The 60948-nt window shown below is 37.1% G+C and overlaps 1 protein-coding gene and 1 pseudogene across 2 annotated transcripts; both read right to left on the bottom strand.

The window, feature by feature from the left end:
- Positions 1–304: 304 nt before the first annotated feature.
- ACADL (acyl-CoA dehydrogenase long chain) lies at positions 305–36540 on the bottom strand. 2 transcript variants are annotated; one of them, XM_033111503.1, is made up of 11 exons: positions 36356–36540; positions 29178–29333; positions 26951–27088; positions 25483–25647; positions 21222–21288; positions 20134–20298; positions 19346–19447; positions 17764–17877; positions 10659–10786; positions 8480–8566; positions 305–915 (listed from the first exon to the last, which is right to left on the bottom strand). In XM_033111503.1, the coding sequence occupies exons 1-11, from the start codon at positions 36430–36432 to the stop codon at positions 732–734; spliced, it is 1383 nt and encodes a 460-aa protein (XP_032967394.1). In that variant the 5' UTR covers positions 36433–36540; the 3' UTR covers positions 305–731. The 2 variants fall into 2 exon arrangements, with proteins under 2 accessions (XP_032967394.1, XP_032967395.1); XM_033111504.1 differs by lacking the exon at positions 305–915 and adding an exon at positions 4267–5492.
- A 1189-nt stretch (positions 36541–37729) lies between these two features.
- Positions 37730–38573, bottom strand: LOC117025956 (60S ribosomal protein L6-like; annotated as a pseudogene).
- Positions 38574–60948: the final 22375 nt, after the last annotated feature.

Raw genomic sequence — 60948 nt, 5'->3', positions numbered from 1 at the left:
GTGCAAAGGCAATTCAATGAAGAAAAGGAGACTCTTTTCAACAAGTAGTGTTGGAAGAATTAGACTAACTGTATGTCAAAAAGTGAACCTCAACATAAATCTCACATCTTATAAAAATTACTAAATGGAACACAGATCTAAATGAACAATGTACAACATAAAGTTCTTAAAAGAAAACATAGGAGGAAAACTTTATGACTTGAATTTGGGCTAAGAGTTCTTAGATATGATACCAAATGCATGATTCAGAAAAGAAAAAAAATTGGAATTCATCAAAATTAAAAACCTTTGCTCTTATAGAACACACTGTTAAGAGAATAAAAGGACTAGAGCTACATGTAGAGAAAATATTTACAAATCCACGTGTCTGACAAAGAACTTGCATCTGGGGGAACAGCCAGAGCCTGATGACCTTACACCCTGCCACCTAGGCCACACAGGCAAGGCTCGAAGGACAGCTGAATCTCAACAGAATGCCTGCAGCCCTCCTGGAACATGGGAGATTTGTGAGGTGCTGTTACGAGGCCATTTTTCACTTGCTTCCCTATACCAAGGAGGCCGTCTGGAGACATCTTCTTGTTGTTTAAAATGTTCTGAAGGGGCTGAGGCTTTCTGCCTCACCACCCTGAAGGCACACTTGCAGCTATAAAACTGCTCAGAAGCATCATGGAACGGGCTCCTCAGAAACAGAGTCTCTCATCGCTCCTGCTGCAGTCTTCTGGCCTCTTGTTTCACTGCCATCCTGTGCAATGGCCACAAAGAGCTGATACCTTTGGCGACTTGTCTTTTTCACTCTCTATGTAGGCTGTAAAGTGAGTCTCAAAAAGGCTCCTTGTTCCTTTACTGGCTGAATCTGTCAGCCTGGCTTTGCCTGGCTTGACAATGTTGAAATATATAAAGAATTCTTGAAGTTCACTATAAAAAACAAAAAAACAAGCAAACCAACTAAAATAGACCATTGGCCAAAGAAGATATCTGGAAGACAAACATCACATTTAAAGCTCGTTATCATTATCATTAAACATTAGGGAAATGCAAATGAAAACCACAATGAGCTACCACAACATACCTATTAGAACAAAATAAAATTAAAAAATGCATGTGCTGGAGAAGATGCAGAGCAATTCAAACTCTTACATTGTTGGTAGGAAGACAAAATGATAGACAACTGAGAAGCTGTTTGTCAATTTCTTTTCTTTTTTTCTTTCTTTTTTTTTTTTAATTGGGGAATATTGGGGAACAGTGTGTTTTTCTAGGACGTTAAGTCTTCATTTTTCAATCTAGTTGTGGGGGGCACAGCTCACTGGCTCATGTGGGACTCGAACTGCTGACCTTGGTGTTATGAGCACCATAGTCCAACCACTGAGACAACTGGTCGTCCACCGGCGGCTCAGCTCCAAGTTCAAGCCGTTGCTTCTCACTGGCCCGTGTGGGAATTGAGTTGGTGACCTTCTTGTTAGGAGCTCACGCTCTAACCGAGTCATCTGGCCACCCCTTGGCAATTTCTTATAATGTTTAACATACATTTACCTTTCTGACTCAGTAATTTCTCTCCTAGGAATTTAATCTTAGCACCAAAGATGTCCTTAAGCAAGCTAATGAATAAACAAACTGTGGGACATCCATACAGTGGAATACTATTTAGCACTAAAAAAGAAACACACTATTAATTCATGCAACATGAATAAATCTTAAGCACATTTTGCTAAAAGAATGAAGCCATTCTTAAAAGGTTATATACTATATGATTCCATTTTTATGACAGTCTCAAAATGACAAAGCTATAATAACAGAGAACAGATCAGTGGTTGCCAGGGGTTAGAGGTCCAGGGAGAACGTGACTACAAAGGGCATGGGGATGTTTTTGGCTGTGATGAAACTGCTCTGTATCCTGATTATGTTGGTTCTTGCATAAATCTGTACATATGCTAAAATTCAGAGAACTAGAAAAGGGCTTTTTTACCGTATATATGTAAACCAAAAAAATGTATGTGTGGGGCAAATTTGCTATATGTTAATTTTAAAAAAATTTAGAAAGAGAAGGAAAAAAGAAAGAAGGGAGGACTGTTATAAGAGACTTAGGAGACAATATAAAAATATGCAATTTGTTGGCCTTGTTTGGATCCCGATTTGAACAAACTAGCCACAAAAGGCACTGATACAACCAAGAAAAATTTAATGTTAATTTGGAACTATATGTTAAATTTAAGTTTTTAAAGTATGATAATGGCCTTGTAGTTATGTGAAAAAACAAACAAAAAAACACAAAAAACAAAAAATCTTCATCAGTTGGAAATATATGTATACATAAGAGATAGGATTAAATCTGGGATTTGCTTTAAAATAATTGAGAAAAAAAGTGGGGGAGATACATTGGCAAATGTTGAAGCTCGAGTTTCATTATACAGTCTTCCCATTTTTGAGTATGTTTGAAGTTTTCTGTAACATTTTTTCTTAAAAATGGAAAGTTAGAATTCAAAAATAGAGTAGAACTTCTTTTCAACATGTATTATAAAGCAGTAGACATGATAGGCCTACAGTTGGTTTCCATCTCAATGTCAAATCTTTCCAATGACTCCAAATAAATAAATGCTGTGTATGCCAAAAATAATACTGACCTATGAAAAAATTTAGTATCCTAGAAATCTTATACCTGTGCAGTAAACTACTAAAATTACTAGATTAGTGAAGATTTGCAGTTAGATTTTACAGTAGCAATTCAAAACAGTTTCTCTTACATCTTGTCATTTCAATGACACTATCAAAGAAATTAGGGCAAAAATAATTTTAAAGCAATAACTATGATTCTAAAAATCTCAGCCGCAAACCAAAATTACTCAAGCTTTTTGATTCTCATTAATTATTTACACACTGTGGCTTTCTTGCTGTGTTGGTCCAATCTGTTCTTTTGAGCACTATTACTATTTATCATTTCTTGAGCACTCTGCACTGTGTGAGATACAGACGATAAACTCCCTCCCTTGGAAAGAGCAACCAAAGCCACACAAGCAAAACACAATGATTAGCTATTTCAGAAATGAAAACCAAATGAAAGGGTAAGAAGCACATTCTGAACTCCCTATTTTGCTTTCAGTTTTAAGCTCATGATACAACTCGTGTTTCTTTTGAGGGTGCAAAACAACAATAGTTGGCAAGATAAGCAACAAATTTAGCAGAGATAGAAAATGTCCCAGCGATCATTCCAAGATAGTGTCTTACCTTAGAAATCCTTTCACTTTCTTATATATCAAAATTACTAGAACCTATTCCTAGCTCTAGTGAACTGTAATAGCTTTGTGCGTGTGTGTGTATGATTCAGGTCTGCCCAGCAGACTTCTCTGTTCCCTTTCTTTTGATAATACCACTCTGCTCCAGGAACTGCTTCTCTCAGTCTCTGTGCTCCTGATGGGACTGTCAATCACAGTGCTCCTTTCCTCGACCTTATAATGACATTGTGCTCCAGGATGTGATCCTGGAGCAGCCCAAGGTCATTTTTATAGGCCCTGGAATGAAATTTCTCTGCAGTGTCCATTAGGCCAATTTACAAAGAAAGGTGAAAATAAGTGTGTACAGTGTTAAGTGCTGGCAGGCTTAAACCCTAAAATCAGGCCCCTGAGACTCTAGTTCCCACAGTTGTTTAGATTGCATGAGCTACGGCCACAATCCTTTTAAGCTAGCACATTCACTTTTGGCTTATGATGGTGTGAATTGCGTTTCTTTTGTCATTTGCAACTGAAAGAATCCTGAGACGTTAAATAAATCACCATGGGTCCTAAATGGTAGCGTTATCATTCAAACCCAAGTTTGTCAACCAGTACATAACAGGTTTTCCCTACTATATTAATTTACTTTATATCCTACAGATGTTGTATTCCTAAAATCTAGTTTCCTTTAAGATTGGGAAAGGAAGAGAAAGAGGCTGAGGGGTGAGGGTGGAAGGGTTGATCCGTCTAATCGTATAGTTTCCTGATAGTATGAGGGAGATGAAAGGTGCTCATACTGTATACTATCTAATAAAAATTTACTTTAACCCATTTTGTATGGGTATTTAATGCAAATGAGCAAAAAAACTCAAGCTGGCAATCAAATAAATTACCCAAGAGCAAGTCAGAGGTGTATAATTCTAGGAATGGTATGAAAGTATTTTCTCTTCGCTCTGCTCTGTCCAATCATACTGGTTGAATTAAAAAATAATGTTTAATACCAACAACACCAAATAAAATACTTATGCTTTCTAAACTGAAAAAGAATACATATTTCTTTCCTTATAAAAACTACTTTATTCACTGTCTCACCAGTATATGCACAGAAAAACAAGTACCGAAAGGATGCCAACTGTTTACAAATTAAATTAATGCTTTGTGTTTTTGATAATAATTACTTTTTGTTTCAAATCAAACATCGTTTCCTCACTTTCGTATTTTAAATGCTTACTTTATTCCTTTTATGGCCTTTATCATGATTTGAACTTGTTTATTTATTTACTTCTTTATTTATTATAACTTATTTGTTTATTCATCCATTAGCAGGAATCTTGCCTAGTTTCATTTGCCATCTTATTTTTAACAGCCTTGAGTATAGAAGACATAAAGTATTTGTTAAATTAATTAAAAAAATACACTGTTCTAAAATAAAAGTCACTATTTTGATACTTATACAATATACCAATATCTTAAAACTAAAGGATAATGAATTATTCTTTATCCTTCTGTAAAAGTGGGATAGGAATCTGTTGAAAGCCCAAGTGTCAGTGGATGAGAGAACCAATGGCTTCTCTAGTGGGGTTAGGCAAGTGCTTAGCTAAGTGTTTGGAAGGATTCTTGCTTCAACTACAGTAGCCCTTCATTCATCAGCATTTTAAGGGACTCTACATAAACTTTTGTTTGAAGACACGGTTCCATGACTTAAGAACAGAGACTTAGGGTAGAGCGGTAGAATTCCACTGTTCTGGGGAATTGCAAACAAAACATAGCTGAAATTATTTTGTATTCTAAATTATGTTTCTTTTCCTTTCAATGTCAATGTGCTGTATTATTATTGTTTTTATAGTATAAGAACAAAATTATTTCTGCCTCAATTTTAAACATTTAATAAATTATGTTTTTTTCAGAATTTTAGGGATAAGTGAAACACTAAGGCTTCTAGAATAAGAAAATCTTTGCCTTTTAACTATATATAAAATTAAAATTTAAACCTTATGTAGGAGAATTTTAGAATCTTTGGATTCAAAGTTTTCTCCTCCCACTGTGTTAATCTCATATTTGCATTTGATTTCTTTCTCTATAGGAAAGCAGACAAAAACATGTTTAGTGTTTCCTCCCTCTCCAGGTTGCATTTTATTTTGAGTAGATTTAAAACCAGATTAGTTGTAATAGGATTCCAGGATGTGGGCAGATGTCTATTTGTCACTGACGATCTCTTTTGCAATCAGCTCCTTCATTATTTCATTGGTACCACCATAGATTGGCTGAAGTCGGGCATCCACATAAGCTCTGGGTAAATCAGAAGATGATTGAATGAATAAATAAAAGATATTAGAAATTATAAATTTTTTCTCACCATGTAACTATTAATTACTTTAAAGTATTCATTTAATGAAATCCAAACAATAAAAGTTTTTCATAAATTTTTTTTCAGTATGGCATTCATCCTCGATTGTATTAATTACAGAATTCTATTAAGATAGTGATCATCTATCAATATAGCTTTGTTTTAGTTTGCTTGAAGAGATTACAAATTCAAAATACCATTTATAGCTTTCTTTTGTTTGATTTAATTTTGTAAAAGTCAGCACATATGGTATCTTTCTTAAAAGGCCAATTTAGATTTAGAAATGGATGGAATGTTTTAATTTCTTGCTATCTTTAATGTTTTCCAAGGAAGTTGAAGTCCACTAGTTTTGTAGAAAACAAAAGAGAAAAGAGTGTACATATTTTCTAACACCCCTTTAGATTTCCACCACCACTGCTGCCCTCAGGGGTATAAAATGATGCTTTAGAAAATATTACTTCCCACAAAGTTAACAAGTAACTTATTTCTTGGAAATGGTTAATAGTCACCCCAGTAATGTATGAGGTTAAAATCCTGAGTGGCTGAATTCACTGGCACAAAAAAATGAAAAAAATGTTTTCAAAAATGTACTTTTGGTAGCAATGACAATAACCATGATGCTGTATAGTTGTTTTTACCTTTTCTCGTCTCATTTTATCCTCTCAGTCTGGGATCAGGGAGAATAAATATTGTATTGTTTTGCAGGTAAAGGAACTGAGGTGCAGAGAAGTTAATATATTTACTCATTAATAGTTTCTATTTAATGCTCAAATAACAAATGATCAGCAGACTGGGATGAGAAAGTAGGTAGCCTGCCATTTTGGCAAGTATCTTTTTTATTACATCACAATATTTTCATTGACCCAGGAATGTAGAGCTAGTTATTGAGCTTTGGACTTTCTAGTAGACAAACTCAAAGGCATTTCTTTTTCAAGCATAAAATGCTTTTCTTTTTTTAATTGAATTTTTGAGACAAATTAAATGCACCGGCTCTCTAGAAACGTGACCTATTCTGGATTTATGTTTCTCCACATTTCATCATGGTACCTTGCAAAGAGTAAGTAGTCAATAAATATTTACAGATTTGATTTACTGTATTACAAAATAATTTTATTGTCTCAATACCTACTGTCTAGAGAAACTTGAAAATCTAAAGACATTTGTGTTTATAAATATGTATTTTTTTCTGTTGAACAGATTCCATTGTTGTCCACAAAATTCAGCCCCTGCATTTAGAGGATCTACCTGGGATTTCAGACTACTACAGCAATCTCAATGCTTTTAGACATTTTTGGCCTGGGTTGGGCACTTTTTTCATTACAGAAGTTCCAATGGAATAAGTAACAACAGCGATCAGTAGACCTTTTATAGGTTACTAATTAAATTCAGTCATCAACTAAAATTAACAGAGAAAGGCAGCAGAATGAATGTTTAACCACACAAATGATGAAGCTCTGTGTCTCAGGCTGCTCTTCCTAGCATGGCAGCGAAATCTTGAAATGGCAAAGCTTAAGCCTCACTTCTCACAGGTCCCAAGCCTAGTGATTAAGACTGAAATAAACTCATTCTTAAGAGCAGTTATTTAAAAAGAAAAAAAAAAAACAAATATAATGAAACAAAACAAAAAGCACCTCTTTTTCTATGAAACCAAGACTCAGCAACACACACAAACACACACACAAAGACTATATGTAGCTTAATCTGAGGATATAAGAAACACACTTAGATTTTTTTCTCTTAAATCACAGTCTGTACACATCCACATACTGCCTAATGTGTCTAATCAGTTTTTTCTGATACTAGCTACTATTCTCTCTTGTTGTAAGAAGTTCCTTCTCTATGTCTTTGGGGAGAGAAATAGCAGTCTAGTTTAAAAGTTCATACGATCTTTGAAGTAACAAACTGGCCAAGAAAGGGATTATTATTCCTGAAAGGAAATATAAGTCTCTCAAACTGAAAGCAGGGATTTCAAATACTAAGCCATCAAGCTCCCATTTTTGCTTGCTAATGACCTGAAGGAATAGCTTCTGAGAAAACAGAGGCCAAGACTTACTATACTTGAGTCCTGGGCTATGTAGATGGTTGACTGCTCTTCACCTAATACGTCTTCCTTAGAACCCGGAACTAAACCAGACAAACACTGAGCCACCACATGTCTACTTTCCCAGCAGCAGTTGTAACAGCACAGTTAAGTAAAAAAATATAAACATCCATTATTATATTACTTTCCTAACATTGTGAATTATTGTGAATAGAGGGGTTAATATTGTGAATAAAACATGACAATGCTCAGGAAAAATTTCAGTGATAATTTAATTTGTGCTACCATAACTCGATGTTTACTTTTGATTTCCTGACTATATAGAGATAAAAAACAAATCTGCTTTTGATGAAAGTCCTGTTTGAAGTAGTTCTAAAAGGATATACCAAAATCCAAGCCCAAGGATTGATTAAAAAAAAATCATTTAACTACTTCATGCCTACAGTCACAAAAAGGGAAAAAGCCCTACTTATGGCTGAGTTTTTATAAAAGGTTGTAAATTGTATACACCCTGAGATTAAAACATTATGAGCTGCCCAATAGCTACAGAAAATAAGTCAATTATATCTATAACCTGAATAACTATGGTTAATCAAAAATAAAACATTATTCAACTATTAAAAATGTGATATTAGTCCTCTGTATAAGTCAAGTAAAGCCAAGCATCAAGCTTTAGCATATTGACCTCTTCACTCTCTTTAAAAATGAAATCCTAGTGGTGAGCAGATATCATAAAGCTGATTCCATCTGCTTGAATACATTGAGTAGTCAGTTGAAAAATACAAAGATTTTGCACCTCCTTTCCCTCTGTACTTAACGTACTATGTACAGTGATTTTCCTTTCTCTTCACATCATCCAGAAGAGTGTAACAGAACAGCGATACTCACTTTGCAATTGGGTACTCCCACATGTATCCCCAGCCTCCATGGAGCTGTACACAGTCATAAGCTACCTTGTTTTGTACCTCAGATGCCCTACATGACCGAAATAAAAAGCAGAAAAGGAACATTTGAAATGGATTTGCACGAGATGCTTCACAATTAGGAAACAAATTATTTACGAAATGCATACATTTATCAAACAATTTAAACTAGGTATATTAGCCAACCAGAGATATCACTGTAATTGTGTGTAAATTACATATGAAATAAATCTCAGGAGAATTTTCACAATAATGAATACTTTATCAATTACATTTCTGGCTGGGTTTTTGTTAAGAATAGAAACAAAATATGAAAGCATAGACTATTTGGTTTGGGCCATTTAAGGCCTGAAAAAAAATGCAGTAAAAAATTTGAATTTGATCTAATTTATTTAGATTCTCTATAATGATCTAAGTTAATGGCATAATTATATAGCCATCTAGTTCCTTTTGCTTTTGTAGTATGTCTCTTTTTTTTTTTTCTTCCCCCAAATATGTCACTTCCTACCTGAGGGCTACAATTTTCAATTCCAGTAACTGTGGAAAAAAATTATTTTTAGGGTTTTCAGAAATAAACGAAAGTAAAAGTGAAAATCTAAGAGGGCACTATACTATTAAAGTACATGCCATCATATAGGAAACTTATTCATGATTATTTGGGAATTATTGTTCCTGAAGTATATGTATATTAATATGAACTTCTTGAGAAATATTCTTTTCTGATCTTATTACAATAAGTTTAACTATTATTAAAACCTGTCAGATAACTGGTAGGGATTTCATTCACCTTAACATAAAAATATAAGTTAGGTCAAAATTCTTTTCAACTTATTTTTCAATAGCGGGAAACATAAAGCAAAGGTAAGCATTTTCTTATTTAAAATAATGTTTAAAATAATGTTTAACTCAAGCCATAGGACAGGTGAAGATGATTCCTAAGAAACACATTCAATATAATGATTAACAGACAAGACTCAGGGGCAACAGTATTTGGAATTCTATAAATTTTTGTGTTTGGCAAGTATTTTAATGAAATATTTGCTGGGCTATAACTAGTTCTTTCCTCTGCTTCAAAATGGAATACCAGTATGTCTACGTAAACCTGGTATTTTCAAAGAACAATGAGGTCAATAGCTATCCAAATATATGTTTTTTTCAAAAATATCTAAAGTTTCTTTTACACTTTTTCCAACTGGTCAAAGAACTTGCTATAAATGTAAATGTAAAATGCCTTCCCCAAAAGGGCAGGTTCCTAGTAATTTCACATCAATTTCAACTTGACAATTTTATTATTTTGGAATCATTACATAAAACTATTATGCATATTTCCCCATTCTACTTCTGATTGAACTGAACACAAGTTAATGAATAATGACAGGAATTTTTTCTAGGTTATTTTTGGGCTAATGAGATGTGAGAATGTTTATTTTTTAAAACAGAAGAAACCAAACTCACATCTAGAATCTGATTTAAACTATGTTCTTGCATCTTAAAATACACAAAACTCTGTATAGGGGTCTTTTTTCAATCAATTAATTTTTAATATCATTGCTAATCATCTTTAATATAAATGGAAGTCTTTTTAAACTTAAGAGGACATTTTTTCTTTTCACTTAATACAGCATGTGCAACTTTTGATTGGATAGTCAATTCTTCAGAAATTTTTCTTTGACCTGAAAAACACCTTAAATAGAAAAATCCTGTCCAATCTACTCATTTCACTGATATCAAAATGTTGTTCCAGAGAAAATGAAATTTAATTATAGATATTTAATGAAAGAATTGGGACTACTCCAGGACTCTTAAGTTTTGTTGTAATTTTTTGGTCTCACTATTGTGCCACACTTCAGATAATTTGAAATTAAACTTACCTGAATAAACTAATCAGACATCCTACTTCAGTGTCTTAGTATTTTATTTTCAATGGCACGCTAAATGTTAAATACCAACTTGAGTAATTTTCAGCACATTATAAATAGACTTAATGGGACCTTTCAGCGTTTTTTTTAAAAGGTTGGCTCTTACTGCTAGTTTTCATTTACACAGCCTTCTTCCTTTAAGACCCTCAAGGTTGAGTTTAAAGTTGGAAGAATTCCATAACAGTCTGTGAAAACACCACATTTTAATTACTGTAGCACACATACCAATATTTCGCCATGGCAGCAGTGGCAGCATCCAGACGTTTTTCTTCATGCAGCTGGAGACAGCTGTCCACAAAAGCTCTGGTTACACATATTTGTGTTTTTAATTCTGCTAGCTTATGCTGCACTGTCTTGAATTTAAAGGAAATGAAAGATAAAAATGAGCATGGCAGAAGAGCATATTTTGAGTCACCTAGCAATCAAAAATTATATAATGAAACAATTTTAGAACAAAACAAAAGTAGAATTACCTGTTTTTTCCCCTCCAAAAAAGAGGCATATGTTAACTAAAGAGCTTAAATTTAAAACCCACTATATTTCATTGCTAAGGCAATTTGTACTAAAAGAAAAGATGCAAAAATAAATACATAAATAATAATTGTATGTTTTAGATTAAAAATTGTAGACCAGGGAAGATTCTTGAAAAACAGCATGGCTTTGATGGGTGAGCACCATCTTGTGGTGTAGTCCTTTAGATACAACTATTGAAAATACCTATTTTCCTTCGGAATCTAAATCCATGAAGAATTTTTCTCTATTAATAAAATTAAGTAATCATATTTCTCTATTCTCCTTCTTTGTCTTGGAATAAAGTAACAATCTGGAGGGACAACATCAAAAATATTATTTTATATTGCAAAGTATTTAATCTAGATCTGTAGAATGCAATAGAAGAATAACCGAATCATAGCACTCAGGAGATCAAAGTTCAGTACCTCAACCTCTTCCTCATTTCCCCACCTGCCCTCTTATCTCTCCCAAAGCTTATCTAGCAGAGGCTCTAACTTTAACTGAATTGTCAGTATTAACATATCCATATATCTCTTCCTGCTGCTCATAAACCACCAATAGTATTCTTGGAAATCCTTCTATCTAGACCATCGTCAATTGTTCTTGACTACTCTCACTTCAATCAAATTTTCTTGTATTCCTGACTCTTGGCTCTTACATCTTGAACTTTAAGTTCACACCTGGTCTCTTTAGCACCAACTCTTGAATGTCTTTCAGGAAAGTGGCTTGGATTTGAAATACTGGCTTTCCACTTTGGGTAACCTCCAAAAAGTACACCCCATTCTGTTGACCTTGTAAGTTCAAGGCCCAGCTATAGTCCAGCTGGCTCTATCTTCCTTGTAGAAATTCAGGTAGAAAAAGAGTTGCGATCATCTGCTGTGGAAGTTTTGAGTGAGATCTTCACTGTGGCTAATAAAAGGCATGTAAGTTAGTGACAAACGTGTCTCAGTGAAACTCAAACTAGAATGAAATGTACCCCATCTATGTACTGGCAAGTCCAAAGCCTTGATTGAGTTCTCAAAGGAAGGCTTTGGGGACCCGATTGTCAGAGGATGCTGGCCCTGCCTTTGCTATTGGTTACAGCAATTCTCAAACCTTCCAGCATCATTGAGGTGGGGAAAGTTTGAGTACTTTCCATTTCTGGAAAAGAGTAGAAAAGGAGTATAACAAGACTGAGGACCAGGCAAGACCAGGGTGTGGCAGGTGGAGTAGGAGATCTGAAGGACAGATTCCTCATAGGTGTGCAGACAGAACTACCGTGCTGATGGAAAACCCAACTGGCTACCTTTCCCTTGGCTTTATCCCATCTTGTTCTAGAAAAAGACAGTGTAACTGGCATCTAATGATTCCAAAACCAAGCAGTGGGAAGGCTGATGCCATCTTTTCCCTACCTCTCTATCACGACCTCTAATTCAGAACATGGGTTACATCGAAACCTTCTTCCCTTCTCATTCTTTCCCTGACTTTTTCTATAGCCCTTTCTTTTCATTTATATTTAATTGGGCCAAATCTCTACCCTTTAATCAGCACAAAGTTCCCCACTCCCACCCAACATATCCAAGTTTACTCACAGAAAATCTAAAGATAGAATAAGACGTGAAAAAGTGGGGAAATACTTTTCTATACATTGAAAACAGATATGTTCCGTGAAAATCCCTGAAACTCACTTCTAAAGTTCTAAGCCTACTCCTGGTTTAGTTCAATGACACTTTATTCGGAAAATAAGGGAAAATCTGACAAGTCTCAAGACACTTTTCCCCCGCCCCCACCCCCATGGATGGCACATTTGAGAATTTATGTACTCTTTCTAATATGAGAGAATCAAGATCTCTAAGCCCAATTTTCTCATATGAGAGCTGTTCCTATGAGAACGCTGGGATCTTCTAGAAACTGAAGTTAAATTTCAGATCAGGATGGGCTCATTTAGAATTCTTGTGTCAGTACATGCAGTGAGGTCCACAGGTTTGAATGTATTAATGCCTCCAAGAGTAATTTACATAATTTACTTCTGGGGATAAAGAGATGAAAAATGTACATATTCTTGGCATTGAGTTCGGTGTTACAAAGCCGGTTTGGTCTTTGCTCTTCACTGCAGACATTGTGTCATACTTTTTGAAATTATTATTATTATTTTTTTCATGTCCCAATGTATGATTCATTGAAATTATTTTCTAATAAATAGCAGCTACTAATTGTATTACACATTATTAGTGATAAAAGTGAACTGGCATCTTAAGATGATTAACCATAGAGCTGGGAGGACTATGAGTAGAGCTGGGCTCCTTGTTAACTCTCTAGTCCTGACTTCTTATTAAACTTTGTGGTAACTTCTGGGGGAGGGGATACTAATGAATAGGGAAGCCCTCTTGGGTGGCCAGTTGGGACACCGGCTGGCAAGTGTGCCTTCTCACACTCCTTGGGGGCTTTGTGTCTTTTTCTTTTCCTGAATAAACCGCTCTTTTGGTGGCCTACCTGGAGAATTATTTGGCCGGTCGACATTAGCAAGGTGCTTTTTGTGAATGATCAACATGCTCGTAGCAATATTTCTTAATACTCATTAATAGTCACTAATAGATAATACTGCAGCTAGCATTTAAAAAAAAAATTCCTGAAGGTACTAAATGGACCAGATAGAGTCTCTTTCAGAGTTCTAAATGACAGAACTCTTAGAGTCATAAAATTATGGAACTGGAAGACAACTTGGAGAGGTTAAGTAGACCAGTATTGCATTTAAACAACACCATTAGTTGTACTCTAATATATTATGACTCAAATATAAGATAGTGTAATATCTTAGATTTGCTACCTAATTTTATAGTTAATTAATCCCCCACACAAGGTCTTAACTGGATATTCCCTTTCTGGAGGAATATAAGGAAGAAGTGTTATTTTTTTTCCTCTCCTATGCATTTTTCTAATATTTTGTGCCCTTCAAATCAAGAGCACATACCACACAGGAAATAACTAAAGCTTGCATTAGAAAGGAATACTGACTTTTCACTTTATTGCCCATGAGAGAAGGAAGTGGGGAAAGAAAAGAGGTCTATCTATCTTAAATTTCCAGGTAGTAATACTAATGCGTGAGTTAAAGTGTAGTTTCCAGAGTTAGAATATCTGTGTAATCTTGGGTAAGTTACTTAAACTCTCTATGCCTCAATCTCCTTATCTGTAAAATAAGGGTAAGTGTGATAATTATACAGTTACGCACTATGAAAAAAACCCAAGACAATCCATTTATCAGTGTCTGGCACACAGGCACAATGCAATGAAAAAAGTGGGAAAATACTGATAAATAATGATAATTAAAATGATAAAAATAATAATAAATGATAGTCATTATCATTAATATCTGAATTTTACTGTTTCATTGTCTATTCCATGGAAAATCGTTAAGACTTGAAATCAAATATGGAGAGCATGAATAAAAAGAAATGAAAATCTTATAACTATTTGCTACTTAAGTATGGTAAGTCTCAATCTTTAAAATGAATTTTTCTGAAATGTATCCAAATGGTCAGAAAGGTTCAAAATGTTCAAAATTCAAGGATAACAAAGAGAAAGATAACTAATAGTTAGATGGTCACAAAATTACATTTGACCAATAATAATATGACACTTAAAGGTCTTCTATTCCAATTTAATAACTAGAACCATAGTGTGTGCAGCTCTAGAGTAGATGTAGGCATGTATTGGTCATTCGTCTTCTCTGAATACATTCCTACATTGAATGAGAAAATATTCATCTGGGTAAATTTATTTATCTAGTAAAATATTTATCCAAGTAAAACAGAAGATTAGAAGAAATATCTCAGAAATCACAAAACATACACATTTACTTAGAAAACAATACTACTCGTATCACTGATATACCAGTGGAAGCAGAATGCTACTGCCACCTAGTGCAATTTTAGTAAACTACCTTTAAAAGAAGGCAAAATGGCACTTGCTTTGAAAAGGATTAAAACTATTATCGTTTGCTATCAAAATATATTTATTCATAATTAAATCAGTATTTAAAGAGAGCCCTGTTCTTCTATGGGAAACATTATACTAATTTTCTATTTCCTTCACGGTTAAATGTTAAACCACATTTAACATTGTGAGCTATACTGACAATCTGGGTAACATTATAGTCATCTTTGTTGCAATTTAATACGAATTCCACAAACACCGGAATTCTAGATCTCCAGGGAAATGAAAAATATGTCTGTTTGTTTCATTTTTTATAGTACCCAGAATAGGTCTCAAGGCCTGAGTGTTTTCATAAACATTTTTGATGTGAAAGTTATGGTGGCTGAATTTCAGAAGCAAGTGGTACTAATTCCAGTTTGGGTACAGCTGGGAAAATCACAGGATGATACCAAGTGGTATCACTCCCTTTATATTGCTAAAAGCCTATAGTGTGTATGTCCAGAGTCATACCTAGCAGATTACATTTGAGCACACAAACTTTAGAAGGCAATCAATACATATTGGGTCAGTGAAACAAAAAGGAATAAATCAAGTAGGTCAGTATTTCTCAATGGGAGACTATTGGCATTTTGAGTGAGTCTATTAGTTGCTATACAAAGCTATCTGTAAATTACAGAGCGGTTAACAACAGAGCACTAAACTCTGGTCTCCAGAGCTTACACCTTAAGTCTCTGTATTCTACCCTCCCTGACATTTCTAAATGCCTGGGGGAAGAGGGCAGTCATTGAGAATCACTGATATATGTAAATCAGTGATACATGAATGGAAGGGAAAATAAAGTATAATATCTTTACTCTTAAGGAAATCACAATTTAGTCAAGTCAAATCATACTATTTTTAAAAATGCTTTCTTGACTAAATATGTGCCTGATTTCTATAGATTCAGAACAACTGTATTTAGATCTGTTAGGTCAGTAAGAAAGGATATAAAGAAGTTTTTATTTTCAGAATGGAAAAAGTCAACTTGATGACTATATAGGCAACAAGTAGGTCCAAAATGACATGGAGTTGGTCCAGACCAGGAGCAAAAAGAAGTTGATAAAAAGGCTCCCTTTATTGGAACAAAATGAAGGAAGACATTCCCTAAGGGGGAAAATAATAATAAAAGCTAACTTAATAAGTGTTTACTTTGCAAGTGCGGGGACAGAGCCAGGAGTGCAGTTTCCATGCTCTCGCCCTCACATGGAAAGGTCCTGGCTCAGGTAGTAAATGGCCATCAGCTGTGATTGGATGCCCATCAGCTGTGGCTGGGTGGCCATCAGCTGTTACCGGTCAGTCATTAGCCACTAATATAACTGCTGTGGCTACGCTATTGGGGTTGGTTGGTTGGCAGAGAAGCAGACTGCGGATTGCGCATCGTGTGGAGCATACTTCCTGTATCTCCAACCCAGCCGCCAGCGAGACTATAGTGGTATGAACCCCACATCCATGGCTCCGTTGTTGTTCCTTTTTAGCCTAACTGTATCCTGTGTTCTTATGCGGGGAGCGGGACCAGAGACCCGGTGTGACAACTGTGTTGTTTATAAACTGTTCCTTCATTAAGAAAAACTAGAGGGTCTAAAATTTGATTGGCATATTTAGTGATTAAGGCCATCATATACTGAGTTCTTTTGCAAATACCTTAAACTTCCTGGCAAATCCCAACCTTAATTAAACACCATCATCCACATTCTCTGTGCTTGAACTTAGGCAACTAAATCTTTCTATTATAGAAAGTCTGATACACAAAAAAGCAGAATGTACCACTATCAATTCATGATCACTAACTTCATCTGGGTCTTCAATACTGCTAGAGTGTTACCATGTTTCTCTAGTTAGTTCAGTCTGTCATTCTCAAGAAGGTATTTCAAACCTTCCTTACTCTCCTCCGGATATCTGCATGCTCCATTCATTCACATCTCTTTCTTCCCTATTGTTATGTAAAGAAATGCAAGTCTTCAGAAAAGATCTTTAGCAATTTCTACTAACACAGCTGAACCCATGCCCATTCTCTTTCCTCTTTTCTTCCTATTACAATGGAGGAAGCGTCTCTCCGGTTGGAATGGGAGGGCCTATCTTTCCATGTGCTTTGGCACCCATACCCTCACACTTTCTCACAGATCATGTGCAGTTAATTATCCTCTCCATATATCTACAATATTTCCCTCTTTACTAAATCCTTTTTCCAGGTCTTTTTCACACTCTCATCTTAAATAATAATAATAATACAAAATTAATAATCTCCAAATATTTCACTTGGCCCCACATATTTTCCCCCACTTCCTCCCTACCCTTCTCTTCTTGCCCCACCAGTTACCATCCTTTCTCTCAATTAACATTCACAGCCAAATTCAGGAAAGAATTGCCTGCCATCAGTATCTTGACTTCAGTATCATTGCCATTGACTCCTCTACTTACTCTAGTCTGGCACTACCCTTGCATCAGTCCATTAATGGCTCTTATGGAATAACCTCCATATCATCGTGTCCAGTGGGCCCTTTGACCTTCATCTTTTTTTCTCTCTAAGCAGCATTTGGTCCCGCTTTCTCCTACTTGAAATTCTCTTTTCTCTTGGCTTCTTTGACAACAATTGCCTGATTTGCTTTCTCCTTTTTGGGTGTTCATTCTCAATTGTCTTTTGTAGGCTCTTCTGTTCCTATTCCACCTTTAAATTTTGTATTTTTTTTCTCAGGATTCTGTCCTAGGACCTCTTCTTGTCTACTCTCTCTCCCTCAGTGATCTCATCCACTCCCATGGATTCTAATACCACCTATATGAAAATTACTCCATATTTATGTTTAGCCTAGGCCCATTTCAGAAGGGTAAATTGATATCATCTAATACTAAACCATGACGACAAGCTTACCTGCATATGTACAAGTGGTTTCCCAAAAGCTTTTCTTTGTTTAACGTAGTTCCTGGTTTCTTCGAACATGAATTCACTGGCTGAAATTGCTATATCAGCAATTATTAGCCTTTCCTATAACCCAAAAATTAGGTATTGAACATTATTCTATTATACAAGTGATTTTCACATGATTTCAATGATAATAAATCTGATAGATAATCTTTACAAAACTCCAAACAATTTATTTCTTAACTCTTTATAAAAAAAGCTCCTATGATTTCTAAGAATATTTTGACATGTCGGTAACTTCCTAAAGCAAATCCTTTATGTTTATAAATGACTGTCTTCACTATATAGTGAAGACATAGATATATATGTAATTTATTAAATTCCCTTTTCTCTTTATTTGTGAGTAAAATTCTGAAACTGTTAATTTTTATTTACTGATGTCTGCACACTACCCATCTGTGGGGACAGAGTCCCAGGGAGCACTTTCCAGGCTCTCGGCCTCACGTGGAAAGGTGCTGGCTCGGTTATTAGATGGCCATCAGCTGTAATCAGATGGCCATCCGCTGTGGCTGGGTGGCCATCAGCTGTTACCGGTTAGCCATTAGCCAATAATATAACTGCCGTGTCTATGCTAGGGGGTTGGCAGGCAGGCAGGCAGGCAGGTAGGCAGGTAGAGAAGCGGATTGTGGATTGCAGCTAGCAAGGGGGGTTGGTGGGTTGGCAGAGAAGCGGATGGCAGATTGCGGCTAGTAAGTGTGGTTAGCAAGCGGATTGTGGATCGTGTGGATCCTACTTCCAGTGTCTCGACCGGCTGCTATCGAGACCATAGTGGTATGACTCCCCTAGCTATGGCTCCGTGGGTGTTCCTTTTTGGCCTCACCATGTCCTGCGTTCTTATGTGGGGAGCAGGAGCAGAGACCCTGCATGACACTATCGTAATATCTATGGAAATCAACATCTTAAAGTACACAGGTTAAATTCTGCCTATTAGTGCAAAAGTATCCACAGTCAGTTTAATGCCATTTTGCTGGTGATTTTCGTATTCTATTTCTGCGCTAGTGTTTGTCGCCCTTATCTCCAATTTCATGTTTAGCTCATGCTGTTCCAGTTACTAGGCAGGTACAGCCTCTTCTGCTGGCATGTAAGGCTCAGTGATAATTCAGCAACCCCATTCCAAAAACACAGATGTGAGGGCTGACCCTATGTGGCTAAAACTTTTTAGTCTGAGCTTAACAGTGTTCCCCTTTGATTCCCAGATGTTATAAAAAACAAAAACAAAACATTTTTGGGGTGATAGTTCTTTATAAAGAGATAATAATTCTTGATTTGGGGTTAAGAAGCTAAAATCATTCCAATAGGAATCAGAACTGTAATACCTAGTTTCCCTACTCACTTATAAGCCTTGACTGAATGTCCCTGAGTTCAGTTATTTACTTATCTAGCCTACAAGACTCATATATATGTTTTTACAACTTTGTAGTCAAATGATTAGCTATGTCACAAATTTTGCATGCCTGGATTTATATAGTTCTACATTATTCTTTTCCAGTCCATTATCGAATCAAAAGATGAAATCTTTAATACTTCTGACCTGTGAAAGCTGTTTCATGATGTAATAGAAGCCTTTATTCTCTTCTCCAAGTAGGGCACTAGCTGGCAACCGTACATCTTCAAAGAATAATTCTGCAGTATCCTAAGAGATTATACCATTAAGTACAGAATTATCTCATTTAAATCTCACAGTAACCTAATGAGGAGATTATTATTTCAATTTAAGAAAAAAAAAACAAAAACAAAACAAACTGGAAGCCAAGTTGGAGTACTTAATGAATACACAGTAAATGGTAAACTAGAGATTCAAACCCAAGTTCACCTGATTTTTAAAACTTCTGGCTTTCCCACTGCGATACACCATCATTCTAGCTCCAATATTGTCCAGTTATGTAGGTACTGAGGACTAGGGATTTCTAATGCATATTAAGTAAAATGTTTTTCTTTTCAGTAAGGAAAAAATTACCAAATAACAGAAAAAATATTTTCTGTTCTTATTTCATAATTTTCTTTAACATATTTCATAAATAGAGGGCCTATTATCATGTAGTTAATTTTGTCATTTCTAAAGCAGGTATTCAAAATACCTGATTCACATCCACTGCTGAATACTGGAAAAAGATGCGTTGCACAAATGGTGGAATAAATCTCCATTATCACTTCTGAGAAGCATATTTTAGGAATTCAGAATTGGAAGGTATAATTGTACTTTACATAGTTCTATATATAAGGCATAATTGAGTAAATGCAATTAATAAGAAAATAATTTATCATTAAAAATTGAGTAAACTCAGTTATTACCTGAATGTGATTTATATTAAGACTTACCTGGGCTTTTAGTCCCATTTTATGTAGCTTTCGTCCCTTGATAAATCCTTTCATTCCATTTTCCACCAGGAAAAGGCTAGTGCCATGGGCAGGAGAGCTTGCCTCACGATTTGTGATTGTCATTACTATTACAATGTCACTTAGCCACCCATTAGTGATGAATACCTGAAAAACCCCAAGTATACTGTGATGCTCCCCAATAAGTCAGGTCCATGTACAAATCATGACTAGGGGAAAGTATATTCAAGAAGACGAAACCAGACAAGACATGCTTCATAACTCTCTCTGTACTCTATCCAAATATTTGAAGTGTTAATTATTCATAGATGAGGTTATTAAAGAGGAGAAGGAAAATAACCCAACGCTTCAAAGAATGAAGCCTATACAGGCGTTCTATAAAATGAACATCTTTTTTTAACAGCCAACAACAAATATTAACTGAGTGTATACCAGACACTGTTTTAGGTGAAAAAGGAAAAAAAGAAAAAAAAAAAGCACAAAAAAAACCCTCTGCCATTAGTGGTATTAGATTTTAAGGGATATACTTACTCCTGAGCCTGTCTGTAATCTTAATTGGAGAAGCTTTCCAATTTTATCAGTGGGTTTATATGACTCTCAGAAAGACTGAAGGGCTCTCAAATTCTATCAAAGATTTCTTTCTCTCCTGAGATCTTTTGAAACTCTTCTAGATATTTACAAGAAAACATTTCCCCCAGTTTCTCATCAACATAAAATTTATTAACTATTAACTATTGTTTATGTCATATTTGGACAACGTGAACCTTACCTTCCCCTTTTTTGTTTTGATAAGGGCTGTTTGAAATCTAAAACTTTTTCCATATTAGTGAGGAGGCATGTAAAATGGAAGAAGAGGAACAGATATCATGTAATATAAATGTTGCAAAATTTATACTGTCTCCAAAACAAAATAACTCAATTCCTGTGTGAAATCAAATCACTCAGTTCCTGTGGGAGTCCCTAGATCTGACACAATCAATAATGAGTAGTCTTTGAGACTTTGAGACACTGTTACGTTACCCATGGCATGACTCTGGAGAGAAGGGTAGTGGAAACCTCTTCTTACACACCTTGCTTCCATTTAGAATCCAGTCACTTCCATCCTTTTTGGCATTTGTTCTTATTCCTTGCATATCACTGTAGTTGGGAAAAAAAGATGAAAATTTCATTAATTGGTAAAAATTGAATTATGCAAATGTTATGTAAGTATGTATATAATATGTAATTCAAACTGCTTATAATACACCATTATAAAAATTTATCATTAACTAATATTAAGAATGTTCACACAAATACATTAAAAAATCATGTCTGATATATTCTAAATTATCTGTACAAATGAATATATGACATAAGATTACATAAATTAGCCAGATTTTATAGTGTACAACAAAGCCCAACTAGCATTCAAAACCCTCCAACGGGACTCAGATGACTTTTGAAGGTCTGTTATATCCCTGAGATTATTTATCACATTGTCCTTGCCTGCTTCTATTCACTTTTGTTGCTTCCCCTATCTTTATTGATCAAAAGCTTAGCTCTCTGAAAGACCATGTTTCAAATGCCACTTGCTGTAACAAACCTCCTCTCAAAGTAGATTATTTTTCTAAATATAAAATAATTTATATTTTTATAAGATAAATATTCATAATCAGAATATAAAAATACAGGCAATATTCTAGACAAAGGAGAAAACTGATTTAATAAATAATTTTATCTCCTGGAATGAACATTTAAAAAATATATTCTTCCAGTGTTTCTCTATAGAAACAGATACATACATATATGCATTTTTATAAAATTGGAATCATACATATGATTTTGATCTCTTAATAATATCCAGTGTTTTTCTATAAGATACATTTTATTAGCAACACAGCATTTCATCATGGATTAATCATGATTTTTTTAAACAATTTTCTATTGTTGAACATTTAGGTAGCTTCCATTTCAAAATATCCTTCAGTGACTAATAACCTTCAAAGATAGCAGGTTCCAACCTCTGAAACCTGTGTTACCTCATATGGAAAAAAGTTTGCAGATGTGGAACTTGAGATGGCGAGATTATTTTCGATTATCTGGATGGGCCCTAACGCAATCACAGCAGTTCTTATGAGAGAGAGGCAGAGGGAGATTCCACAGATAGCAGAGGAGGGGCAGTGTGACCACAGAGACAGAGATTGGAGCGATGAGGCCACAAGGCAAGCAATGCTGTAAGCCACCAGGAGATGAAAGAGGCAAGGAATGGATTCTCTTTAAATAGGGATCACAATATCACTATATTTCATACACATTATTATGATAGCCAAAGAAGAAAATCAACATGAATGAATATAAAATGTTAAGATGCCATACAAATATATAAGGTGTGATCAAAAAATACAGTGAATGTTTAAATAAAAAAATATATTACAGTAAAAGACACATTGCCATTAATCCGCCCCCCAAACATAACTCCACTTGCTTCAAACACACTTATCCCATCGTTCTTGCCACTTTCTGAAGCAGTTCTGAAAGTCCTCTTTCATGAGTGTCTTTACTTCATCCTCCATCATGACAACGCTCTGTCGCACATCGCTTCTGGTATGGCAATTTCTGTCAAAAGCATTACAGTGTGTCCTCATCCATCTTATTCACTGGATCTGGCACCGTGTGACTTCTGGCTCTTCCCCAAAGTCAAAATGACCACGAAAGGTAATCATTTTGAATTGATTCAGGACATCGAGGCAGCCACGACAGCGCAACTAAAGACACTCATGAAAGAGGACTTCCAGAACTGTTTTAGAAAGTGGCAAGAATGATGGGATAAGTGTGTTGGAAGCAAGGAGGAGTATTTTGAGGGAGATTAAGGTCAATGTGTCTTTTACTCTAATAATTTATTTTAATTTAGACATTCACCATATTTTTTTATTATACCTCGTACATAATTATACATAATGGAGTCTCCTATGTATGTGGAAGGAAAAAGGGCCAGTGAAAGCCTGGATCTTTTCCAGCAAACTCAACCTTTTTTCTATGAAGGCTAAATCAAAGTTAGAAAATGGAGAATGTCTAAGCTATCTCTGAAAGTAGCAAAATGAACCACATCTCATCTTTCTTCCTTCCCTCCCACGTGATTTTTCTTTAATTCTCACCATAATTCCTCAACACTCTAATCTTCACATGCAGCTTTTCTCCATTCTTGCATTCTCTTACCTACATGGCCCCTTTGCTTGTTTCCAAATAAACTGGCGATCTTTCTACTGCTCTCATCAAACTTCAAAGACATCTGCCTCTTTTCTCTCCATTCTTATTCTCAGCTTCCTTCATAATTACATATACATCACTACAGCTGAGAACAGAGAATATAAATAAACAAAAATCAAACAAACTTTTGTTTGCATGAGTTAAGTTGGAGATAAATCACGATCTCTTATTTATTCTGTTGCGTCTAGGTCAGAGCTAACATGCAGTGGGTTGTAACTGGAACATGTTGATTACCGAGCTAATCTGATGCATCAGACTACTGGGCAGTCAGCCAGTTAGCCAGCCAGTTATTGCAGAGAATTATCTTAAAAGCCAACTAAGAAGATTAAGCCCTACCTCTTTGAGGTTCACATTTTTAGGCAAAAGAAAAAAGCAAACATCTTTTATTTTGGCAAAATTAAGTATCAGTATTGGCCTGTAATTATAGATTTGTATCTGGGAAAGAGAAATACAATTTAAGCACATTACCAAGTGACACTATGAAATATCAAAACATATGAAAAAAGAAAATTTAAAACATCAGGGCCTGATCGCTTCAGAAACAAGTCTTAGATTTTCAATTCTGCTCTGCCACATCTTTAAGTTTTTCCTCTGCATTACCTGTTTCCCATTGGCCTGTAAGTCACTGCTGTCCTTAACATAAACGGTTTCCCTTCTCGTGCTAGCTTGTCAAACTACTGCCCCCTCTCTACACTTCCTTTCATCCCCAACTCTGAAAAAGGTGAGTTTGTATTCTGTGCCTGTGTTCTCAATAGCCGTATCACTCCCTTGTAAAGTAACTTCTGCCCCTCCTCTCTACCGAACAACAAACGAAGAAACAAAACACAGACAATAGATTAGTGGTTACCAGAGGTTAAGGGGGTAGCAGGGTGGTGGATGAGGGTAAACGGGATCAAAAATATGGTGATGGAAAGAGAAATGATTCTGGGTGTGTGGTTAACACACAATGTGCTATACAGTTGATACGTTACAGAATTGTACACCTGAAATCTATGTAACTTTACTAACATTTGTCACCCCAAAACACTTTAATTAAAAAAAAAGACTTCAAGCATTAAAAACAATAAAAAATAAAAAAGATCACCAGCTGCCTGCCATGACCTTTTCTCAAGGATCAACATCTTTTTGGCCTTGACATTACTATTAATTCTTCGCTCCTATTCTATGGCCTTTTCAAACTCCCCCGTGCCTCATGACAGAACACTTGTTCGGACTGCCTTTAAACTCAATCCTTTTGTCTCTGTTGCCATATTTTTTGTACTGTTTCAAATGAAACATAATAGCAAAGCTTTCTCCTTGGTCTGCTTTCCATCCTTTCACTTTAACTCTAGGATCAGGTTCTAGCATGTGGAAACTCTTCATCCCAATTGAATAACTGGTTCTTGCTCATTCGTCAGATATCAGTTCAAATATAACCACTTTTTATAGGCCTTCTCTAGCACTCATATTTAAATTTGTTTTTCCCTTCCCTACCAAACCCACATGTGCCGCTAGTGTCTAGCATAGCATCTTGTTTCCTTCATAGTACTTATCATAATTTATAATTGTGACTCTATCTGTTCATTTGTTTCTTGTCATTTTACTCAATAAGGACTGGTCTGTATTGTTCACCACTGTATACATGGCACACTGAAGGCACTAAGTTACTGTCAAATGACTGAATAAATAAACAGATTCATTTTCATGAATGGCTTTTAAAACCTATTGCTACTCTAGCCTGTCTTCAGAACTCAAAATCTACACTTATAACAGCCTGCTAAACATTTTCATGTGAATGTCACACCACATCTAAAATTCATCATGCCCAAAATTCAACTCATACCCTACCTTCCATTTTATTTACATTACACTATAGTAAGATCTCAAACATAGCCGACATTACAACCTGTTTTAATGCTATCTGTGTATAAGGCCTTATTTTCCTCTTGGAGTTTGAAGTTACTTGAAAATGTGAATTACGCTGTGTTCATCTTTGTATTTCTCCAAGCATTTAGTTCACAGTTTGGTATAAAGCAAGCATAGAGAGAATATTTGCTGTGAGAGCACTGCTTCCAACACTTCAAATCCAATCAAATGTTCATTTACCTTCCAGCCCCAGGCTCTGTTATTGCTAGGGCACCAATACATTTCCCTGCAGTCATCTGGGGGATGAAGTGCTTAATTTGTTCTTCTGAGCCATAGTTCGAAATATAGGGCATTACAATATTTGAATGAAGACTGAAACCTGGGCCTGTACAATTCGAATATGCTCTTAGAAAAAAAGAAGAAAATTTAAAGCAAAAGTAATTATTTTGTTCTGTTTTTAGTTTCTTCGATTTTCAATTAAAAAAACAACAACAAAATGTTAAAGGTCTTATTGTGTTATATAATAGCCTGCTTACCTCCAAACCTATAAAGTTCTTGAAGGTTTTCCCTCTTACTTTTTACTGTTCTTTTAATTTCTGGCTCTAAGATTATAATAGTACTCTAGTAGAGTTTGATGTATACTTATTTAGTGAATAAAAAGATAAAACATTTAAAAATGTTAATCACGTACAACTGTATTACCCTAACACAGCAACTATTTTCATTTTGGCAAAATGAAAATACCTTTACCATACTGATATATTTTAATGTAGCTGCAGACATGATACAAATTTTGCATTTAACTGCCTTCTTTAAATTATATGACATGAAAAAATTCTATTTTTTTTTTACATAGTTGTCTTAATAATAATCTCATATAGCTGCCAAATATTACAAATTGCTCAGGTACGATAATTTACTTATTCATTCTCCCACTGCCAGACATTTAGGTTGCTTCTAAATTTGGGGGATTATGATCTAACATAATAATGATTTCTCTACAAGCTGCTATTTATTTCTATTAAATTATTTCCTTAAGATAAATTCCCCAAAGTGGCATCCTAGATCAAAGAGAAGTATTTTCATTTTTCATATGTATCCACAGTTTTAATCCCCAAAGCATTTATTCTACTATATAATGCCACCAAGAGTACATGAATGTCACTTTCACTGTAACCTTCTCAGCACTGGGTATTACAGCATTTTGGTTTCACTAACTTTTGTAGATACTCAAAATGATACCCCCAGGGTAATTTAATTTGCATTTGATTGGTAGTAAGTTTTCAAAAAAGAAAACTATTTGCATTTCTTTTTTGCTGAATTGTTAGTTCAAATCTTTTGCCCATTTATCAACTGAAATCTTCATTCGTTCTTATAAGTTAAACGCTTAGTATAACTTATGGAAATACTTTTCCACTTTTCTGTTCTCTTTCAAATATCCTTTTAAAAGAGAAAATAACCAAATGGGTCAATTAGAAATGAAACTCTTTCATTTTCAACAACATCTATTTAAACAACTTAAAAGGAGATTTTCTTATCTTCTCACACTTAAAACATGTGCAAGAGTATGTGAGTGGTATAAACTTTAACATTTTACACTGAATTTTCAATCTTATAAAAAGACTAGAAAGCATTTTCTATCCTTATCTCAGTAAGGTGAACAGTGTGCTTACAAACAAGATTCAACTTCAGAAGTCCCTATACTTACTGCTCCTCCCAAACAATCGCTGCCGAGTACAAGTCCCCACCAACGCCACCATGATGCTCTTCAATATTGATACCAAGCAGTCCTTGTTTTCCAGCTTTTTCCCAAAGCTCCCTACTCACTTCTCCAGCTTTCTCCCATCTGTAAATAACACACATTTTAAAATCAGAAAAACTTTTTTTCATATTATTTAAATGGTGACAATTGGAATTTATGAATGATTTTCTACATAACTGCTCCCTAAACTTGAAGTTTTGTTGTTGACATTGGCCATATCCTTCTATTTGCCTCTGACTCTTTTATCATTTCTCCTGCTTCTTGTTCTCTTTCTTACTTCTTTGTATTTGCCTCTCCCCTGCCCCCACTCCCACTCTTGACTATTTATTGGATCTGCAAATTGTATCCACTGATATTCATGGGTGTAGTTTCTCTCAGCTGGTACTCTTAGGGGGCCAGCATAATTGAGTCATATAGTCATGGGAATTTGTCCAACTTGTCCTGTAAAGGCAATTGCTTTTTGCATATTTCCTTAAAGTGCTGACCTTATGGGATGAGAATATACAAAAGCTGACAAGAGCAAGCAATGTTACTACATTTTAAGTAGGAACAATAGAAGAGCAGAAGCATCTTATAGCATAGCTCTAGCAAATGAATTTCTGAAAGGATAATATGTTTGGGTAAGATTGTGCAACCTCTGCTTTTCTTCTTTAAAAATGAGAATGGCATGATAAGGAAAGACATGGCTAGCTGAAGCTGGTTAAAGAATCTGAGAATTTTTTTTCTTCTTAAGTCGTAGTTAGGTATAGTTAGTAAGATATGGGATATAAGATATTGATTAAAGATAAATACAGATACTTCAAGAAATTTTAAAAGAGTTTGATTATAATGTGTTGTTTTGGTGTGTTTTGTGTACTGACTAAAATAGCTTCAGAAATATTTTTATTATTGACTCCAATTTGTCAACTTCTATCATGTTTACTTCAAGTCCTCACCAACAATTTTTCTGGAATGAAATTTAAAACAGTAAAGAAATAATCAAAAAACAATGTCTTTGAGTGAAGTATACTACATTTTCTTTTGTCTTTAAGAAGCTAGTTTTTCACCAAAGACTAGTTGTGTATAGTATCAGCGTTTAGCTAGTTTTGGTCATTCTTACCAAGAAGTATTTATAAAAACTTAATGGAAATTATTTAAAAATAATTTTTAAAAAGCATTCTAATTGTAGAATGGTTTTGTCATAAATTATTGGCATTAAGTGAATTTTGGAAACACACCAAAATCTTATTTTAATAGAAATGACAGTTTTTTGGTCAATAAAGGAGGTAATCAGTAATTAATTGATCAATAAATATTTCATCCAGTAATAAAAATACTTTGAGGTAGCCTATTGCCTACCAGTATTTGCCATATGCTGGCTTTGAGCTTTTATGCATTTTAATGCATTCATGAAGCAAAAAAAGAAAGAATATGGAATTGACAAGTATTTCATTGACACTTAACCAGTTTTCAAAAATACTATTTTTAGATTGATTTTTAAATTTTCAATTTTCCTCCCTTTCTTCTCCTCTCCTCTCCCTTTTGCCCCCTCCCACCTCCGATTCCAGCCATTGTTCTCAGTCTAGTTGTGGAGGTGGCCCATGTTGGTGTTATGAGCATTGCGCTCTGCTCAGCTGAGCCAATCGGTCACTGGCATTGGCCAGCCGCTCACAGCAGCTCACAGCATCTCTCACCAGCTGCCAGCCAATCACGCCTACTGCGGCCACTCATGCTGGCCACTGGTCGCTCAGGGCAGCCCAGCTCCAGGTCAAGCTATTGTTCACAATCTAGCTGTAGAGGGTGCAGCTCACTGGCCCATGTGGGAATCAAACTGGCAACTTCAGGGTTAGGAGCATAGCACCCCAACCACCTGAGCCACCCAGCCACCCCTCAATTTTTTAAATTGAGATATAATTGACATATAACATTAGTTTCAGGTGTACAACATGATTATTTGTATATATTGCAAAATGATCACCACAATAAGTCTTGTTAACATCCGTCCCCGTACATAGTTACAATTTTGAACTAGCTTGAAAATCTTGTAATCTTACAGAATTATACTGAAGACAGTAAAAGGTTTTTAAAGCACTGAACACAGTATTTATTCAGTAGCACAACACACAGCAGTCTAGAAAATGATCTTTATTGTACTCCTAATGTACATTACTTTAAAGGAAAATATGCCACTTACTCTGTGTGATAAGGAACCACTTCTTCTTGAAAAAACTTCCTTACGCTTTCCCGGAAAATGTCATGTTCTGAAGAGAAGATTCTTCTAATTCCTATATCTGTTAATTTTTTGGCAAAAGGACTTTCTAGACGTTCTTCCCCTCCGGAATGAGAGCATCTTAAAAATATATATACATTAAGAAAATTAAGTGAATTGCTATTCATATGCAAATCAATGTCACTGAAAAACATGGAAATACCTTGATTTTGTTTTTCCCCAGGCACACTTTAAAGGCAGGTATAGAGTCTGAAATTTGAGAAATCTGTTTAAATTTGAGCATCATCACTTTCGACAGGATCTTCCTCGTCTGGATGAGATTAAGTAGTTAACTCTTATTCAAATAACTCTTTACTTACAAATCCATAAAAAGGAAGTCATGCCTACAACTAACCATGTATATGCGTTCAGGTAAAATAGTGTTGTCACATGATGTGGATTAAATTATACAAGATTCAAATATTGCAACAAACTAATACCGTTAAGTCTTCATGTCATATACAATGTTTACAATAATGCAACCCCCACATTAATATTTTATCCAGAATCATACAATTTCAAATGGCAGGTGTGTAAGATATAAACAGTGTTGATGTTATTGCTACATTACAGAGCCAATCTGGGTATAAATAAAAATCAAAATGTCCATCAAACTTTGTAAGGATTAGTAGGGAATTATTCCAGATGTTCAGAAACTGACATTTCCTCTCCGCACCCCCTAAACTAAGCCTAAAAATGAGACTTCTGTGTAGCCCCTTTAGTTCAATGGTATTCAGACTTTTTTCCCCAGGGGTAGTCTTAAACATTTTTTGATATGCTGTATATCACTTTTTTTTTTTTTTAAAAAGATTTTTATTAAAAATATAGCTAACATATACATACAATATTATATTAGTTTCAGGGATACGTCATAGTCATTCAACATTTATATACCTAAAGAAGTGATCACCACCATAAGTCCAGCAACCAACAGATACCATACAATGCTATCACAATATTACTGACTATATTCCCAATGCTATATATTACATTCCCATGATTTATTTCTTTTATACCTGGATTTTTGGACCTCTTATTCCCCTTCACCTCCCCCACTTTTTAAATTTTTCAATTACAATTGACATTCAATATGATTTTATATTAATTTCAGGGGTACAGCATAGTGGTTAGACATTTATGTAATTTAAGAAGTGATCCTCCTGACAAGTCTAGTACCCACCTGGTACTATACATAGTTAAACTGTATCATTGACTGTATTCCCTATGTTTTACTTTGCATCCCCATAACTGTTTTGTAACTGCCAATTTTTACTTCTTAATCCCTTAACCTTTTTCACTCTACTCACCATCCCTCTCCCATCTGTCACCCCAACAAATCTAGTACCCATCTAACAGCACACATAATTATTACAATATTATTGACTATATTCCTTATGCTATATCCTACATCCCCATAAATGCTTTGTAGCAACCAATTTGTACTTCTTAATCCCTTCCTTTTCTTGACCCACACCCCCAAACCCCCTCCCATCTAGCAACCATCGAAGTCTTTTCTGTATCTATGAGTTTGTTTCTGTTCTTTTTTGTTTATTTTGTTCTTTAGACTCCATGTATAAGTGAAATCACATTGCATCTGTCTTTCTCTGTCTGACACTCCACTCAGCACAGTACCTTCCAGGTCCATCCATGCCACCACAGATGGCAATTCCCTTCCATGGCCGAGCAATATTCCATTGTGTGTGTATATATATATATATATATATATATATATATATATATATATATATATGTATATATATATTATTATTATTATTATTATTGTATTCTTCACTTCTGACTTGTTCTTTTCTATGGTTTCTATGTCTTTTTTAATGCTTGCTATCTCTTTGTTGATGTTCTCACTAAGTTACTTGAGCATCCTTATAACCAGTGTTTTGAACTCTGTTTCTGGTAAATTGCTTTTCTCCATTTCATTTAGTTCTTTTTCCGGAGTTTTCTCCTGTTCTTTCATTTGGGATGTATTTTTTTGTTTCCACATTTTGGCTGCCTCTCTGTTTTTGTTTCTATGTATTAGGTAGATCTTCTATGTCTCCCAGTCATGGCCGGATGGCCTTATATAGTGGGTGCCTTGTGGGGCCCTGGCACAATCTCCCTGGTCATCTGTTCCAAGTGCTCTAGGAGTGTCCCTTGCATGGCTTGTGTGTGCCCTCTTATAGTTGAGCCTTGATTGCTATTGGAACATCAATTAGTGGGATTGGCCCTCAGGCTGATTGGCTGTGAGGTTCGGCTACATCCACATCTCATGGGCTATTGTGTGGGGGACTTACCCTACTGAATGGGATTCACCCCAGTAGGCTCTGGTGCCTATTGGGACCACCCTTTGGGTGTGCTGCTTATAGGGCTAATTGGACGGTGCTCTGCTGTGGTCTGAAGCCCACCTCCAAGTATGTTGGTTCTGGGGCCTCTTGGGAGGGGATATGGTGCAGGCCCAGGTCTCCCACTGCCTGTGCCAGGCCAGGGACTACCTGGTAAGAGCTATAAAGGTCTTTGTGGTTGTTTGTTTCCTGTGCTAAAGTTGGATGCATGTAGGAGAGGACACACTGCAAACTGAGGATAGCTACCACCAATACCAGACTTGGGGTAGCTCCACAAAAAGCCAGGACACCCCAGGCCTACTGCCACCTGCTAGCTTCCTTAAAGTTCAGCCACTGATAAAGCCTCATGTGGTATGCGAGTTGGGTGAGGCAGGGTCTCATGGAGTCACTAGAGTGGGAAGAATTGGGGTCACCAGGTTAATGTAGACTCTGGTTTGGTGCCAGTGCTGAGTTTGGAGCTACTCAGCAAAAGTCTCAGAGCACACTGAGGCCAGTCACCACCCACCGGGGTTCAGGGACTCTGATAGTGCAATTGAGCAGGGCTGTCTGCTAGCAGAAAAAGTGCCTCCAGTGTTGGGGGAGTTGGGTGGGGTGGGTTCCCAGTGAGTCAGCAGGTTGGAGCAGTGGAGTTCACTAGACAAATCAGATTCAGATTTGGCCTATGGGGGCGGGCTCAACACTTTAAAGATGGCATCTGCCTCCAGGCTGCGTGGGAAGAGGACTCCCCACAGGGAAAATGGTGACAATTCTCCAGCCCTGCCCCAAAGCTTCATACTTCAGTTTGCCTCCTATATGCCTCCAACACCTCCCAAGTCACCATCCCTCTGCCAGAGCTCAGGGTGAGTGCCTGGGGGTGACAGAGTCTGTGTGTGGGCTGTTTCAGAGGACAGCTGGGTTTCCCGCAGCCTTCCATCCCACCAGAATGGTCAGAATCCCCACTGTTTTTCACAGCCAGATGTTGTGGGAGCACCTCTTCCCGGCACCAGTACTCTGTGCTGGAGAGGCTGGTGTGCGGCTAGGGTCTCTTGCTCCTTGGGGAGAACCTCTGTGGCTGAGCTATTTCTCCCAGTTCTCAACTGCCACACGGAGGTTTGGGTCCAGACTGTTTCGCTTCTCCACCTCTCCCACCAGTCTTGACGTAGCTTCTTCTTTATATCCTTAGTTATAAAACTTCTGTTCAGCAAGACTTCAGATGGTTCTCCAGGTTGACTGTTCCATAATTTACTTGAAATTTTAATGTGTTCCCAGAAAAAAGCAGGCAGTGTTTATTTCCTATGCCATCTTGGATCTCTCTAGGTTCTGGGTATCACTTTGTACATTTTCAAGCTCACATCTAAAAAACTTTTTATCATGTATTCAAATATTGCCAAAGGATGTTTTTCTGTTTTGCTTGAAATTCTGTTTTGGGTTTCTTTCTTCCTTAGTTGGACCCTGCTTTTTAGTCTTTGTCCAGAAAAGTCCCAGTCTTGTTTATTGGCAATTAATTTGTTTCTATCTTTTTTCTCTGGAATGGGTTATTTTGTTCTAGTCAATGTATCTTTGCTTAATGCTATAGGCTAAATTGTGTCCCCTTCCCCAAATTCATATGTTGAAGCTCTAACTCCTAATGTGATGTATTTGGAGATAGGGCTTTAAGCAGGTAATTACAGTTAAAAGAGGTCATGACAGTTGGGTCCCAATCCAAGAGGATTGATAGTCTTATAAGAAGAGGAAGAGAAAGTTCTCTCTCTCTCCCCCTGTGCACATGTACCAAGGAGAGGCCATATGAGAACACAGGGAGCAGGTGGCCATCTACAAGTCAGGAGGAGAGTTCTCACCAGGGACTGACTGGACCAGCACCTTGATCTAGGACTATCCAGACTCTAGAATGATGAGAAATAAATTTCCATTTTTTTTTTATGGCAGCCTGAGCTGAATTAATACTTAATACACATTTTGTGTCATTTTGTTTTAGGTTTATCTTTTATATGCAAGTTTTAGTTGAGTTTTATTTGTTAATACAATCTGAGATGGCTTTTAAATGGTAACCTTTAGTTGTGAACATTTAATATTGCAGTTTTATACTTGGTCTGCCTTTTGTCTTCATAAAAATTTTTCTGGTTGCTACTCTGTCTTTGAAATAATCATTTTTAATGGCTTATTCATTCATTTAGTCAACAAATGCTTTATGAGTGCCTATTATGTACCGGGCACTGTTCAGGTAACTTGGGATACAACCATGAGCAAAATAAAGATCCCTGTCTTCAGGCTAGCAGGGGAGACTGAATAATACTAAATGGTAAATAAATTAAAGAAGTAAATTATATGTTAGGTAATGCGTACTATGGAAAAGAAAAGTAGAGCAGGGATCAGAGTGTGTGTGTCTGGAACCAGGCAGGGACTAGGCTGTAGTATGAAATAGTGCAGTCAGGGTAGGTTAAGTTACAAAGATGAAATTTGAGCAAATGCTTAAAGATGATAAAATTAGCCAAGCAGATTGCTGGAGTAAAATACTTTAAGCCAAGAATACAATTAGAGCAAAGGCTTTTAAGGCAAGATGGTATCTGATGTGTTCTAGAAAGAGCAAGGAGACCAGGTGTAGATAGAGGGGACTGAGTGAGAAGAAGAGCAGTAGATGACATCCGAGGTAATGGGACCAGGACACATAGGATCCTTGCTGACAACTGTCATGTTACATCAAATGGACAGACTAAAATTCCTTTATCCCATAATTAAAATGATTGGTTCCAATTTCTTGCTAGTAGAAATAAAACTATAATGTACCCATTTGTCCATATAGGTTTTCCATAGTTGGGCTTTCTCCACACAGAAAATATGTGCTGAGTCTAGGAAGCTGGAGCTCTAAGACACTGAATCATTTGTCAAAATAATTAGCAAATAAAGAATGGAATTTACATTCAAATCTGCCTGAATCTTAAAATTTTATATCCCATGTTATGTTAAGGAAACCTTTGGAATATTTCTAAGTAAAATACACAAGAAAACAAGAAAGTGAAAGAAGTGCCAGAAAGAATAAAGATTTTCAGATCAGTCAAAAGTGTTCCAGAGAGAATATGAAGAGGAAATAAAATCAAATACTTGGCAGCAAGTTTGTTGGAACATCCATTTCTTACTTTAAAGACCAAGGAACTTGTGCTGAATAAATTGGCCCCTTTTCTCTCTATTAAAAACTAGGAAATTTGTACTGAATAAATTGGCCATTATATTACTAAGGCAATAAACTGCTACTAATCTAAGATGCTAGACTCTAATTATCATTATTGGTATTATTATTATTAGTCTCACTTACATTATCAAAGTGAGACAATCTCCACCATTTAGCAACATCTGGGAAATGCTTATAAATATACAATCTCAGATCTCACCTAAGACCTACTGAATCACAATGTGGATTTTAACAACATCCCTAGTGATTCATATGCACATTAAGATTTAAGGAACCTGTTATAAATAAAACTATAATCCCTGACCTATTCAGAGGGTCCCTCAGGTCCTCCATTATCCAATATCCTCTATATAAGAGTAGATTTTCTTCCTATACTTCAAAATAACTTAATCACAATAGACTTAATGCAGAAGCAGATATGAGAGTTGAGCTGTCTTCTGTTAAGCCAGACATTAACAGTCTGCAAAAATGTAAAACAATGTTACTCTTCTCACTTTTTTTGGGTGGGGAGAAAGGTTATTTTTCATAAAATTGTTAACATGTAATGGGTTTATTATTGTTCCTTTTAAATGAACTAAATATTTGTAAAATTTCTCAGTTTTGTAGATATTTATTGATAATCTATATCGATAGATACACCCCACATAAACAAAAGATCCTTGGGACCTGCTATTTTCAAGTGTATAATGGAGTCCTGATACCAAAACGTTTGAGGACCACTGTTTTAAGAAGTTCTGGGGAAATGCTTAGAAAAGTATGTGTATCCTAAGTCCAGTCAAGTCCTCAGAGATGCCTCCCAACCCTCCTCAGGAATAGCAAGCATTTCGTCTCCCTGCTCCCATAGCGTCTCCGAGTACTCCAGTGCTGTAATGAGCTAATTTATCCGTCCTGTTACCATCATTGACAGTGAACCCTCACTGCTCCCAGTTTAGTGAATGGGCCCTAAGTGTCAGACAGCACCTGAAGCTTTAAACGCTACCTTATAAACACTACCTTAATAGTCACTGGGCCACTTAGAAACTGTCTTCACTAATTCCTCTGCATTTAATTATTTAAAGGGTCAATTAATAAATCTCAAACTAATTTCCTTGTCTGATGGGGCCGTCGCCAGGTCTTCTCCGCCCCGGGTTGTCTCCTGGGGGCCACTTCTCCGGATCAGCGAGGTGGTGGGAGTCCCGCTCCTTAGTTCACGGAGGGGTGACTGCCTTCAGCCACAGTTCTAAGACAGAAGGTCGTAGTCCGTAGTCCGAGCTCAGGCAACTGCGCCGTGCGGCTGACCCCCCTCCCCCCCACCTCGCGAGAACTCCTGAAAGTATAGTCCACCGCAGAACCGGACAGGCTGGAGTGGAGCCTGAGAGCGAAGTTATGGCAAAATCCCCCTCTCAGCTTTCCCGTGGTGAGGGCTGCATAGCTGATCGCCTCCACCCTTGTCCAAGGGGATCCTACCCGGTTCCAGCCCTTTCGGCCACCCTCTTCCTCCCGCACCGCCCAGCTCCAGCCTCGCGCCGGCCTCCTGCTGCCGTCTTCCAGGAGAGGTGGCTGTCGCCACCCAGGCTCTGGGGCTTCCCAGGCCCCGACAACTGGAGCGGGTGGGCACTCACCTCGCGGACCGCAGTGGACACGGCGCGTACAGGCTGCCCCACAAGCGCAGGGACCCACGGATGAGGCGTGCAGCCATAGCTGGGACAGTGAAGGGTGACGGGTGACGGAAGCGGCTTTTTGGAGACTCTAGGGCGGGTCACCCAGTGGGCAGACGATCAGCGGGACATTGTGCCGTAGGCCGGAAAACTTCCTGCAGCCACCTAGATAAACACGCCCCGCACATCCTTACTGAGTCCAAGTCCGGAGCCAGGAGCACGGGAACCGGGATTCTCCGAGGCCAGTTGGCGGGAGTGTTGCAGGTTTAAAAGCAAAACTGTTCCTTTTCTTTGCAGCATTCTGACTTGTTTAAGTAGTTATTTTTAAAACTCTTGAACAGCTTTGTAACACGGATGTAAGCTGCGGAGCCTGAAAAGGGATCCAAGTACAAACCTACAGAAATTTACATGAAGTGTATTTTGGTAACATCGAAAATTGGTTTACTTCACATGGTAAACTCTACAAACACTATTTTAAAAAAATTGTGCTGTTATCATTTTTTTTTCCTGGCAAAAATTAGTGGCCACTTACTGGAGAAAAAAATTAAAATATATTCAGTACACAAATAAAACACTTTAGTACAGTTCTCCAATAGTATTTGATTTGAATTCATGTCTTGCCATTTTCTTTTTCCTCAAGTCTTCAAATACTGTTTCATGATCTACCTTTCAATTGAATGAAGTCTGAGCTGTTGAAATTTATGGATTTGTTTTTTTTTTGTAATAAGATATTTCTGAAGGTTTTTGAACTCTAAAGAGTTTGCCGAATGGATTTCTAAGGAGGTAAAACAGGACATTAAGGCCATTCTAATAGTCGAGGACAGTTAGGACCTGAAAGGGTGCAAATGAAAAAGAGATTTTGTGTTAGAAATCAAGAACTAACAACTAACAATGCAGAATATCACGAAGTTAAAAAAAAAAAAAGAAACGAAACGAAAGTGTAATTCCAAACAGAAGCATGTGAATACGTGTTAGTTGTGTTTCTAGTCTCTGAGTAGGGCCACTGCTGCCTATGTAGTTGACAGAGGCAAGATTTCTCTACTTACAGACTAAGAATTATTGCCAAAGTTCTTAGGAAATACCATAATGTGAGAAACCTCAAGACTCTGTATGTCAGAGGAAGTGATTAGTGTTTTATGAAGAGATAGGTTTCATTATAATTTCTATCTCCATAGAGAGTTAGGAAGACGTTATACATTTAGTAACGTATGTTGCTGTTTCTTATACAACACTTAAATGATATACAAGCCTTTTTCAAGTGTGAAAACACTAACCAATCGGTTTGGCTACTTGCCACTCCACTTTATTTTTTATTTTATTTTTTAATACCTCAGACATTTAATCAGGTTCTTTGCAATAAATTTTGAACTCCAGTTTGCAAGGAGAAACCCCATTTGTGAGACAAACACAGCGGAAGTAGCCCCGGAGCGGAGGAACAGCTTTGATTTTTGGCAGAATTTGCAAGACCATGGCTTTCAGATCAATTTTGCCCTGCTCTGTCATCTTGTATTTCTTTTTCTCTGTGTCAAAGATCTCACCCCCCTGGTGTCTGGGCTTACACAGCTTCTTCTTGAAGCAAGCATCAGTGAGATATTTGGGGATTTTCATACCACTGATATCAATTTTGGTGGAGGTGGCGGTGACAGATTTCTGTTGTGTTCTATACAGAGGAATTTGATTGAGGGACAGAGATCCAGTCACATGTCGCCAGCCACTGTGCAGATGCTTCAGGAAAACCACCCTCTTGCCCCTGTGGCGCCCATTGAGGATGATCAGAATGGCCCTGGGAGTGATGCTGGCCCCAAGTTTTCTCACGTGCTGACTGAAGGGCTTCTTGCCATTGGTCAGCAGCTTTCCAAGCACATCTTTAGAAGGATAATATCTAGGCATTTTGCGAAGTTTAACCACTCGGTGCCACCATTCTGTCACCACCAACTGGTTTTGTGACAGTAGCAAGAAACTTCTCCTTTTTCTTTTCAGTCCTGGATGTAGCTGCTGAATACTTCCTCTTGTACATGGCCTTTCAGGTGTACATAGCTAATCGGGAATATGCCAAGTCCTCTGACTCGGCTGCAGTGGGGCTTCCCCTTCTTAGGCATTTTGGCCTTGCACTGGCATCAGCCTGCTTGGCTTCAGGTTTCTCCTCCTTAGCGTCTGGCGTCTCAGCTTTTTCACCTGCCATCTTGCAAGATGGGAAAGAGCTAAATTTAAGCTCAACTGCCCATTGACATATAATCTTGTCATTTTGCATGTTTATCTCTTATTTTCCTCAATGCACTTTTTTCTTTTGTTTCCCTCTCAAAGTTAAAAGTTTCTTTGAGCACTTTGGGTTCAGCTTATCAATGTTTCACCAAAATTGTTGTTTTAACTTTTTATTCAGAAATAATTTAAAATTTGCAAATATAGTGCAACTAATTCCCACATGCCCCAGTTGTTAAAATTTTGCCCCCTTTGCTATGTGTATGTATTTTTTTCTGAATCATCAGAAAAAAATGGTAACCCTTAGTGTGTATTTCATAAAAACAAAGGAGTTCTCTTAGTAACTATAGCACTGTTATCACGTGTAGAAATTTAAACTTGATATAATATTCTTAAAAAATATACAGTTCGTATTCCAATTTCAATGAGTGTCCCAAAGATACTCTTTCATTATAATGAAGTCTGTTAAAATAAAAAACAAACAGACCAAACTTGAAAATTCCCTGAGAAGACAAAACCAGTTTAGTAATACAAAGCATAATTTAGTCTAACAAAGTTTACACTAACTTTACATGGGCCATTTCCTGCTTATGCCTCTGAAAACCATAAGCAAAACTTGAACTGTTTCCTGGGGTTGATATGAAGTAACCAATGACCCATTCCTTCCCTATCATTTAAGAAAATTCTAACATTGTAACCAATTACTGTGAAGAATAAATAGTCACTATATAAGCTGCTTTATAAAATATACCCCTGAGTCTCATTCCACGTTTTGGTTTCCGTGCTTCAGCATCCGTGAATTATCTTTTTGTTGTGTGCTCAATAAGCTTTTACTAATTAGTACTTTGGTGATTCATTGGTTTTCCTTTGGCTGTTTCTGAAGTTTTGACAAGTCCAATCCAGGACATTTTGTTATCATGTCTCTCTAGTATCCTTTAATTTGTTTCTTCTGATTTTCATTATTCATGATATTGATATTTTTTTGAAGAGTAAGCACCAGGGATTTTATAGAAATAACTTAGTTTGTTTTTTTTGAGGTTTCCTTGTGACAGAATTGGTTCCTAAGTAACGATGTCCCTCTCAGTACACTGCATTAGAATGTCCCTGATGCTAGTTTGTCCCATTCTTGGTGAGGTTAATTTGAAACTCCTCAATTTTAATCCCTAAATTTGGTTAAAATGGTGTCCACCAGGTTTCTCTATTGTAAAGTTACTATATTTCATTTTTTGGTATAAAAACAAATATGCTTTCAAATGCAGTGATCTGAGCTAAAATGAAAGGAAAGGTTAAACAAACTACCCGGATAATTTAGGCAAATTGCCCAGTATTTCAAGAACCCTTTGAGCCATTTATATTTTTATGGCAGGAATAAATCGCAGTTTTTATCTGAGAGTTCTACAAGGCATGCTTTTATTAACCGAAATGTTAATTAGAGTCCGAATAATCAGGGAATGTTCAAGTTAGTGTGTGTACCTTGAAATTGGAGCTTTAGGAGTTAACCCAAGGGAAAGAAAGATAAGGACACTAGAGAAGCATGTAACAAAATTAGGAAAGGGTTATAGGAAGGAAGGAAGGAAAGAAGGAAGGAAGGAAGGAGGGAAGGAAGAAAGGAAGAAAGGAAAATAAGGAAACCAGTGCAACTGGAGGATGTATGCTGGGAAGAAGTAGGAATTCAGATTCAGTAGATAGTTGTGCCTGAGGCACCATGGAATATAGGGTTGAGTGTACAGATTTTGGGGTGAGACTACACGGCTTTGACTTACCATTTGTCTGTTGTCATTGTGGGGATTAAATATGCTGGTGCTTATAAAGGGCAAGCACAGAGGTTTGCTGCATTGTAACTATGCAGTTATTGTTGGCCAGTATTTTTATTTTTATTGACTATCCAAGTAATTTAGATTTAATGTGGTAGGAGATAAAGAGTCCCATAGCCTAGGAGAGTGAAATTCACCTATTTGTTAGTTCATTTATTCTTTTATTCAGTAAATACTTATTGAATTCCTCTAATGTTGAGAGTACGATGTTGTACAAGATAAAATCAATGCCTGCTTTCAAAGAGCTCGAAATAAGTTATGAAAATAAGACTGGTGTAAGATGATTTAAAATATAAGACAGAGTATGATACATACAGGAGTAAGCTAACAGTCCAGAGTAGGGAACTGACACTATGGCTGGCCTACTGAAATTCCCTGTTTTCCCCTCACTTTATTTTTATGGGATAGTGGAAAAAATATGGGCTGTGGCTTTCCACAGACCAAGACCAAGGTTGGAAACCTCTGAGTTACCTAATCTCTCTATGTCTCTGTTTCCTTATTTGTACAATAGAGATACTAGTAGTGTCTGCCACACACAGTTGTGAGCCTAAAACAAGACAAGATATATAATGCACCCAGTCTGGCAGCAATAGGAGCCCAGTACATAATAACATCATTGTTGCTTTTCCTTACCTTAATTTTTAGGAGTGGCCATGTTCCTCCCAGGGAAACCCATAGCACCTGACCCTTCCTTTTGATTTAGTTAGCTATCATTCATTCAGAAAGGATTTGCCACAGCTAATCCTTCTAGTTTCCAATATTCAGGCCGGTATCACCTTGTGTTGTGGCCAGACCCCAGGATGAGTGAGGGTTACCAGTCTTAGTGTCAAATGTAAGTCTACTCTGTTCAGCTCTTTCAATAGCTTGTTCTTCCCATTTTAGAGGAAGCAAGAGAGAGAAGAGCAAAGTCCCTAGTAATACCATTTAAGAAAATTCTGCCCTTACTAGACTTTCATTCCAGAACGTTTTTAGTCAACTCTAAGGATTTCTTTTTTAAAAGCTAATACTCATAAACCCTAATGAGCGAAAGAGTTTCATTTGTGCAGTTTCTAAAACTGAGTTATAATTCTGGCTAAAAGCTCCAGTCTGCTATGAACAACCATTGAGAATGTTAGACATTCAACTTTCTTCACATTTGGAGGAGCAGACCATTCATTCTTCAAAGGAGAACACAAAATTCCAGCCCATGGAAGGACAAAGGTGTTGTCCAATTCTTTGGAAGCTATAAAATTCATTCAGCTATGATGATGACTATGACAGTATCACAGGATCACATGTCAGACACAGGAGAGTAGAGCCAAGAAGTGGGCTCAAGTTAAGAGATTATCCCATAATTAAAACAAAAGCAAGGGAAGGTGTGGCAAAGGCAGGGCTCAGCTGGAATTCGCCAGATGTTGGGAAATTGCTCTGGCTTGACTGAATTTTCCAAAGGCTCCTTGAAATCAAAAAAATTTATTAACAGTAAAAGACACATTGCCATTAATCCCCCTCAAAGTACTCCCCTACTGTTCAAACACACTTATCCCATTGTTCTTGCCACTTTCTGAAGCAGTTCTGAGTGTCTTTACTTCATCTTTCATCATGACAATGTTCTGTGTCACACATTGCTTCTGGTATACGGCAATTTCTGTCAAATAAAAACATTATAGTGTGTCGGCATCCATCTTATTCACCAGATCTGGCACCATGCAACTTCTGGTTCTTCCCCAAAGTCAAAATGATTCAGGACATTGAGGCAGCCATGACAGTGCAACTAAAGACACTCATGAAAGAGGACTTCCAGAACTGCTTCAGAAAGTGGCAAGAACGATGGGATAAGTGTGTTTGAACAGAGCGGTATATTTTGAGGGGGATTAATGACAATGTGTCTTTTATTGTGACATTTTTTTCTAATTTAAACATTCACCATATTGTTTGATTATACCTCGTTATGGTTTATGAAACTAAGTACAAACTCTTTGTACTTGATTTTGTCTAAGTATATACTCAAAGTAAATGTTGTTCATGAACCTTAGGTTATTTAGCACCATATGACCAATTTTTTAAATTAGTTTCAGGTGTACAACACAATGTAATAGTTAGACATTTATCATTTATATTCCTCACACTGTGTCAAACCCCCTTCCCCCATCCACTACCCCTCTGACATCGCACACAGCCATTATGTTGCCACTATCTCTATTCCTTATGCTGTACTCCACTTCTTGTGACTATATATATTATATATATATAATTATAGTTGACATTCATTATTATTCAGCTACAGGTGTACAGTGCAGTGATCAGGCATCTACACCATCCCTGAAGTTGACCCTTATAATTTCTTTCAGATAATAGTTAAATGTGGAAAAGTTTGATATGGGTGAAGGTTGCCCATACTTTGATGACAGGTCATAATAAAAGCAAGTCTCAGACAAAATTCTACAACTTATACAGACATGTATTAAACACGTATTTGCAAGCAAGCACAAAACTTGCTGCATACTGCAAGGTAAAAACCCAGCTCTTTGTCCTCTTAAGTGCTCTAATGACCTTTGTATAAAAGTCCACTTGAAGCTGACTCAAAAATATTTCATAGGCAGGTTCTATTAACATTATAGTTGGCATCAGAAATCCAATGGATGGACACAGGCCAATTGGAGGATCAAGCCCTCCTGGGACATGGATCATCCCTTTGTCCAGATTATCCATGCTCAATACACTACCCACTCATTACTCAGTATCCATCTCAGTTGTTAGATTGATTGTCACAACTGTCCCAGTATCTCTTGCTTGTTTTCAAATACCCCTTATTTTACTAAATAATGACCTCAAAGCACAAGAGTAGTGATGCTGGCAATTTGGATATGCCAAAGAGAAGCTGTAAATTGCTTCCTTTAAGTGAAAGGTATGTATCTATAGGAAAAAAACATAGTATTTATAGGGCTCGGTATTATCTGCATTTTCAGGTATCCACTGGGGATCTTGGATTGTATCTCCATGGATAAGGGGGACGATGTCTTTGACTTGTGGTCTCTAAGGCTGTCAAGAAAGAGGATAACAGAATGAGCAAAAATCTAAAGGGAGAGTGACTTTAGGGGCCAGGCCTGGAAGTAGCCTACGTTCTTTTGACCCATGCACGTTCCGTGGGCCATAACTAGTCACATGATCCCATGTGGCCTCACTTGGCACCATCTAGATTGAGGAGACTGGAAAACGTCTTCCTTTGTGCTCAGGAGAAAAAAGAAAGGGTTGGTGACCATATAGGCCTGACTCTGCATATCTTCCATCTCCTCTGGTAAAAATATTACCAATAGATGTGATTTTCCATATTCTCGTTTAAAAATTTTGATTTGTAGAGTGAATTTTCTGTGTGTGTACTTCATTCTCCTTTTAAGTTGATTCAGTCAGTCCGGAACCTGTGCAAGCACACATTTATTGAATTCCACAAATATAAAGATGATCATGACCTACTCCCTGCCCACAAGAACTCACTATCTTGGGAGAGATATAGATGTAAACAATTATAATCTGATGTAAAAGGCACAACTATAAAGGTATTTACATAATTCCATTAAAATATAGAGGAAATAGTTTCTGGATGGTAGGGACTATGTCTTATTTGTCTGTGTATCATCACAAGTACAAAGGATGTGTAGAGGGGAGTCTTACACATGCTCAACACTCAGTGATATTTGATGAGTGAGTACAAGTGAGTAAGTGAGGTAATAAGGAAAGGATGAATGGATTCATAAGGACTTTGAGACATAAACAGGTAGAGTGTAGAGGGACCTCTATTGATAGGGGGTGTGGTTTTCATATTCAAATATCAAACAAATATATACAAAAAAGATTAAATGACAGTTTTAAGCATGTACTGGATGTAAAATACTGAAAAATCTTAAGAATATTGGCAAAGTGCCTCCATCTATAATCTGTGAAGAGGTAAAGACCTCTTCACAAAATTGTACTTCTGTAAGTACAAAATTGTACTTTTTATGATTTTGACTTTGAGCTCTGTTTGTTTACTACAGTGTTTTTAATTTCAGTTGGTAAGGGGATTTAACAACTTAAAAAAAGTTGTAAGTAATCACGAGATGCAGTGAAATGTAGTCTTTGCCTGCAAGTTCTACTGCTTGAATGAAATTTTAAGAGAGTTCTGGTCTCTCATTTACCTACCAAAAGTTTATATTCAACTGTGAGTACATATTGGAATCACATGAGGAACACTTTCAAAATAACTTGTTCTTAAATCAGATTTCAGAAATCAACCCCTGGAGGGTAGAGCCCTCACTGGGAAGCTTTGGGGGACTGTATCCACCTTCTAAAATTTCTGTTGCCCTGTATTGGTTTCCTATTGCTAGTATAACAAACTGCCCAAAATTCAGTGGCTTAAAGCAACACAGCTTTACTATTTTACAGTTCTGGAGGTCAGAAGTCTGAAATAGTTTAATTGGGCTAAAATCAAGAGTGTCGGCAGGTCGGTGTTCCTTCTGGAGCCTCTAGGGAAGGATCCAGTTCCTTGCTTTTTAAATCTTCTATAGGTTGACTGCATTTCTTGGCTCATGGTCCCATCTTCAGCCACTCCAACCTCTGCTTCTGTCTTCACATCTGCTAGTGACTCTGATCCTCCTACCATGTTTCCCTGAAAATAAGCCCGGGTCTTACATTAATTTTTGCTCCAAAAGATGCATTAGGACTTATGTTCAGGGGATGTCATCCTGAAAAATCATGCTAGGGCTTATTTTCGTGTTAGGTTTTATTTTTGGGGAAACATGCTACCTCTTTGTTATAAGGACTCTTATGATTACATTGGGCCCATCTGGAAGTCAGAATCCACAATTTAATCATATCTGCCAAGTCCCATTTTACGATGTAAATTAACATATTCACAGGTTCTGTGGATTAAGACTCAGACATCTTGGGTTTGAGAAGCAATATCCAGCTTACCACATTTCCTTCATATGTAATTTTTATTTTAATTTTTTTCATACTTTATTTATTTATTTATTTTGACATCCAATATTACTTCATATTAATTTCTGGTGCACAGCACAGTGGTTAGACATTTATATAATTTAAGAAGTGATCCCCCTGACTAGTCTAGTACCCATCTGGTGTTATGCATAGTTATTACCATATTATTGACTATATTCTTTATGTTTTACTTTGCATCCCGTGACTGTTTTGTAACTATCATTTTGTACTTCTTAATTCCTTCATCTTTTTCACCCTACCCCCAATCCCTTCGCATCTGTCACCCCAACAAATCTAGTACCCCTCTTGCACCATACATAGTTATTACAGTATTTTGACTATATTCTTTATTCTATACCCTACATCCTCGTAATTTCTTTTTAACAGCTCTGTATGTTCCTGGCACCGTTTGAGCTACTGCCCCAGTGCTGGAGCTCAGAGCAAGCGAGTCTGTCAGTGAGGAAGTCTGTGTGCAGGTCTTTTAAGAGGAGCACCTGGGAGTGCAACCATCCTCTGGCTCATTCAGCCAACATCTCTGCTGGTTTTCACAACTACAAGTTATGGAGACTTCTCTCTCCCTGCACTGGAACCTTGGGCTACGGAGCCTGCTGTGGGGCTGGGATCTTTCGCCCTTCCAGGCTGTACCCCTGCAGCTGAGATATCCTTCCTGATGGTCACACACAGATGTGGGACCAGCCTGTTCCATGTCTCTACCCCTCCTACCAGTCTTGAGGTGGCTTCTTCTGTATGTCCTTAGTTGTAGGGTTTTGGTTCAGCTGGACTTCAGGAGATTCTCAATGATGGTTGTTCTGTAGTTTAGTTGTATTTTTGATGTGGTCCTGAGAGGAGGTGAGCACAGTGTTTACCTATTCCACTATCTTGACTGGAAATCCTTCATATGTAATTTTTAAAATATGAGGATTTATGAAGAATAAATGAGAATGCATGTGAATAAAATATTTAGCATAGGATCTGACACATGAATAGCAAAGAAATGTTAGCTATTATACTTCTAAAATATATTTTTTAATAGACTTTTGATGAGTGTAGCATCATCTTGTCTTATTCACTGACAGATGTGGTAGGTGTTCAATGATTACTTACTATGTGAGTGAATGAATACTAAATATCTACAGTGGGTACATATTAACTTTTCCATATATTCCATCATTTTCTAATATTCCATAATCACAGGAGCCAATTATTCATTATCTATCTATCTATCTATCTATCTATCTATCTATCTATCTATCTATCTATTTTATTGTTTCTGTTTTTCTAGAGGACTATATGTACTAATATGCACTGAATTAATATATACTGAAAATTTAGAATTATATTGGAATCCTGGTGGTACTTGCTTCATTTCTGATCAGTTAGAACTCAAATAATAAGCTGTCCAGGCTAAGAGTATGCTCTGTGATTTCATTTTCCCCACTTGCATTATCTTTCTTTTGACTTCAATCAAGAGTAAAGCAGCAATTAGAGCTATAGAAAGTAAACAACGTAGATTTTGTTTCTGAATATGAAGTTAGAGAACTCCTGTGTTGAAGGTTGTCAGACATAAAGATCTATTAATTAGGGTTAAATAATTCAATTTCCTGAAACTTATTTCTGGGGAGGGTGGATGCTTGTAAAGAAACACATTCATGTCTGATTCAGTTTTCCTGTTCCATCTAGAATCATTGCAATTATGCCAATGGTATAATTCTTGATACTAGCAGGAAACTTACATTAAATGTGACAGCTCTAAAACATCTACATTTGTAAATAAGGAAGCACAGTCATATACTAGTTACCACTTTAGTCCAAAGAAAAATTCCTTGTTGTTCACAGCTCTTAAGGCTCTCACAAGTTGGAAAACAGAAGGCTAGAGGGATGGGGACTTATTCTCTTCTTCCTCAGCTTGTCCAGACAAAACTAAATACATGCTCATCAGGATTCTGAGATGTAGTACTATGTACATTTCTTTCCCCTCATTTTTCTTCCTTCCTTACACCATTAGTTTTGAGGAGTGGTTTCTCAATGTGTGTACTATTTGTGGGTTAAAGTAAAAAAGATACATGGGACCTCAAAATGGAGTAGCAGATGGTTTTCCATTTTGTGGATACCTCTACCTTCAAAGTAAAGAGAAGAGCAGGTGCAAAGCCTAAAAGGAAAGCCTAGTGGGAGGACAGCTTAACAGTTGGCATGTTTGGAATGTAATGTAGTGAATGAGTAGGAAAATGGCCTGAGATGTGGGGAGGGGATGGCAGTCTGGGACCAGGTCACACAGAGCACTGGAGCTCAGGATAAGGATTTTGGATTTCATTTTAGCATCAGAAAGAAGTCTTGGAGGGGTTTTAAGCAGGGGAATGGAATAAGTATTTACATTTGTCATTTGGTGAGTGGTTCTATGGGGGCCAGTTAAGAGTATCCTGCGCCTAGGTAAGAGATGATGGTTACCTGGAAATAGATGTGGTAGTGGAAATGGAAGGAAGTGAAGAGATTCCCAGTATATGTTTTTGGAGATAGAATTGACAGAGCTTGCCAACTGTCTTAGTCTATTCTGGCTGCTATACAAAATACCATTGACTTGGGTAGCTTTTAAACAACAGAAATTTATTTCTCACAGTTCTGGAGGTTGGAGGTCTAAGATCAGGATGCCACATGGTCAAGTGAGGTCCCTCTTCCAGGCTGCAGAAGTATCCTCACATGGGGGAAGGGAAGAGATCTCTCTGGAGCCGCTTTTGTTACATCTCATTACATCTTTACCTCATGACCTAAGCACTTCCCGAAGTTCCCACATGCAAATACCATCACACTGGGCATTAGGTTTTCAACATATGAATACTGTGGGGGTTGGGAGAACACAAAGATTCAGACCATATAATCAACAGATTGAATGTGAGAGTAATATTTCACCTGAATATCGATAGAAGATATGACTCAATAGCTGACTAGAAATATGACTCCTTTATAGTCATGAAATAGTTTATGGAAAAATATGTCATTTCCTACCCTCCCCCCCACTCTGAACTGCTAGGTTTTTCTCTGATGCTGGATTCTAGATCTGTGAGATTGGTTCAATGAATCAGTCTATTTTTTAAAATAACATGTAACATTATTTAAACAACAGTTACTGGGATTAGTGTTCTCTTCACACAGGAAGAAAATTATTTCCTGGTGTTACAGACTCCCTAGTGATTTAATGCAGGACTGGGAGATATAAAGGCTAGAGTAAAGAGGGAGGGCGGGCGGGGAGAGAGAGTGGATGAGCTGGAGAAACCAGTGCGTCAGGTCTATAGAAGCCCAGCTTTGTCATGAAGTCATACAGGCAGCCCGTATGGTAATGTGATTGCTAACTTTGAACGTAGGGCTGACCCGTGGGGTGATGAACTCATATAGCTTTTCAAAATATTGCCTAAGTGTAAGCAACTTTAGGAATAATTTTAGATGGAGGTCTTTAGACTCTTTTAGAGATTAGATCATTGAAGACTTTGACTCTGAGACAGAGATTTGTGTGAAGGAAGTTTGTGGGGGAATGCCGTTGGGATTCACACTTGCAGGAGTGTGCAGTGTAATTCTCCACTGGAGCTTGCTGTAAACTCTGCATGACAAACTGTCCCACAACTGGAACCTCTAATAACATTGGATCTGCTATGTCATATGGCTTAAGTCGCAGAGATCTTTACACCACAGCCTGGACCTGCTGCAGAGGCTTTTTCTCCAGCTTCTCTCAAAGTTGACAACTTGTGTGTGTGTGTGTGTGTGTGTGTCTGTCTGTCTGGTATATGTGTCAAATGGTATTCCCAGGTATCGAATACACTGTCTATTTGGAGAATTTATCTCCTCCCCTTTGGGACACAGGTGTTTTACTTGCCATTTCCTGCTCATCTGACTGATTAACATGATGTCATTTTTTTTTACAGTGGAAGAAGTGATGTGTGGAATACTCAGATCATCTGGGTCCCTTCAGACTCTCTTCTGACAGACAAGGGGAGACTTAACATAGCCTCGAGGTAAGATTGTAAATGTGCTACTATTCTGTTCCAAGAGAAAGAAAACTGTTGATAATTGTCCTTCTTGATAGGGATGGAAAACAATATATTTGCCAAATCACTGACTGTCTACCACATACCTGAGGCCTCTGCAATCGGTGCTACTTATGTGCCACACTTGCGGTAGTTTACTCTCCTTCTTTAGCATCCATCTGACTTTTGTAGAGGCCAGACTGGTGAATTAATGGCAACATGACTGGGACCACCACTCCCACACCCTTTAGTTCTTTATAGGTGACACAAATCATTGCTCTGGAGTGTATATCGTGTTTGATTCACTCTCTCGGCTGGGACATGATGGGGCAGCTTTAGAGGCTTCTGCCATAAGTTCTCACTGCTACAAACAAGTGACACCAAAGATTGCTAGCAAACCACCAGAAGCTAGGCATGGGACAAGTTCCCTTTCACAGATCTGAACAGGAATCAGTCCCACTGAAACTTTGGTCTTGGACTTCTAGCCTCCAGAACTGAGACGGTACATTGCTATTGTTTGTGGTACGTTGTTAAAGTAGCCCTAGCAAAGCAATACATCCTCCAAAGCCATCTGAGTCTATAGACTTATTATTTTACCACTTGTCCTGAATTCTCAAATGCCTCAGATTTTGTTCCTTCCAGGACCCTCCCATTAATCAGCATTCCATCCCAGTTCACCACCCAAGACATTTTAAACAACTGCACTGGTAGGCAAGCCAACGGCTATTTCTGTTCCTCCTACCTTCAGCGATGGCATCCTCACTGTCGTTCAGATGGCTGGGATCCAGCTACCAAATCTCATCGAGAATGTCTTCTTCAGTCCAACCAATGCTGTTAGGTTGAATACCTTAGGAAAGACTTTGAGGTGGAGATTTGCTTAGTAAGATTTTTTGGGGAATGTTTTTAGGATCAATACCTGTGAGGAGTGAAGAAAATAGGATTGGACAGAGGTAGGAGTTAAACTGTAATTCAGTTGCAGCAAAGGCCTTAGCCAATCCCACATGGAGATCTGGAGTGGGGACAACCCTTCAGAGTTGCTCTGAATTGAGATGGGGGTGCCAGGTGTTTATATAGCAGCATCAGTGACCTGATATTGGATGTGGGATGCCCCTGGAGGTCTGGCTGAAAGCTGTCAGCTCCCAGCATTCTCAGAAGTTGGGGAATGAAGGCCGCTGTCGTGAAGGGAGAATCTGGCCAGTACACAGCATTCTTTGCTCTTTCCATTAGAAAGCACGTAGAAATATGAGTTAGAGTATAACAAACATCCTTGGCCTCCATAGGGAGACATTTGGTATGTACCTGACTACGTGAGTCAGCTCCTTTTTCTGTTCATGAAAATCATACAAAAGCAACAGGGAGAACAACTACTCACAAACTCATTTTCTGTTAAATTAGGAGATGGGGATCTATTATGACTTTGACAAATACAAAATCTCCATAAAGCATCTGCAATCTGATAGAAACTTCAAAAGAAGAAGTGAAAAAATTTACGTAGAATGGTGAGAGGGCTCAGTAGTGATGATCTGAGAAGCGACTTGCAGAAATATATTCTAAATGGGAGGCTTGACCTGAAATGCAAAAGACATAGCCCTTACTTACAACCACCAGACACAGCATGTGTTTGAGCCAAAGCCACAAAAATACACTCCCTGAAAGTAAGGCACTCACCTTTGGGCCTAAAAGCTTTCTCCTTTGTTTACAAAACTAGAATGGGAAATGGTATGAGTCGGGTTTAAATCAGGCAGATGCTTATGGGAAGAAGTGAAAAGAAACATGGAAGATACAGAGTGCCCAGTGGTAGCAGATTTCAGAAAGTCCCTAGAAAAATACGTTTCCTAAAGGTGAGAGACTCACTCTGAATTGCAAAGGCAATATTTCTTGTTTGCAAAAATGAGTTGGCAGCTGTGCTGTTGGAAAAAGGCTTGTGTGAAGTTGTGGGGTTTTTTTTTTGTTTTTAAATGAACTTTATTTTTTTAGAGCAGTTTTAGGTTCATAGAAAAATTGAACAGAATGTACAGAGAGGGCCCACAAGTGTCCTGTTTCCACACACGCACAGCCTCCCCGACTATCAGCAACCCCCACCAGAGTGGTACATTTGTATTGTTGATGAACCTACACTGACACATCATTGTCAGCCAAAGTCCATAGTGTGTATCAGGATTCATTTCTTGGTGTTGTACATTCTATGGTTTTGGACAAATGTGAAATGACATGTATCCATCATTATTGTATCATACAGACTATTTTTACTGCCCTAAACCTCTGTGCTCTGCCTATTCATTTCTCCACCCCACCACCCTAACCACCCAACTCTTGGCAACCACTGGTGTTTTTATTGTCTTCATGGTTTTGCTTTTTCCAGAATGTTATATAGTTGGAATCATATAGTAAGTAGTCTTTTCTGATTGGCTTCTTTCACTTAGCTGTATGCGTTTAAAGTTCCTTCATGTCTTTCCATGGCTTGGTAGCTAATTTCTTTTTAGTGTTGAATACTATTTCATTGTCGGGATGTACCACAGTTTATTTATCCATTCACCTATTCAAGGGCATGTTGGTGGCTTCCAGTTTTGCATTATCAAGAAAACTGCTGTAAATATTTATGTGCTGGTTTTTATGTGGATATGAGTCTTCAACTCCTTTGGGTAAATACCAAAAATTGTAATTGCTGGACTGTGCGGTAAGGTCACATTTAATTTTGTAAGAAACCATCAAACTGTCTTCTAAAGTGCCTATTATTATTTAGCATCCCCACCAGTAATGAATGAGAGTTTCTGTTGTTCCACATCTTCACCAGCATTTGGTGTCAGTATTTTGGATTTGGGTCATTCTAACAGGTGTGTGGCGGTATCTCATTGTTGTTTTAATTTGCAATTTCCTATTGACATATGAAGTATGATAAAAATATATGGCGAATGATTAAATAAAAAAAACTATTACAATAAAAGACACATTGCCATTAATCCCTCTCAAAATACTCCCCCTTCCTTCAGACACACTTATTCCCTCGTTCTTGCCACTTTCTGAAGCGGTTCTGGAAGTTCTCTTTCGTGAGTGTCTTTACTTCATCCTCCATCATGACAACGCTCCATGTCACACATCGCTTCTGGTATATGGCAATTTCTGTCAAATAAATACATTATAGTGTGTCCTCATCCATCTTATTCACCAGATCTGGCTCTTCCCCAAAGTCAAAATGATTCAGGACATTGAGGCAACCAGGACAGAGCAACTAATGACACTCATGAAAGAGGACTTCCAGAACTGCTTCAGACAGTGGCAAGAATGATGGGGAAAGTGTGTTCGAAGTGAGGAGGAGTATTTTGAGGGGGATTAAAGGCAATGTGTCTTTTACTGTAATAATTATTTTAAAATTTAAACATTCGCCGTATATCATGCCTCATATAATGTTGATCATCTTTTCAAATGCTTATTTGCCATCTTCACGTCTTCTGTGGTTAGGTGTCCAGGTCTTTGACTCTTTTTTTAATCGGTTTGTTTTCTTATGGTTGTTTGAAGAGTTCTTTGTATATTTTGGATAACAGTCCTTCATCAGATGTATCTTTTGGAAATATTTTCTTCCGGTTTGTGGCTCATCTTATCTTTCTGTTGACAGTCACTTTTGCAGAGTAGAAGTTTTTAAATTTAATGAAGTCCAGCTTATGAACGAATGATTTCTTTCATGCATCATGCCTTTACTGTTGTATCTGAAAAGCCATCGCCATACCCAAAGTCACCTAGATGTTCTCATTTGTTGTTATCGTCTAGGAGTTTTGTACTTTTGCATTTCAGATTTATGTCTGTGATCCATTTTGAGTTAATTTTTGTGAAGGATGTAAAGTCTGTGTCTAGATTCATTTCTTTTCATGTGGATGTGCAGTTGTTCCACTACCATTTGTCAAAAGATTATCTTTTCTCGATTGAGTTTCGTTTGCTCTTTTGTCAAAGATCATTTGACTACAGTTATGAACCTATTTCTGATCGCTCTATCTGTTCCATTGCTCTCTTTATTCTTTTGCCAGTACCACACTGTCATGAATACTGTAGCTTTATACTAAGTCTTGTAGTTAGTTAGTACCAGACCTCCAACTGTGTTCTTCTCCTTCAGATACGAGCATAACTCAGAGATATTGTGGTTCAGTTCCAGACTTCCTCAGTAAAGTGAATATTGCATAAAGCAAGTCACACAAATGTTTGGGTTTCTTTGGTGCATATAAAAGTTATGTTTATACTATACTGTAGTCTATTGAACGTGCAATAGCAATATGTCTTTCAAAAAACAATGTACATGCCTTAACTTAAAAAAAATGCTTTATTGCTGAAGAACGCTCACCATCATCTGAGCCTTCAGCAAGTTATGAGCTTTTTGCTATTGGAGGGTCTTGCCTCAGTGTTGATGGCTGTTGATTGATCAGGGTGGTGGTTGCTGAATGTTGGGGTGGCTGTGGCAATTTCTTAAACTAAGACACAATGAAGTTTGCCATATTGATTGACTTCCTTTTACTGGAACACTTGGAGGCCACTGCAGGGTTATTAGCTGGCTTAATTTCAGTGTTGTTGTGTCTCTTGGAAGAGAGAGGCCTGAAGAGAGGGATAGAGATGGTAGAACAGCTGGTTGGTGGAGCTGACAGAACACACACATTTATTAAGTTCGCAACCTTATGTGGGCATGGTTCATGGCTCTCAGAAACAATTACGATAGTAACACCAAAGATCACTGATAGAAAACCATAACAAATATAATAATAATTTTTTAAAAATTGAAATATTGTGAGAATTACCGAAATGTGACACAGAGACACAGAGTGAGCAAATGCTGTGGAAAAGTGGCACCGATACACTTGCTTGATGCAGGGTTGCCGTAAACTTCAATTTGTAGAAAACATGGTATCTGTGAAGTAAAACAAAGCACAATAATTGAGGTATGCTTATATCGTGTTGGCTTTCTGGGTCTTTTGTTTCTCCATATGGGCTTAGTCTAAAGCTACACTGTTGCAACCGTCAGAGTCTACATTCCGTGATACATAATGCTATGAAAATACTCATTGCCTAGCTTCACAACCAGATTGACATTTATGAAATGCATTTTATAATGAAACCAGAAGATGGCAATAGAGTAGCATAAATCTAAACACTAGCTGCAGTTAATGTAGCCTTTGTCCTTCAAAATACTTGCATCGACTAATTCTCCAATCTTTTGTTTTCCAATTCTTGCAAATAGCTTGTTATGCAAGTGGGCTGAAACACATACTTTTCAATAAAAATTAAAAAAAGAAAAGAAAAGAACACAAAACACAAAACAAAACAGAAAGAAAACCAAATAACGAAAAAAACTCCACATGATATCAGCAACAGAATTTTTGCTGTGTGCAGCAGAATATCCAGGACCCTTTCTCAGCCAGGCACGTTCTCATTTCAAGAAGTCTGTGAGAATATAAAAAAGTGAAGCTTGTCTGGAGCAAGTGCCACATCCCAGAATAATCCAGTAATTTGCACGTAATTGCTTTCAGTCCTAATTTTTGATGTGTAATATAACATAGTGGTTAAGGACTTGGGCTCGTAGAAAGATTTGAATTCAATCCTGATTTTACAATTTACAAACTCTATTATCATGGGCAGGTTTTTCTTTCGGAAACTTAATTCCCTCTTCTGTAAATAGGAGTAATGCTAGCTGTTCTCTTGTGGTGATACTATAAGGATTAGATGAAGTGATGCATTTAGTTAGGTGTCTGACATGTAATACGAAGCTAAGATATGTTAGCTGTTATTGTTACCAGTAAATTGATTTGAAAAAAAATCACACACCTTTCTTTGTAATTAGTTTTGAAAGAATACTAACCACTGGATTGTGTCAGAATATTTTTTTTTTATTGTTGCTTGTTAAGTATATAATGAAAACAAAATAAAACAGAAATAAAATTGTCCAGGAACAGGTTACAAGTTTCTATTTATATTGGACATTAACTACTGTCATTATATCAGAGCTAAGTGGAAACTGGTATATTATTTAGAATGTTTCCCTTTCTTTGCCACAGATATATATTATCCTTAACAATGTGTGTTCAATCTCCTCTAATCAGTTGGTCAAATGAATACAAGTTCATTTCCACTCATTGATGATGAAATTAGGGCTTCATAGAGCAGTACTATGTGAAATCATCTTATTTGTGCCAGTGATTGAAGTAAAAATACCAATAAACTGAGATTTTTTCCGTTGCTCGACCTGAGCTATCAGTAGGAATTCAATAGGAACATGTAAAGTTTTACATTTTAATTTGCAGAAAATCACAAACTGCATTCAGATCAGTGAGGGGCTCCAACTTATAACTTGAGAGAGGAAGGAGAGAGGAGAGAGAGAGAGAGGAAGAGAGAAACTTGTATTCACAGAAGTCTCTGAGCCTATAGAGAAAAAACACCATAATTGATCATTTCTTTCATAACAGTTAAAGCAGAGATGAGAGTCGGTGAACTGCAGTGCATAGAATTGTCCCATTCACTGTCTTTATTGGCATGATGTTACCTGTCTACTGTCATTGTTTCTGTCTTTGAAGTCGGATTGTACCTGTGTTAGGTGCTGTTCAAGGTGCTGAACACCGTCCCAGCCCTTATGGAGCGTAAATTGTGCTGGTGGGAGACGTGGTAAGATAATAAATAAACAAATGATGGTATTCCTAAAGAGGATGAGATCTAAAGGGAGAAATGAAGCAGAATAAGGACAGGTGGTCAGGGTTGGTGATAGGACTCGTGTGAGCAGAGATTCAGGGGAAATTAGGTAGAGAGCCGAGAGTGTAACCGGCAGAAGAGCTATCCAGGTGGGGAAATAAATAAACATGTTCAAGAAGCAGCGAGGGGACTGGAGTAACAAGAACAAAATGTGATAGAGAGAAAATGATTAAGGGATGAAATGAGAGATATAGTGGGAGCCAAATAATGTAAGACCTAATAGGACATGGTGAGATCATTGTCTTACTCCAGGTGAGTTGTCAATGGATTAGAGAATTTTAAGCAGGGAGTGCGATAATTTCGCTTATGTTTAAAAGGGATAATTTTAGCTATGTTGTGGAGGACAGAGTGTAAAATGGGCAAGGATGGATGTTTGTGGATGAATTCAGAGGCTATTGCTATAATCCAGGTGAATTACAGTAGCTTGAGAACCAAAGTGCTAGCAGTAAAGGTGGAGTGGGGAGTGGTCAGAATTTGAGTCTATTCTGAAGATTAAGTTGACAGGATGTGTTAATAGATTGGATGTGGGAAGTGAGAGAAAATGACAAATCAAGGATGATTTCCAGGTTTTTCACTGAGAGGGGAATACTGTGTAAGGAAGAGGCTTTGGAGGGGAAAATCAGAATTTCATTTTTGGATATGTTATGTTTGAGATAACTATGAGACATCCAATGAAGAGGCTGACCAGAGACTGAGATTTATGAGCCTGGAGTTCAGGGGAGACAACTAGGCCAGATAATTAATGTGGGAGTTATCAGCATATAGATGGCATTTAAAATCATGAGAGTGGATGGGATCCCCTAGGAAGTGATGAAGAGAAAAACAGATGACTGGGGTTAGGAAAACCAAAGAAATTTCAGGAGATAGGAGAAAAACCAGCACAGTATACAGTCCTGAAGAAAGTGTTTCAAAGAGGAGAGAGTAATTAATTTTGTCAAATGTAAATGATAGTCAATTAAGTTGAGGACTGACAATTCAATTATGAAATGGAGGTAAATTGTTGCTTTGATGAGGTGAACTGGTGGGAGTGAAAACCCAGGGGGTTCAAGGAGAAAAATTAAAAGGGAGGAATTGAAGACAATGAATGAAGGCAAAGCTTCCAAAGAGCTTCTTTTTAAAGGAGAGCAGAGAATTGTGGAAGAGCTGCAGGGGGACAGTGGGGTCAAGAAGGGGTTTTAAAACACAGAAGAGATTATAAGTGTGTATATTGATGGAAATTTTCAAGAAGAGAGAGAAAATTAATAATGCCAGGGTTGGAGGGATTGTAGAAGCTATTTCCTTGAGCAAGAGGGGATGGAGTCCATGCACGAGTGAACAAGATGTCCACAGCCAGCTTTTCCATAGTAACTGGAGGGAAGGCAGAGTATACAGGCACAGAGAGGTGGGGAGAGCTTATGGAAGGTCTCTTCTAGTTTCTTCTATTCTCGCAGTGAAGTAGAAAGCACGGGCATCCTCTGAGAGTAAAACGGGGAGGAGGTGTTGGAGATCTGAGAAGAGAGGAAAAAGTGTGAAATAATCATCCAGGAGCGTAAGAAAGTAAATGTCTGAGGGAAATATGATAATATTGTTGGATTAAGGGCATGTAAGGTCATACATTTAAATTGAAACCGATGACTAAGTTTGGTTTTCCTGCCACTGTCAACTGTGCAGGTGTCACAAAGTAGGCTGAAAGATGGATTTCACGAAGGTTGAGGTTTGGCTATGTTAGTACTACAAATGACAAAAATGATAAATTGAAGAGGTATGATTGTAATTGAAGAGGTATGATTGTAAAAAGAGATGTGATTGTAATTATGGAACCTGAAAGTAAAACTAGATAAAGTGTGAAGTGAACGCTTGAGAGGATGAGAGACAGTGGAGAATCAAATGTAAATAAGGTCAGTGGTTTACAGAGTCATTGAACTAAGCTACTAAAGGGAGTGAGGGAGAAAGTTAGGAAATGCTATGATATTTGAATTTGAGATTTTGAGGGGTGTGCAGTTATTGGTAATGGCAATATCTAGGGGCATCACCGTGTGATTAAGTGGCTGAGGTAGGATTAGAGGACAAGATCACTGGAGTGGAAAGGGCCGTGGTGCTTTTGGAATGTGGGAAGGAGCATTTGCATGGATATTTGAATCCTTAATATTTGTGAGGGTGAGTGACCTAGGAATCTCTAAATGACTACAGCAAGGCAACAGTTGACATGGCTTGATGGCAAGAACGTCAAAGCTGGAGTGTTCAAGGGTGGAGGGAGAAGAATATTCTGGAAAAGACTCAACTTATCTCCAGGTCTTGTAGTATCTGAGGTGTGAAGAGTAAATAGGTATCACTTGCAGGGAAAAGGTGTTCTCAGGGGAAGTCCATTTTGGTTAGAGTAAGAAGATGAAAGGACCTTTAAGAGATTGAGGATGTACTTTCTCTCTCTCTGCCTCTCTGTTCAATGCATTTTCTTTTAAGAGATTGATAATTGTTTATTCTACACAAACTGTCTGTTTTAAGAATATTGCTGCCAATCATTACTACATTAACTGGAGATGAAATGTTTATGAAATAATCTATATTTTCTTTATGAAGCGTAGACTTTCTTGTTGGTAATGGAAAATTCGGTTGAATGCTCTAATGAACTGTAATGTAAGGCATATTGAACCAATTAATCTAGAAGGTTGATGTAAGAACGAGATTTTTTTGTAGCTAGTCAGATGTTCTGAGCATAATTATCTCAGACTATAATTAATAATAACAGTATGACTTAAAATAAGACAGAAATAGTAGAATCTCTTCTGATAAATAGTTGATTCACTCAAAGGTAAATCAATTTTTTTCTGACAAGTGAAGATAAACATTTATAATTACATGAATTGACTTTCAAATGAGACTTCTGAAGAATGATGACTTCATTTTGATTTTAAGAACTCAGTTTGATACACACAACAACTTGGAGGGCGTTAAAGGGAATTATTCTGAGTGAAAAAAGCCAATCCTATATGATTCCATTTTTATGGCATTCCTTTTTTTTTTTTTAATTTATTGGGGTGACAATTGTCAGTGAAATTACATAGATTTCAGGTGTATATGGCATTCTTGAAAGAACACAATTATAGAGATGGAAGACAGATTAAGGGTGAGAGGGCTTGTGGGGAAGGATGAATATGTTATACAAGACAGCAAGAGGGAGACTTGCGGTTATGAGATAGTTTGTATTTTGATTGATGTGGTAATTGCATAAAGCTACACATGTGGTAAAATTACATACAATCACACACACACATACACACACACACACACACAAATTAGTATATGTAAGACTGGTGACATTTGAATAAACTCTGTGGATTGTTCTAATGTCCACTTCCTGGTTTTGTATTATTCAATAGTTATGCAAGATGTTAGTACGAGGGGAGAAAGAATGAAGGATTCATGGCACTTCTCTGTGGATTTATGTGCAACTTTATGTGAAAACACAAAAATAAAAAGTTTACAGAAGTCTTTCTAGATCTCCTAAGAAACACAAAATAGCAAACAAAAATATCACAGGAATCAATGGATGCATAATTTAGAAATGAAATAATGCATTGTGGGGGAACAATAGTATGAAATTGAAAAGCAACGCTTCAAGAAGTCTTTCCTATTTTCATCCATTGTGTAATGCAAACAATTAACTAGTATTCTTTTACTACTTTCCAAATACTTGTCTTATCAGCCCATCATTATCTAGCCTTTTCCCCCCTAAACTCTTGACATAATTTCCCTGGGAAATGCATTCCAGAAACTCTATGCGGCTATGCATAGTTGTTAATGCTTTCTTTTAGTAGATGCTGATAGCGATGTAGTCCATTGTTTCCATTTTTGCCTTGACTCTTTGTAAGTTCAGAGCTAATATATAAAAAATACAAAGAAGATTTACATACAAGAGAAAAAAGAATTATTTTTATACATAAGTGAATAGATAAGCTAAAGATGTTTAAAATATCGGTAGAAGTAAATGAGGAGTTCTGTGTCACTTACCCTGACTTTGGTTCTTTTGTAGCCCTCTCTGTTTCCTTTTTTAAAGTAATTAACTCCACTTTATTGCCACCTTTAATGCACATTTGACTTCAGTCAGCTAATTTCTTGTTTCTCAGAGCAGCCCTGTCTCTGCTCAACCCTCTTCCAACTACCACAGTATCTCTCTTACAAAATAATCTCTCTCTTTAGTTTTACTAACCACCTACCTATAGGAGAAATGTGGAAAGATACCTACAGCAGGTCCTAGAAAAGAACCAGTTTTTCTTAAGGCGGTGTATTGCTCTATCTGTTGACAAGACTATATTCCAGGGTTTGATTGATTCTGCTTAATTAAATTCTCACAATCGTAGGATTCAGAAGGGAAGATTTAAAGAGACAGATCCTGTTCAAATTCATACAGCTGATTAGAAATCTATCCAGGGCCCCACACTCCTCCTTCAGTGCTCTTTTCATATGTGTCATGAAACTGGGTGATGAATTGTTCAGGTACATGCGCATTGCTGACATTAGCAAGTCTCGCAGTACTTTTTAAATGAAAGGAATAAATATACTTTGAAATCTAATTGTAGTGAAAGCACTCCTTGAAAATGTGCTACAATAATGGGGATATATATGTGTGTGTGTGTGTGTGTGTGTGTGTGGATACACACACACACACAAACAAACACACTGGGGGTGTCAAAAAATGCATACAAGTGAACATTTTGGTTAGTGTTTCTCAAGCAGTACTTCGCCATGATCAAAAGTGTCTGGACGCTGATGGTAACCACTCTGAGCACCTCTTGTAATTGCAGAAGTCAAATGTGACTTGTATTCATCTTTTGTTACCAGTATATATTGCATATTACAATTTTAACACAGTTTTCCT

Source organism: Rhinolophus ferrumequinum, chromosome 8 (assembly GCF_004115265.2).
Source record: "Rhinolophus ferrumequinum isolate MPI-CBG mRhiFer1 chromosome 8, mRhiFer1_v1.p, whole genome shotgun sequence".
Lineage (NCBI taxonomy): Eukaryota > Metazoa > Chordata > Mammalia > Chiroptera > Rhinolophidae > Rhinolophus > Rhinolophus ferrumequinum.
The sequence above is the reverse complement of the archived record's forward strand: the minus strand, read 5'-3'. Positions and strand labels throughout refer to the sequence as shown.

Excerpts from the sequence above, each read along its gene's own strand:
- ACADL (XM_033111503.1), bottom strand. The coding sequence starts at position 36,432 with ATGGCTGCACGCCTCATCCGTGGGTCCCTGCGCTTGTGGGGCAGCCTG. Across the intron at positions 29,334-36,355 it reads TGTCCACTGCGGTCCGCGAG|ATGCTCTCATTCCGGAGGGG; the intron begins GTGAGTGCCCAC and ends TATATTTTTAAG. Across the intron at positions 20,299-21,221 it reads GGATTCTAAATGGAAGCAAG|GTATTCATCACTAATGGGTG; the intron begins GTGTGTAAGAAG and ends GGGGTTTTTCAG.